This window comes from Canis lupus, chromosome 13 (assembly GCF_011100685.1).
Source record: "Canis lupus familiaris isolate Mischka breed German Shepherd chromosome 13, alternate assembly UU_Cfam_GSD_1.0, whole genome shotgun sequence".
NCBI classification, from domain to species: domain Eukaryota; kingdom Metazoa; phylum Chordata; class Mammalia; order Carnivora; family Canidae; genus Canis; species Canis lupus.
The window spans coordinates 47,241,372-47,313,460 of NC_049234.1; the positions used below are offsets into that span (position 1 = coordinate 47,241,372).

Consider the following 72,089-nt stretch of genomic DNA (forward strand, 5'->3'; position numbering starts at 1 on the left):
TACACAATTGGCTACATTAAATCTATCGTGTGCTTTTGGCTCAGCAACATTGTATCACACCACTTTGCAAACTGAAATTACAACACCCTGCATGCTTCACATGAGTTACAGGGTGTTTTTTGTTTGTTTTGTTTTTTGAGGTTTTTTTTTTCTTCCTTGATTTCTTTAGTAAAGCAAACAAAAAAGTCTCAAGAAATATTCATCTCACACACAATGCAAAGAAAATTGAATGGCTATCTAACAATATCTAAGACTGTAGGTACAAAAGGTTGGGCTATCTTTTTAGGCTTTCTGTGCTGGGTTCTAAGATAGTAAAGCCTGCCAGCGGTAATGGCATTTTTGCCTGGGTCTCCATTTGTGAAAAAGGAAACTGAATACACTTCTGAGAACTCTCATATTTTGTCAGAATGAAAATAAGAAGTGAATGAAAGAACAGGAATCCTGAAAATAAGGAATCAATTCTTTTAAAACTACAACACTGAGATGATTCGAGGAGACAAATAGTCCACAAACACAAAATTTCCCTTAGTTTTTAAATGGTTCAAAGAGAATTGTCCTTTTGTATTTTAACTAAAGCAAACCAGGTGATGGGGGTGAAGGCATCTTTATTGCCAACCATAAACTGAGGTACAGTTTAGCTTAGAATGAAGTATGTGCGCACGTGTGTGTGCACATACACGTATTTTTCCCCATATACGTGGAACTACTTCTTAAAGATTTGCACTAGAATCTGGGTCAATCAAGTAAAATGAAAAAGTAAAAGTGTGTTCGACAAGTAGTTATTTGAAACAATACAACAGATAAACTCTAAATACTGCCAAATATATGATGTGTATTTACAGTAGTGATTAGAATTCTTTCTGCCACCCCCTGAAAGCTTAAAAACCAGTGCTAAACCTAAAAATAGGGTTCTCAGATAACTAAGAACCCTATTTTAAAAGCTGTATTGGCTTTTAAAATTTAGGGACAACTTAAGATCTTTGGTGAAAAAAAGACAATATGAAAAAAAAAAAAGACAATATGTAAGTTGTATGTTTTTTCTATTTTTTCTAATTATGTACAACTTATGAATACATAAATACAAAATTTCTTTATTATGCATGGTTCCTAGCCTCATATTCATAATGTCAATTATTTTATCTGCAGATATTTGTACAGGTCATATCTACGGAAGTATTTGTGTATGTATTCATTCATAAGGTCATTTTGACAGACATCATTAGTTTGGCCAATTTCTTTTAAAGTAATTTAATCTCTACTTAAGTACTAGGCTCCCTTTTCCAACTTCACCTAAAATTGGCTTAAAATCTTATTTAATATAGTATAGTCTTTAAAGACCAAATGCTGTAAATTAGCCCACATTTTAGTTTCAAGCACAGAATCATGCATTACAACCAACTCACTTAACAACAAAAACTCAACTAGCCAAAGCAAGCAAGCAGAGAAAAAGTAAAAAAAAGTCCCCTACTTCAAATTAGAAATCCATTTGTTTACTAGGAAAACCCTGTCAATTAACATTTGATTCTTTTTGATTCATTTTTTTTTAAGACTTGATTTTGTAAGACTAAATATACTGCAACCAACATGGAACCAAAAACCAAACTACCCATCTACATATTTCTTCACAATTATGAAGGCCAACAAATTTTTATCTAACAACAAAAAGTCTTGTATGAGATGTTTGACAATGGTGTTAATTTCTTAATAATGTAAAAAATATAACATATACCTTTAAAATTCAACTGTATATTTTATCAAAGTTATTTTCATTTTTTAAAATGTTACTAGACTTACCTGAATGTAACCAGAATTACCTGAAAGCAAATAGGGACCTTATCTTGGGTCTACATAATTAATTACTCACCCATCGTAAGTTTCTGATTATTTTATTTGAAAATTATTCCATGCTTATTAAGGATATAGGAATAAATTCCAAAAATCCTTTAGTGTTTTTTAAAAATTGTCACACTTACATTATAAAAGATAAATAAAAGAATACTTTATTCAAAGTAGCCTCCCATTATCTTCTCAAAGGACATGATAGCAGAGGAAGACTATCTAGAACAATATTTTTTCTTTCTTTAAAAAAAATAAGTTCCATTGTCATACATAAAGTATAAAAGGAAGCATAAAGCTGTGTGCAATTGCATAATTTTGCCCCTTGTAAATCAAAGCATAGGATAACAATGTAGTTATTTCTCTCACACGGTAGATTTCAGCATACTGCTTTCCAATGTCTACCTTGCTTCCACTGCCAGCTTCATAATACTTAGCTCCTCTGAGAGGACAAAATGTCATTCATTAGCTCCAACAAATGTAAAAAGAAATAAGAGACTTTAAAAGAGCTTTGATAACTTCAGTTAAAACAAACTCCTATTTGTGAAGACTTCATGGCAATGCAAGGAGATTATTGTAATTACCTAACTAAATAAGCTGCTACTAGGAGAGAAAGGAGTTGGTCTTTTATTAGTGCAAAAGGTTTCTTGAAGGAGTAGAATCAATCCTTCTAGAACATTTTAAATCCGTATAGTATTTATGTCAAGAACTGGAACCAGTTATACTAAATTACAAACCAGCAGGAGAGAGAACAGGAGAGGAAATCTGCAGTTTGAGAATGTCTTATGGTCCAATACAGTAGCCAAAACATTGATCCATTACTTGTCTTCTCTTAAAGGCTGGTTGATGCTCTTTAAAAATAAATACATAAAATTCTGGCTTATCTGCCAAAATTAAGAATGCCTAGTATGGTTAATTTATTAAAATATTTCTGAGATAAAGAGCTGAGAAAGCAATATACTCTCTTTCATAAAGAGAAAAAAGCAAAAGCAGCCAACTCTCCAATTCAGCACCATGTTTATGAAGTAGAGGAAATGCTATTTAAGGAGCGGGCATGATTTTGCTTAGGTATCTGTAATTATATCTGAAAAGGTCTTATTAGGAAGATTATTTCTCAAGTATTTAATGTCTATGTGATTTTTAAACATGCAAATCATTACTATAAATATAGGAAGTACTCTCTAATTTTAAATGCAAAATTTGATAGTAACTCAGGTTTCTGCTGACTATGTAAATAAGTCAAAAAGCTACTCATTCACTTCTATTCTTATATAGACCTTAGTAAATAATAGCAAAAAAAAATTTTTTTTAAATATGAGGTAGTCATAGTATCTTCCTTTTGTGGAAAAAGATAAATGCAAAGAAGCCAAGTAATTTGAAAATTTTGCAGAACATCAGAAATAACTTCAAAATCAGGATTAGCATTCTAAATTTCTATCTTCAGTATTGTCTATTAAGGCTACAAACAACCTCTGTTGTTTCAATTCACAATGATGGCAGGAAGGGGAATACTGCTCCCTAGTACACAGAATTATGACTACTAACAAACATAAACAATATTTAGGCTTCTCTTATATTACTATCTAAAAAGGCTCTGTAAAAGTACAGAACAAGATGATAACTCAAGTTTCAACTTAATATAAAAGGTATGTTCACATTTCAACTTAATATAAAAGGTATGTTCCTAAAAATAAGAAAGTTGGCAATTATATCTAAAAGTATATTTAACACAACTATTATGGGATAATTAGTAGTTTGGTTTAGGATTGGCCTTAAGCCTATTCCTTCTGCCATAAGACTAGATATAAATCAGCTTTCTTCAGAAATGGTGGTTTGAGAAGCTCCACATGCAACCGTCCTATTATCCTCTCCCTGCAACGTCTGGACTGATAAGGTCTGTTGAAAAGGAAAATATCAATTGTACCACTGCATCAGTGGGAAATTTAAGTTAAGAAACTTTTAAAATGCAAGTACCACCTTAACAGAATTGAGAGTGTCACCCATTAATCACTTAATGTGACTAACTCACTTTAATTGGCCTTCTAGACACCCAGCTAAGAATGCAAAAGAATTACCATTTGTACTGTGAGCTCTGGGGAAGGAAGACAAAAGGCAATGTGAACTATGTCCCTGTCTGGATGAAGACTGGACATCAAGAGGGCAGCAAAAGGACCCAAACTGCTTCAGTAGGATAGAGAAGACAAGAGGGTCCAGGACTAGATGTTGGAATTCAGTCAAAGACAGTTTTAAACAGATTGTACTTCTGATTTAGTACTACTGACCAATACTTAAACCAAAGCAAATATTTACAGTGAAAATCAGGCATGCAGCTAAAGGTTATAAATGCAAAGCAGAATACCATAAAAGTTAAAACAGTCTACGTACATAATGTTACATAAGACTATTGTAGTTTGAATGCATGCAACTGTGGGTCCAGCTGTACAGGTTACTATTAATATCATTCTTTTATAACCCAAGATTGATTTGGAATGTTGTCAAAGTTTTATACAGTTTGCCTGTGTCTACTAATATAAAGAAGCAATCAGAAGTTGTCTACAAATAAAACCGAAAACCATGGAGAAAGTTGTAGTTCTTCCTGATTTAAAATTGTTCAACTATAAAAGTAGTTTCTCTAGTAAGAAAAGAAAATCATTGCTTACTATTAAAAGTTTGAACACGTTTTGAGTTTCAGCCAAAATTACATGTTTATATTTCAAATTAATGGAACCTAGCCTTTAATTAAAGAGTCTTAATAAAGCATCTATGACCATTTTTATATGAGTAAGGTGAACCTCTTGTGAGCAGGGCCAGTATCTGCCTTAGAAACTAAATGTGTCACTTGAGTTTTACTTATAGTCTTTAGATTCTAGAGTACATATTTTAAGCCAGATATAAAATAGTCATGTGTTAAAATAAATAAGCTTTGCAAATAAATGTTTCTCCACAAGAATGATGGACTACCTGTAAAACGCCAGTAATATATAAACAAAGTTCATTAAGTTATTCACTTAGCCTATGTAAATCCTACACATATAATTCTATACGTACTCTGTAAAAATCTATACTAGATTTTCTGCCAATAATACCTTTCTTTGGCCAGTTTTAAAACTACTTACGCTTCATATCTCACAAACTTTAAGTCAGAAAACAGGAACTGAAGAACAATTATCATTTTAAATACTTCCTTTGACTAATGTTCATACAACATAGGCATCTCTGACATTTCTAATTTCCAGTAACATGGGAACTTAGATTCATGAATCAAGAAAAGATAAGCCAGAGGGCTTAACTAGGGGCCACAAAGAAAAGACCAAACATGGAAATCTAACGGCTCAAGGCGTAGCTGGCTAATGGCAATGCGACATATTAGGCATTCCTGGTTCTTTTCTACATATACATTAGAAATGTCAGAGTGTACATTTCTAGGGGCCCTTAGAGCAACTGACATACCTCTCAAAATCAAAAAAGCTTTAAAAGGATTCCTATACCTAAATACTAACAACTACAAAAATTATCTTACTGCTACAATATTCTTTGGGGAATGATTTTTAAATTGAAATTTCCAGAAGACTAATAATAGGAGAAAAAAATTATACCTAAATAGATACAGTTGTTCCTATAAAGCTGATCAATATGGTACCCTACAAATTTACAGAATTTAGGACACTGTGTTGCAGAGTCTACAGTTATATTTTTCTGCTCTTTCAGAATCCAGAGGCAGTTGGCCTTCTCCAGACAATAATCTTTCACACTGAAACCATATAGGAATACTAGTTTTTGAATAGCATTACCTTTCAGTTCCACTACTTGAAAGTGGTAGGACACACCCTGGACACAAGGTCAATAAAGCGAGAAGTACTGGAATTATTTGTACTTTGAGCTCTTCGTAGGAAAAGTGGTTCATAAATTCAAGTTGCGAAGTGTTTTGGAGGGCAATGGAAGCAATTAATTCTCAAGTAAAAAAAAAAAAAAAAACCAAACCACCCTAGTTTTTAAGATAGTTCCTAATGTCCAATATAAGATATAGGATATAAGATATTAGAATCCAACTGTTCAAATTTATATAGAATTACAGTACTTTGGAGAAGTACAGAGAAATACTTTTAAAAAATACAGGTATATAAATTAATGAAACTGGTATTTAAAAGATTTAATACAAGGAGAAAAGATATTGTATAGTGGTACCAATTCTTAATACAAATTAGTAAGCATAGTTTATATAATTTCAAAAGTTATTCACATTATTGCTAGATACCACAGCTGTATGGAACAAGTTTTTGACACACATTAAAACTTGTATAATGCCAGGTCTATAAAAACAGAAATTTACACATAGGCCACTCAGAAATTTAGAAAGTTTTAAAACACATGGAGATATGTACAACCAAAAGGAAAGAAAAAAAAAATATGTATGTGTATAGTTAAAAGAAACAAACTAATCTGAACTTATATGTCACATTCTCGATCAAAAAAGTATACATAACTGGACAAGTGGATTAAAACAGTACTAAATATGTCCTCCATTTCTTAGTAATAATCTGTTCTAAGTATCAATGGGATATTAAACACCAGTTTACTTTTAGTTCTAGAACTTTTGCTTTCTTTCAAAAACTTTTCAGAAACATAGCCATTTTACAATTATGTTAGATTGGGAGAAATATTTTCCTTAGAAATTTTTTAAAGGAGTATTTCCATACTTTTCTATATAAGATTTGATAAACAATAAAAAATAACGCAAGTAAGGCCATTATTATCATCTTGATCAAAAATATACACAGATTGTAATGCTACCGTATTTTGTGATCCTGAGCTCTAGTAACCATTAGGTGCATGCATACCATTCATTATTTGTCTATTCTAATAAAAATAATTTAATCCTGCCTTATTACCTCTGAAGACAGAAATACTTTCAAATTTTTTTTGATAGGTTTTCATAATGTTAGGGATATTTCTGCTGTAAACAGAGCATTAGGAATTGTATGGGAAGGGATGTGTTAGGTTCAAAAAGCTATTAAAGAAAACTTATTGTTTTAAAATAACTATTTTAAATTTTAAAAGGAAGAAAAATAATACAAAGAGTGTGCTTGCTAGAATAGATAAGTAGAACCTTACAAAAGTGTTCTTCTATATTATGGAATTAATAAATAAAGGACTGTGTGTACCTTGGTGAAAAATAAAAAAGGCTGGCCACTTTTTATGCTAAGTTCAAATGTATTTTTTCGATAATACAAAAAAGTAATCCTTGAAAATCAGAATACATAACAGAAAAGAGCACAATAACTTAAGTATTAAACATCTGTATGAAATAACTTGCAAAGTTTGACAAAAATGCACACTTAGAACATGCGGTTATTTAAAAAAACAAAAACAGAAAAAAACACCACACGATTCTGTAGAACCAATGTTATGTCACCACCAGGAGAGCACCAAGCAAGGCACCATTGGAAAGACAACATACTTGGAAAGTCTCTATAAATAAAGTAAATGCTAATCTGGTCGAAAAATCGGTGTCTTTGGTAAAAATTCTATGAGGATGACCTGTAGAAGAAGAAAAAAAAGTTTTAAAAAAAGATGTAAATGGATTTTTATCTTAAAAAAATTTCAGTTCTATTTCATCACTTACAGCCATTTTGATAGTGCACCTGAAGCAGAATGTATGCAGGGATGAATGAGGAAGGGAGCCAGAGCTAGCATCTTTTGAGAACCGACTATATACCAAGCGTCTCATACACTATGGATCTATTTAACCATAACAACTTCTCTATGAGGCAAGTATTATCACTCTCATTTTACAGATGAGGAAACTGATGATTCAAGTAAGTGTAACACCATGTACTGTGGAGTCAACCTGAACAAATGACTACCTTACCTCACCCTTTCTACTAGAGCACAATGTGGTTACAACCAACCCAGTATTTATTTCTCCTGCCTTCCTCGTTTTTATCTCACTCAATTCTATAGGTCTTTAGGTTCTAGATTTGTTCTCATTTTACCCTACCAGGTTATGTAATCTCTTGATAAAGGGACCTATAGCTCTTTAATTTTTTAAAAAAAGCTTTTTTCTTCTTAGGTCAGCAAAATTAGAAATTAAATTTGCTCCAAAGGAACTTTTACTAGGAAACTGAAGGAAAACCAGTAAAAACAAAACACAGTAACACAGAAAAACACAAGTTGACCAAAGCTAATTTTTATTCCAAACTTGAGCTACCTTAAACGACAATCAATTCTTTCCCTTGTTCCAACTCTGTATGAAATTGATGCTAAACAAAACATTATTTGAACAGCTTCCAACTTTGGTGAATTCCTCATTTTTCTTTCAGAAACTTGTCCTGATATAACCTCCAGGTTTGGACACTCTTCTACATTTAGCCAAATGGGCCAGAAACTTTTGTTTTCACTCTTCAATTCTCCTGACTTTTGATCTGCCTCAATAAAGAAGGCTCTCCTACACGCAGCTCAAAAATATTTCTCTATTTGGTTATTTGGTTATCCTGTACTAAGCTTTAGGTACCACCCTTTGCCACTCTTCTGACCTGGTATTTGCTGACAAGATGTTCACTAGCTTCCTGTCTAGCTTTTTATTTGAGCGAGATTTCCCTGTTTCTCAGTTTCCTCATATAAGAAAATAAAGGGACTGGACTAGATGACAAAATTCAATGCAGCTCTAAAATTTGATGATTAAACTATCTGATTTGATGTTTAAACTACTTATGAGTTAACATTCAATAAACACTTCTATAATTTCAAACATGTCCTCATCAGAGATAGTTTTTATAATTTCAGGTCTTAGGTATAGGGATTACATTTTACAGTATTTACTACATAATGCAAAATAATTAGGCTACTTTTAACTGTATTTGAATTATCATTAGTTTTTTTTATCATTAGTTTTTAAAGACTATATCCTACAGCCTCTTTTCCTTCAGAAGTCACACAGACACTGCCACTTGTCTTATTTCTTCTAAATCATACTGTTCTACTGTATTTGAAAAAAAGAAAAGTTGGTATTTTTTCTAGATTGTCCCCAGTATTCAAAACATAATCAAGGAGAATTATTTTCCTTTAACTAACAAATGATATTTCTGTGAGTTAAAGAAAAGTTAAGGTCAAAGAGAAACATGTGGTAAAAAAAGGACCCAATTCATTAGAAAAATAAAGCACTCTCTTCTTACTATTTTGCTATCTCAACTTTTGAATGGGGAGATATTTTTGTTTTGTTTTGTTTTGTTTTGTTTTAAAGATTTTATTTATTTATTCATGAGACAGACAGAGAGAGGCAGAGACACGGGCAGAGGGAGAAACAGGCTCCATGCAGGGAGCCCGACATGGGACTCAATCCCGGGTCTCCAGGATCATGCCCTGGGCCGAAGGCAGATGCTCAACCACTGAGCTACCCGGGCTGCCCGAATAGGGAGATTTTGAAATTATGTTATTCCCGCATGCAATGTATCACAAATATACATACTCTGAGAAAATTTAGAAAAAATACATTTTTGCAGCAATTTTTATATATTTTTCCTTTAAAAACAATTTGTATTTTTAAGTAATCTCTACACCCAACATGGAGCTCGACCCCACAACCTGAAGATCAACAGATCACATGATCCACTGACTGAGCCAGCCGGCACTCCTATATTTTTCTTTTTGACAGCTCTTCTGGGTATCTTCTATGATGGTGTATACTAAATAAAATGGTTTTAGGAAAATAGTTTATCTAAATATTCATGACAAGTTAAACTATTTTGCAAACAAAATACATAGTTCAGAATATTTTGGATGGTTAGTAAATTATTTTATTTTAATAAAAGATAAAAGAATGTCATAAAAATAAACATGAATATTTGAGTGCATTTTATGAATGAATGATGTTCTTATAGCTGTATCTGGAAATAAGAGCACTGGAAATAGCTTTCAAGCTTTCCTTTCCAACGTAAATTCAGAAATGGATTAGTATTGGGGTTTATAAATATAGCAGGTATTTTCTTCACAAAATCCTTTAAATCATCCCTCCCTGCAAAATATAAACTCTCTTACCATCTATGATGAAAGCACAAGACTAGAATTTTCATAGGTCAATCTCAAAACAAGTTATTTGAATATGCTTTTTTAAATAAAAAAAGTTATCAACTATCTTTCTCATCATCATAAATTAATGTTTGATATAATAGATAATGATAAGATCTACATTCTTTGATTCACTGAATAGAACTATTCTATGAAAAAAGAGACATTTTTAAGATGTCTTTTATCTTCAAGGCTAGAAATGGGATTTGACTGTATGATAATGAAAGAAAGGGAAAAGGCTACAGAGAAAAATGATTTTATGATAATTTCCAACTATTTAAGTACTGTTTTAATCAATCTCTTGTTCAGACACACATGCACACACATACATATACTATCTATGATAGCTATATTGTTTCAGAGAATAGACAAAATCTGCCAGAAGTGTGCCTGGTACTTCACAAAGACTATGACTTTCATTTTCAACAATTAACTCTTCCGCAGATCTTTTTCTTTTAACATAATAACCTTTCCATATTTAAAATAAAACACCCAAGCTCAAGGGAGAATATATAAAAATTCATGATTTTCTACAGTATTCTGAACTTCTCAAAAGGAGGAAAATTGTTCAAGTAAATCAAAGAGTCAGTAAATTAAATCTCATACCGAATAAATACTAAAATTCATTGTATACATGTGCCAATTAGATATCTTTTAAAGAATACAGGATGAGCAACATCTCATCTCCTGCTTTACTTTTAGGATAATTCTTCTTTACAAAACGATATTCTTATAACATTTTGAAAGATTCTTTAAAGGCCACTGAGGTATGGGCAGTTAAAATCTATAAAGGCTAAAGGTTTCTTAAGCTCCAACGGCTTGGCTGAAAGGTTTTCTTCCATACTTGGAAACTTGATTAGCATTATATAAAAAAGCCATATCTGACTTGCTGCGTAACCAAAGTTGTGGTTATTCTTTATACAGCATCTAAAATTTCACACTCCATCAACACATGTTCAGGCTATTTTATCTTGGCAATTAATTTATTATTTTTCAGAACAGAGTGAAGCCTTGTTTTCAAGTCATTCATAACTTTATAAATCAGTCTTGCACATGAAACCATGCATCTGTGAACCGTAGAAAATCCTTGCGCTCAGGAGATTAAGCTCCTGACACCTTTGCTGATTAATAATCATGGAAAGAATAAGATCAGAAGCAAAATAAATGATCATTTAATAGAGAAACTCACAAAACAGCCCTTTAACTTACATATTCCATCATGTTATTCGTTTCACATTTCCTTTTGCTCAGTCTCCAGTGCAAGCACAGCTAGACAAGTAGGAGAGTAAAAGAAGAAAAATGAGCTCTATTTTATTGCAGCACACAGACTAACCCATTTGTCCACCTTTCATATTTTTAGTTCAACAAAAGCATCTGTTTCCATACTGTGCAATTCAGACCCCAACAGTACGAAGCTGCTCCCTGTGGTACTCACCTTGTGGTATAACCTATTGTTTTCCCATTCTAATAACTTCTCAATCGATCTTCGTGTCTGGAAGACAAATGAGAAAAAAGTTTACTCTTGACTGGTTTTAGAAAAACTTTGTTATGCAGCTGTTTTTTGCGTGAAAAGGAGAGACGTAGAAGACAGTGACTGAGTGAGTACATGGTGGTCTATAATACTTTCAACATTTTAGTACTAAATAGTAACCTGAAGAGAAACAGTACTCTATTTCAATAAAGATATGGTTTTATTCTTTAGTACTGTATCTTTTTTTCAACTGTTTCAAACTTACTGGCCTCTCATATGAAACTATTAAAGTCTTCTAAAAGGCTAATGTCAAAAAAATAAACAGTGTCATCTACCAAGTGATATGAATTTTAGTCTCCATTTCTTTCAAAACTACTTCTGCAATACTTAAGCAATGATAAAAGTTCCTCCATATATGTTTTAAAACAAGTTATTTAAATATTAGTTCATAAAATACAAATGACTTTAGGGTAAATTCAAAAAGAAAGTAATTAAAAATAATAAATAAATAAATAAATCAGCTATCAAAACAGATTCTCACATCATACTTAAAAAATAATACCCAATTTAAAAGCTAGCTTATTAATTATTCCACAGATAAAGATTTTCAAACAGGCAAAATACTGTATATAAACCAACAGAAATGATACTAAAGTCAAACTCCTGTTAAAGGAATCAACTGAGAAGTTTATGTTTAAGTTCACTGGATTTTTGCAGTATCTACCAAGCAGCATAAAATGTGTCTTGCCTGGAAGTATGAATAAAGGAGAGGATAATTCATGATGCCAGGTGTTAGGATGAGACTGACACAGCTGCAGGTGCAAAAGGGACAGTGTTGCTCCAAGAATCAACTGCAACTTGGTGCAGCTGCAGCTTCCTTGCAAGGGAAGGAAAAAAGCATCTACCACCATTAACATGTATAACTAAATGAGTACTAATAATCAAATATGAAAATCTGCATGTCAAGCAAGGATGAGTGAGGTGAAAAAGTGTTAAGATCAAGCCGGTTTTGAATAGTTTAATGTTATATAATAAATGGTTATTATTTAAAGTATCTACTGTAGTCTAAATTACCATATTACCTTTTAGCATGTAGTACATACTAAAGATACACTAGTCACATAGGTGCCAATTATAATTCATAACTACCAATGAATTACCGACTATTACCATTTTCCAAGCTTATGTCATAAAAATCAGAAATTCACCTAACTCTGAGCAATAATACGCCAATGACTAATTTATTATATTACTTTTTTTGAAGTTTTTTTTGGCAAGAATTTTAAAGGAAAAAAGTGCCCTTGTTAACAATGATCAGCAGACCTCACTTGTTTCTTTGTAAAGATAGCCTTTTAGAGGCAGCTCTCCTTTTAAATGAAAATAGGGCAGCAGTTATGGTCACACTTTTTGTTAATTTAGTTGCCAGTCAGCCCCAAATCAAAAGAAAATAAGGCTGCAGAGTGTAATTAACATTCAGTTCAGTCGTTTTGTCCCTTGTCTAGCCCCCAAGCTTTGTTAAAATTGCCATCTGAATGCTGAAGGCTGTAGGGAAATCGATTTGATTCTAATCGCACCATGAAAAGAACATGATCTAACTGCTTTCAGCCCTCCGTAAATCTGTACTAGGTCTTTAGCACAATGCAACTTCCAATTTAAAAAGCACTGAATGTCTCGTCAATGACTTTGTGAAGAAAAAAGAACAAGGAGCAGACATAAAAATTCCAATAGTTGTTTAAGCATTAAAGTTCATTTGCATCACAGCGAACCTGAAAAGGGCTGACCTCTCAAACCGCCTCTCAGGTCTATGAAGTTGTAGCCTTGACAAGCTCACATTGACAGAGCTCATTGACTCTGAAAGGCTACTCTATCAATGGTGAAAAATGGCAATAGGTTCTACTCTGAGCAGGCATCTGCCTGCCCACCCGCTGCTAAACCAATGGCAAAACCGATTCAAAACCTGAATCTACCTTGTAATCTTCCTTTCTAGGACTTTTTAATAATAGATTAAGATTACTATACAATTTGAGGTTTTACTTTTACTGATGTTTAAAAAGGAGGGTGGAGAATGAAAGAACTAGGATGGGGAGAACAAGCTATCCAAGTCCATGCTTTTATATCAATGTATAAAAAGTAAAAGCTTAACATTACATTCAGCAAATATCCATATACTCAAAGAAAAAATTACCATCATATTTCATCACAAATTTAAACCTATGCTATATTATAATAAGAACAGATCTCATTAGGGATGGATCTCATGATGTATATAACATACAAAATCTATTTAGATACTTGAAAATAGTTACTTTAAATAACCTAAGTCAACTAAACAGTTTTTGGATAAAAGGTTTATACTACAAAGTATAAACCTGAAATTCCAAAATATTTATGTATGAATTCTGAATTTACTCTTTGCCTCTAATTAAGAGTTTAATGATAGGGTTTGGTATAATAATTGTATCTTACAATATTTAAGAACTCAAAACCAAACAAACCCTGATATGCCGTATTCTAAATAGGCATCTAAATATAAAATATTTCTACATACTTGACAGTCTAGAGAAAAAGCTGTGAATTAGCAGCATCTAATCTTGCGATAAGACTTCTTTCCTGCTTGACAGGTGAAAAAAAGCACTTGCACGTGCAGCTTAATTAATCATTGCACTTGACATCTCAATGATTTACAGTGAGGAGCAGGTGAGAACATACAAAACCAGAAAGGAACCCTTGATCTAAGTGGAACATTTCTAGGACACTAAGGTGACAAGTATATAGATTCTAGCAGTCATTTTAAAAAGGAAAGAAAGAAAGAAAGAAAAAGAAAAAGAGAAAGAAAGACAGAAAGAAAGAAACTGTGCCACAAATTATTTGTTAGTAACAACAAAAGCTCAAATTAAATGGAAAAAAAGCTTTAACTACCAAGAATGTTTAATACTCTGCAATTATTTTAGCTAAAAAAATCAAAATATATTTTCAAGCTTACATACAATATTAATTTAGCAAATGCTGAAAAAATATATGACATCTTAGCATTTATAAAAGCTATTTAAAAGCCTTCAAGAATGAAAAAAGTACCTTATAATTACAGTCATCTAAAAATAAAAGTTAGTTTATATCCACAGAGTTGTTAGATGGCTATTTCTAAAGAAATATAAGATTCAACACTGCCAAACTCTATTACTACTAGACATGCAAACCTAACCACATAAAAATCTGTTCTTGTTTTTTAAAAACCTGTATCAATCACCAAATTCAATATAAATTAAAGCAAACTAATATGCATCAGAAAAAATTAGTATGTATAGGGCCTGTCAACACAAAACACCAAGAAAATCATCTTGCAGTATTCTAGGCCAGTGGATTTCTAAAAATAAGTCATCTTAATTTTCTTAAAAGAATTTGGTGCTTGTGAAAAGCACCAGATTGATAGTCATGGGAACTAAAAATCTTCTATTTAACTGAAAAGAACAGGGGAAAGGGCAGTGCAGGCTTCAGTGCAAGCTTCCCTACAGTGGGCCTTAATCCTTTTCAGTGTTCACACCCTGGGGGTGAGAGGACAGGTTAGTGGTTCTTTACCAATGAATCTTCAGTCCCAAAGCATAAGATGATGAACAAGAAATCTAATTTTATCATAGAGTCTTAATTAAAAGGACCAAGACCACCAACTCACACCATGCAAGCAAAACAAGTTTTTAAGAGAATAATTTCATGCCATTAACCTGGTCTGGACAGACTCAAGAATCTGATGTGGACCCCCACCTATCTTCCTTATCACAGAGCTCATTTTTAATTTTTTTTCACATATTTCTCTATTTCAACATCTTGCTAATAACTATATTTTTCTCACAGGTGAACTAATTCCAATATAGCCATTTGGCAATGTTAAAGTAAAAAAAAAGACAGATTCAAAAACATTTCAATTTCTAAGTTAAACTCAGCTAATAAACAGACGTTTAAGCAATAGTAATAATAGAAGGATATAAATTTTGGCTCCATTTCTATTGCTTTTGATTCATTTTAATTTTTTGACAGAATTGGGAATAAGTGAAAACATGAAAACTTTATAGATGTAAAATGGCCTGGGTAATTCACAAAATGGCTAATTAAATAATAATAAAAAACTTACATTAGGCATGACATGTTCCTATCAACTTCCAAAGAGGCCTCCAAAGTAAGCTTACAAGAGGAAAATACCTATAGAGCACCTAGAAATAGTTAAGTTAGGGACTTGAAAATTAGTTTCCTGAAAATTCATATTTGAGTTATTATGAAGCATTTTTTTCCCATTTTTTCCTAAATATCACTACTTTCTAAGGAATAAATTACTATTCTCTATTAGCAAATTACATACCATTAGATATAAATAAGTCATTCAGGGCAGTAAGGAATCATTTAGAAAACCCTGAGTGTATTACTCCCCTACTTTTTACCACTATTACTTAATAGTACAGTCATCACCAATGTTTCATTTATCACAGTCAATTGTTTGAAACGTGGTTTTTCAAAACGTGGTTTTCTAGAAGTTGCTAATAAAATTAATGGAAATCTCATGAATTTTAAAGTACTTTAAAGCCAAAGGAAAAAATGTTAAATGTGGAAGCTGTAACAAAATTTCTCTGAAATTTTCCCAAGGAAATGGCATTCTTATCAGTCTTTAAAACATAAAGATGCTAAAATATGTTAACAAGATGTATAAATAGAATATCTCACTAATACTAATAACTATAAAAGTTCAGCTATTTCAACTTAGAATTTATTTGAATGAAATTTATTCATAACATCACAATGTCAAAGAGCAATTTCAAATGCTCAATTTCTTTTTTAAAACAAGTTTTAATTTTAAACTCCTGAATTTATAATGCATTAATAAGCTTTAACTAGAACAATGCTTTGAATATATGCATAATCTTTTTTTAAGTATTTTCAAGGAAGAACTATACTTTCTTTTGACATCTGTACAAATTCAAATTGCTAAAACAAGTGACACAAAAATGTTTTCAGTTAGAAGTCATTAGAAGGAAACCATATAAAATTTAAATGAATTATTTTAACGAGAAAATTACATGATTCACCTCCATTTCTTCTGGATTAATAAAGTCATATTGTGGTGATGTGCAGAAAACTAAATGGCATATCTCAGTACTGTGACGCATGAAAAATCTGGATTCAGCAAAAAGACAAACTAGGATCTGATCAGACTCCTCAAAAGGATGTTTAAACAAATTCCCTTCCTGTACTTCAAGGCTCCTTTTAAAAATTTTCATGTGAACATTAATTTTTAAATAATCTAGATAAACTAAAATATCCACCGAAGTATCATTACAACAACTCTCTTAGTACTATTTGTTAAAAGTAATATTTTGAGATGGAGATAAACTAAGCAACTGCAGATATTTTATGTATCAAAACTATAACTAATCTTAAATAAGTCATGCTTAATAAAAATTTATCAATAGTTTATGACCAAAACTAGTGGTTCTTAACTTTTTTAGGTTACTCCACTTGGTGAATGATGAAAAAGGTACATATGCATAAATATATAAAATGTTGCACATAATTTTAAGGGAATTATCCACTAACCCCTGATAACATTTCAGTAAATAATAACATCTCAAAAATGAAAACTGCATTCATTGTGGATCCATTATACTCGAATAAAGATTTTTAAAAACTAAAATTGAGTTTTAACTGACATCAGAAGATCAGAAAAATTGTTCATAAGATAAATGAATTTCACTAAGCTAATATAATCAAAAGTATTATTATCAGGGATTTTTAAGAACCATGTATTTACACAAGAATGAAACACTGGTTAGGACCAACAGGTAAAGGGGGGAAAAAATCACTTGCTAAGTGATTATAATGGATAACTGGAGAAACAAAAAGGGGTAAGGAATAGTATCTATTGATCATCACTTTAAGACTGACCCCAATGCTAGGTGTCTTCCCTTTGTTACGTTATTTAATCTTCAAAAGCATCTATAAGGCATCTTATATTACTTTCATTTTACATATGAAAACTACAGCTTAAAGGGGTTAAGAAACTTAAAGCTGCACTAGAAACAGAGCTAGGATGTGAAACCAGGATTGTATGGCCTTCGATATAATGCTCTTTCCACTATACATCAGAGCTATGAGTTTGTAAAGAATCTGTAACTTGTCAAATAACACATCTATGACACGCAAAAAGTATCTAACCCACTAATGACGCTATTGGCCTTGCCCATCCAACTTACTCTAAAACTATATTTTCCACCTCTGATACTTTGTGATTCTAAGGTCTGGGAAAACCCATTCCACTCTACTCTTTAGTCTCAATGAGAGTCATCCAAAATGTATTTTATTTTTTATACCTTTCCTCATGCAATTAAACATGACTTGAGGTATATTTCTATTTTACACATTAAGTGCACAGACTTACAAAATCTAAATGGTTTGCCCAAGGTTGTATCACCATTAAGGGGAATGACAGGACTCAAGCTCAAATCTCCAAACTTTGGATCAGCAACTATATTTCTGCTTGCATCTGAATTTCATAAAATTTCAAATAAAAAAACGTTAAAAAACAAGATAAAAACAACCATCTAATTCTTTTCCTTCAATCATGCAAAGAACAGAATTATTTACATCAAGCAAAAGTAGTTGAAGACTTTTACTTCTGAGTAGCTGTTGTAGCTGGTGTTAAGCCAATACTCCACTATCAACAGATACAGATAAACTGAAGAAGAAAAAAAAAAACCCATCATTTTTAAAACATCAGAGAATTCTGAAAACAACACAGAATAGATGAAATAAAATCCAAGGAAGAAAAGAGCCCTTCCAAAATCATTTCATGATTACAGGTCATTTTCTTTATTTGTTGATTCTAGGGGTGAGCTGAAGATCAAGCTTGGCAACAACCAGTGGGACTCAACTGCGGGGAAAGGGAAATCAACAAAACTTTTTCAGGTTGTTCATGCTGGCTAAATGGATTGGAAATTAGATGTACCCTAAAATGCAAAGCCAGTTCTCCCCCAAGAGATATTATTGAGTTTTGGGGCAGCATGAGAAGGTCGGAGACAAAGCCAGAAAGGCAGAGAAAATTACTCACAGTCTCCCAGGGCTCAGGAGACAAAATTCTGCTGGAAGGAGAAGGATCTACAGGATCCTGGGGTCCTGTAATAGAGTCCCACATCAGGCTCCCCACAGTGAGTCTGTTGCTTCTCCCTCTGCCTATGTCTCTGCCTCTCTCTCTCCCTCAGTCTGTGTCTCTCATGAATAATCTTTAAAAATTAATTGATTAACTAACTATGGTTAATATGTTCAGTAAAATAAAAGGAAAAGATGGACAAGTACGAGTGAAAAGAACATGATTTCGAAGAGAACTGGACTCTCAAAAACATCAAATGGACATTCTAAAATTAAAAAACACAGTGTCTGAAATTAAGAACTCACTGGATGTTAACAGCAGACTGGACACTGAAGAAGATAGGCAAAGCAAATTTTTCTAAAAACCACACCAATATTAGGTTCTAAATATTCAAAGAGAACTAAATGTCAGCCAGTTCTTGGCAAAAATACATTTTCTAAGTTGTCTAATACATCTTTCTTTAAAGTTCTAGTGCTACTTCTGCATGTTTAATGCTTAAAATTTATACTTTGAGTATCTTCATTTATGATGAGAATTTAGTGACATGTTTTTATTGCAATTAAAAAATTATTGGGATCTGGGTGGCTCAGGAGGTAAAGTGTCTGCCCTCAGCTTAGGTCATGATCTCAGGGTCCTGGGATCGAGCCCCATGTCAGGCTCCCTACTGAGTGGAAAGTCGGCTTCTCCCTCTGCCCCCCTTCTTCATGCTTGCATGCTCTCTCTGTAAGAAATAAAATCTAAAAAAAAAAAAAAAAAAAAAAAAAAAAAATCAGTACTGTTCACCCTAATGGCCATAGTATGTTTACTTTATGTAAGAATCAGTTTTCTAAGTTTCAAGCCTCAAGTGTTCTTTAAAATGAAATAACTAATAAGTATATTTCTCATTATGTCAAATGTTTTACATGCTTTTCCAAAGCTATTGAAGTAACATTTCAAAGGGGTTACATCTGTTTCTTTATCCCGCACTTTACAACATGGGAGATACTGAGGAAGGGGCAACAAACTACAGACAACACCTACAGTTGGACAAAGAAAACCCAACTCTTGAGAGTCTCTGTCCTGCCTATGTTGCATTAACTCATTACATGGCACTCTGAATCTCTCAAAGAGTAAAATATATGTTTCAAGGAAAGATATAATTTTAGGGAGAAAAAAAATACTTTACCAGAAATCAAATATACCTACTGGTTAGTGAGAATATCATAAATAATTTTTTAAAGACACATATGTTGATTTTTATTTGTTTTTATTTTTTTATTTGTTTTTATAAAAGTAAAATAGAACCAAAAGGACTCTATCAACTCTTAGTTGTCCAACTGGAACTCTGTATAAAATCTGATTAAAATGTACTTTTCTCCTGTGTCCACTTTATCTGTTTTACAGCCTTCTTCCTTAACTGTGACTCTGTATCTTCAAGAAATACAAATTTATTTAAATATTAGGAAAAAAATTAATTAGAAAGATAAATTTGCTGAAAAACTAAAGTATTATAAAAGCTAATATAAAATGCTTGAACATTATTACCATTTATAAATCAACCAGATAAACTATCCTAACTTGTGGAATAACAATCTTTTAAGTCCTTTCAAACCTCTAAAATCTCCCTGCTTCTAGGTATAAAATCAAATTATAATAAGTAATTTTTAAAAGCTTGATTTTGTATCCTTATTGGAGAATGGGTGAGGGGGAGGAAGTCATGAGATTTGGAGCTGTACGCCTGGGATTCTAATTGTGCCTTAGCCTTAAGATTGTGGGGCTTCCAACAGATTACTTAACTTCTAAGCCTCAGTTTTCTCATCCTTAAAGTAGGAATAGCATGAGCATCTACTCTTGGAATTTGGGGAAAATTAAATGGCATGGTGCAAGTAAACTGATTAAGTGATCTTGGCATATAGCAAACATTCAATAATTATTAGATGTTATAATATTTACCATACAGGACTGTTGTAAAGATTAAAGAGGATGTATAAGTTTTATAATATATGTATATATCAAATCATGCTGTACACCTGAAATTTATACAGCATGCCAATTATATATCAAAGCTGGATAAAAAAGAAAATGTATGGAATAGATCTTAAGTTAAATTTTTTTTAAAGATTTTATTTATTTCTTCATGAAAGAGAGAGAGACAGAGAGAGAGAGACACAGAGAGAGAGGGAGGGAGAGGGAGAGGGAGAGGGAGAGGGAGAGGGAGAGAAGGACAGAGACACAAGCAGAGGGAGAAGCAGGCCCCATGCAGGGAGCCCAACGCGGGACTCAATCCTGGGTCTCCAGGATCACATCCTGGGCCGAAGGCAGGCGCTAAACCGCAGAGCCACCCTGGCTGCCCTTAAGTTAAATGTTTTTATCATACATACACACAAAAGGAGGAGGTAAGGGGAAAATTATTAGAGGTAATGGTCAGTTCATGGTATTGTTTATGGTAGTTTCACAGGTGTATACTTAGCTCCAATTTATCAAGTTACATTGATATGTACATACATTAATATGTACAGCTTTTTTTGTATGTCAATCATACTTCAATAAAAAAGGAGACCAAAAAACCCGGAGTGAATGATGTATATGAAATGCTCTGACAACAGCAAGTGTACAATATAAGTTTCCCCAGCTATCCAAGAGTGTTCTTTTTTCTTTTTAGAGAGAGTGTATATATAAGCCGGAACGGGGGGGATGGGTGCAGAGGGAGGGAGAGAATCTTAAGCAGACTCCAGGCTTACCACAGAGCCCAACATGGGGCTCGATTTCATGACCCTGAGATCATGACCTAAGCTGAAACCAAGAGTCAGACACAACCAACTGAGCCAGCCAGGCACCCCTATCCAAGAGTATTCTTAGTGAAAACTTTCATAAACTGAAATAGCATAAAGAAGCAATTACCATAATTTATACAGAAAAATTTCTGAGCCTTCCTAGACCCAAAAAATAACCTCTTAGGCTTTACTGATACCCTATGATGTATCTTGCTAACAAATGTCCAAAATAAATAAGAGACAAAACACAGATGTTCACAGACACAGTTCAAAATCTGGCAGCTTGATGCTGAGGTGTTGAGTATGTAGCTCCTGGGGAAGGAGCTTGGTGAGGCCACCCTTGCTGCTCAGGACACACACTGCCTCTATAATAGCTGGGGGCAAAACAAACACTAAACACTATTTTTGCTTTTTGCCTTTCTTCCTGAAGCGAAAATCCTCTTTAGATTTTCTTCAATTAGCAAAAACAGGTACTAATATAGATCTTTTGTAAACTGAAATGTATGTCATAATGTGAACTTCCAAAAAGCAGGAGATACCTGTAATTATTTCTCATCATTTGTTCCTTGGAGTCCATTATTCCATTACAGATCACCATGGATTTTATATCTTAGCAAAATATTTTCAGTTATGGGGATGCCTGGATGGCTCAGAGGTTTAGCGCCTGCCTTTGGCCCAGGGCGTGATCCTGGGGTCCCAGGATCAAGTCCCGCGTTGGGCTCCCAGCATGGAGCCTGCTTCTCCCTCCTTCTGTGTCTCTGCCTCTCTCTCTCTCTCTCTCTCTATGTCTGTCATAAATAAATAAATAAATCTTTTAAAAAATATTTTTAGTTATGTAAATATCAGGAATTTAGCAATTTGGAAAGACTTATATTATAAACCAAACATTAATATCTTAAATTACATTTAAAAGGGGGTAAAGGTCAAATATCTAATACAATATGAAAGATTTTAAAAAATATAACAGGATGTCTCTCATTTAAATATATAAATGTGTAATTCAAGCTTGTTTCTCCTGGTTTATAGGACAGAAATTTCTGTAAATTATATTTTATATTGCTACATCTATCACGGTATATTAAACAGCATTAAACTTTCCTGTACAACAAAGATCAGTTTCCTGAAAAACCTCTGTAATAAGGGCATATATAAAAAAAAAAAAAAAAAATAAGGGCATATAAAGTCAGGACAAAAAAGGATACCAAAGACTAAGAGCATTACTGACCACATAAAAGCCCTTATATTTGTTATATTTACAGAAACAAAGCAAATTAAATAGCATTCTAAAAAAGACAAAAAAAAAAAAAGGTTAGCATTAATTTTCTACATCTTCAATTAATAATAATGGCTGCCATAAAAACATATTTCATTCATCATCTTTTGTTCACTAGAAGCTTTTCAGGATTTCCCTTTAGCAAAATTTCTTTAAGAAACTTTTAAGTTTGGGGGTGCCTGGGTGGCTCAGTCAGAAAAGCACACAACTCTTGATCTCAGGGTCATATGTTCAAGCACCACATTGGGTATAGCAATTACCAAAAAAATAAATAACTAAACTTTAAAAAGAAATAGATGCTTTTAAGTTTATTTTGCTTTGTTTCATTATCTGCAATATCTTAAAAGCATTTTTGTTTATCTAATTCTTCATCCAAATGTTCAAGGCCATTTTCATTTTATGATTCAGTTACCAACTACAAACACTCAAATTCCAAACACAGAGTAAATTAGAAGTCTAAAAGTTGTGGGTAACTTTCAATACTGTCAGTATAACTGAATAAGTATATTTCAAATTCTTCCCATATACAAATATTTGTAGCTACCCCCAGGTTGACCTTCCCTTGAATTTAAGTCTTACAAGACCACATTCTCACTCAAAAACTCTACTTCTGACCTATCCCATTTGAATTTTCAACTCCTACAACATCCCAAGAAAAGTAACTTACAATTACTAGATAACTAAACTGAGGTTAGAGAAAAGATATCCAAAAGTAAATCTAAGCATACTAAATTTAAAGAGAAATGCACTTAGATTGGATACAGACCCTTTTCATCAAAGTTTCAAAAACTAAACAGCAATTATCTTTAAAAAATAAAACAAAACTTGGGGTTCCTGGCTGGTTCAGTCAGTGGAGCGTGCAACTCTTGATCTTGGAATTGTGAGTTTGGGTCCCACATTGGGTGTAAAGATTACTTAAAAGAAAAACAAACTCAGAGAAGCGACACACACACACACACACACACACACACAAAAGCTTGTATGAAAATTCTTACTAAATGTTAATTCTTTAGATTTGAAATAAAAATCAACATTGAAAACTTAAAGCTTAGAAATACAAATTTTTTTACAGCCGGACACAGCTCAATATTCTAAGGATTATAGATTTTCAGAGCTGTAAAGTACCTGAGAAGTCAGTTACCCTCTCTTTTTCTTATATTAAAAGAAAAAGAAGGGGGCACCTGGGTGGCCCACTCAGTTAAGCATCTGCCTTCGGCTCAGGTCATGATCCCAGGGTCCTGGGATAGAGTCCCATGCTGGACTCTGTTGGGCAGAGCTGTTTTTCCCTCTCCTCTGCCCCTTTGCCTGCTGCTCCCCCTGCTTGTGCACACGCGTGCTCTCTGTCAAATAAATAAAATCTTTTTTTTAAAAAAAAAAGGATAATGGCTGAGCATAAACAAAGTCTATAAAGTCACTAAAGTTGGGATAGGATATATATTTATTTACAAAATCTCAGAAGATTAAAACTAATAGTTACTTCAATATGAAAGACAAATCAAAACAAAAATATTGTAACACAACATACAGTAAAATTACAAAACTTGTTTCCCCAAAAAATCAGCACATACAAGTCATAAAGATTTCACTCACTTGGACATCAATTTTCTAAACTATAATACTACAATTAAGACACAATCAAAAAGCAAAGTACAAACAAATATATAAATAAAAATAAGCTTTTGCAAAGAAAATGTCATAAAATCTATTTAATGAAGCTGAAGCATTTTATTCACTTGGAAGCTCCGCAGGCACTTACAAAGAACCTACTAAAAGGCTGAAGCTTCTTGTTTTATGGTCTTCCAAGTACTTATCACTATTTGTAATCACATCATTGGTTTTTGTCGATCTTTTAAGTCCACAAGAGAAACCACACAGCCTCTAAATAGTATCTAAATAGTGTCTAAAACAGTACCAAGCCCATAATGTGGTTTCAGAAATATTAGTTGAATTAATGAATAAATAATTTCCAGAGAATGGTACACTAGCAGCATAAAGAAATGGCAGCTGAAATCTGCATTTTCATTAGACAAATACGCTCTTTTCCCAACAGTATTGACCTAATAAGTCATTTTAAGCATTTTCTATTAAAACAAATATATGTTATATAACAGAATGAAAAGTTCAAATGCATATTTGAGAGGTAAGACAAGACTTCAAATACATTTTGTGATTACAGGTGAACATTTCACATTTCTAGGCCCTAAAGATACATATTTATTGTCTTTGTTGTTAGAGGTACTTTATGAAAAATATGACAAATACTTACAAACTTAAACTACCTCTGTACTCACCCAACTGTCCAAGCAGACTACATGCTCTCTGAGTAGAGCATGAATATACATCTTTCTATCCCCATCATATGCAGCACAGTACTTACTTACTCTATAAAGTCCCCCAAATATCTGAAAGCTAATTAAATACTTCTAAATAATGCATTGGTCACAGAATAAATCAAATGAGGAATAGAGAAGTAAAATGAACTGAATGAAAATTAAAAACACAACATATCAAACTTTGCACAATACAACTAAAGTAGTATTCAGGAAGGAAATTTATAATATTAAGAACCAGAAAAATAAAATAAAATAAATAAAAAAATAAAGAACCAGAAAAGTTTCAGACTAATGACTTGTTTCTACCTTAAGAAACTAGAAGAAAAAAATTGAACTCAAAGTGAGAAGACATAATAATAGTCAAACTAAAAACCAATGCAATATAAAACAAAATCAATAGAAACAGTCAATGAAATCAAAAGCTGGTCTCTGAGAAGATTAATAAAATTGATAAGCCTCCAGCTAACTGGCCAGGAAAAAAAAAAAGAGAGAGACAATGAATAAATTAACAATTTCAGGAATGAGAAAAGTAATGATCTCCAAAGATTTTACAAATGTTAAAAAGGGGGCAGCCCAAGTGGCTTTGCAGTTTAATGCCACCTTCAGCCCAGGGCCTGATCCTGGAGACTTGGGATCAAGTCCCACATCAGGCTCCCTGCATGGAGCCTGTTTCTCCCTCTGCCTGTCTGTCTGTCTGTCTGTCTCTCTCTCTCTCTCTGTCTCTCAGGAATAAATAAATAAAATCTTTTTAAAAAATGTTAAAAAGGTAATTAGTAAATATTATGCCAATTATAAACAACTAAGATAAAATGGACAAATTCTTTGAGAAACAGAAAACTATAAAGCTCAACCAAGATAAAATGGATGAGCTAAAAGTCCCATATTTTAAAAAATTGAATTTGTAGTTTAAACTCTTCCAACTAAAAACTTCCAAAATTTAAGGATGAAACAAATGCATACTTTGCACAAACTCTTTTGGGAAAATGAAGAAGAGAGAATACTTTCCAACTCATTTTATGAGGCTATCATTACCCTGATGCTAAAATCAGGTATTACAAGAAACAAAGACTACAGAAAAATATCCCTCATAAACATAGATGTAAAAATTCTCTTTTTAAAAATTTTATTTATTTATTTATTTCAAGTAAGCTCCATACCCAATGTGGGGCTTGAACTCACGACCTTGAAACCAAGAGTTGCACACTCTACCGATTGGGCCAGCCAGGCGCCCCTAGATATAAAATTTCTAAACAAAGTTATATTCTATTAAACACGACAAAAATATAAAAATAGACACAACCAACCAAGTGGCTTTCACTCCAGGAATGCAAGGTTGGTTTAACATCAATCAATGTAATTCAACATATTTCTAATCTAAAAGAAAACCCATACAACCATTTCTAAAGGAGAAGAAAAGGCATTTGACAAAATCCAACATGTATTCCTGATAAAAACTTTCTGCAAACTAGTCAAAAAAAACTTCCTCAAGCTGGTAAAAAAAAACATTTACAAAAATCCTACAATTGGAGTACCTGGGTGGCTGAGTCAGTTAAATGTCTGCCTTCAGCTCAGGTCATGCTCTCAGGGTCCTGAGATCAAGCCAAATGGGACTCCCTGCTCATCAGGGAGTCTGCTTCATCTTCTCCCTCTGCTCCTCCCTCTGCTTGTGCATGCACACACACTCTCTCTCTCTCTCCCACTCAAATAAATAAGATCTTTAAAAAAAATTTTTTAAACCCTATAATTAAGATGATAAGAAATGAAGAAAGTGTATATTCATTTCTCCTAAGTCAGGAGCAAAACAAGGATACCTGTTTTCACTACTTCTAATCAATATTTTTCTGGAGATTCTAGTCAACTAGTGCAGTAAGGAAAAGCAACAAAAAGCATCCATATTACAAAGAAAAGTAATATTGTCTTCATTGCAGATGATATGACCATCTATAAAGACATTCAATACTCTACAAATGAATCAACCGAATAGGTGAGTTTAGCAAAACTATACCCTAGCATGAAAAAAATAAATGATTGAAATTTTAAAAATATTTACTACATACACAATTCCAGACTTCAAATTATATTACAAAGCCATAGTGATCAAGGTAGTATGGTACTGACTCAAAACTGACACACTGATCAAGGTAACAGAAGAGAATATTGAGAAATAAACCCACAATTACATGGTGAATTAATCTTCAGCAAAGAAGAAAATAATACACAGTGAAAAAAGTCTCTTTAATAAATGGTGGGAAAACTGGATAGCTACATGCAAAAGAATGAAACTGGACCACTTTCTTCCATCATACACAAAAATATAAACTCGAAATGGATTAGAGACCTAAATTATAAGACCTAAAACCATAAAAATCATAGAAGAGAGCACAAGCAGTAATTTCACTGACACTGGCCATAGCAACATTTTTCTACATACATTTTCTGATGCAAGGGAAATAAAAACAAAAATAAACTATTAGGACGACAGCAACACAAAAACTTTCTGCACAGTGAAGGAAACAATCAACAAAACTAATAGGCAACATACTGAATGGGAGAAGATATTTGCAAATGATATATCCAATAAAGAGTTACTATCCAAAATATATTTAAAAGTGTATAAAACTCAATACCCAAAAAAATAATCCAATTAAAAAGTAGGCAGAAGACATGAACAGATGTTTCTCCAAAGAAGACATACATATAGCCAACAGACCCATGAAAAGATGTTCATCATCACTTATCATCATGGAAATGCAAATCAAAACTATAATGATATATCCCCTCACACCTGTCAGAATGGCTAAAATAAAAAACTTAACAAGTGTTGGTGAGGATATGGAAAAAAAGAAACCGTCATGCACTGTTGGTGGGAATACAAACCTGTGCAGCCACTGTGGAAAACAGTCTGGGTCCCACAAAAAAGTTACATATACAACTGCCGTATGATCCAATAATCACACTACTGGGTATTTGCCCAAAAAAATATACCAAAACACTACAGTTTACTGTACCCCTATGTTTACTGCAACATTATTTACAATAGCCAAATTACGGAAGTAGCCCAAATGTCCATCAATAAAGGGATAAAGAAAATATGGTATTCTCTCTCTCTCTCTCTCTCTCTCTCACACACACACACACACACATACACAAAGTCATAAAAAAAGAACAAAATCTTGCCATTTGCAACACGGATGGAGCTAGAGTATATAATGCTAAGCAAAATAAATCAGAGAAAGACAAATATCACATGATTTCACTCATATGTAGAATTTAAGAGGCAAAACAAAGGAGCAAAGGCAAAAATAAAAAGACAGAGAGAGAGAAACCAAGAAATAGACTCTTTACTACAACAACAAATTGGTGGTTACCAGAGGATAGGTGGTTTGGAGGTTGGGTGAAATAGGTGATGGAGATTAAAGAGTACACTTAACATGATGAGCACTGAGCACATGCAGAATTGGCAAATCACTATATTGTATACATGAAACTAACCCTGACTTTCGTCAATGTACAATGGCAATTTAATGAGGAGAAAAGTCTTTTCAACAAATACTGCGAGTCACTGCCATATGCAAAAAAATGAACTCTGATCAGTCTTTTATATAAAAATTGGCTTAAAATGGGTCATAGATCTGAAAGTAAAATGCAGAACAGATCATAAAAGAAGAAGTCTGGAACCTTGGTTTAGGCAAAGAATCCTTATATATAATACCAAATACATAATCCACTTTTTTACATAATCCATTTTTTAAAAATTGAAATTAGGCTTCATCAAAATCAAAAACTTCTGCTCTGCCAAAAACATTAAGAGAATGAAAAGACAAGCTACAAACTGGAAAAATATATTTGGTTACATACTTGACAAGAGACTTATATTCAGAACATGTATAAAGAACTCTCAAAACTCAGCAATAAAAAGTAACTATTTAAAAATGACCAAAATATTTGAATAAACACTAACAGAGGTTTTACAAATGGCAAATAAGTGCATCAAAAGGTGCTTGATACCATTCGTTATGAGGGTAATGTGAATTTAAACCAGAATAAGATGCCACATCTATCAGAATGACTAAAATTTCTTAAAGTCTTGGCAAAGATACTGAACAACTGGCACTCTCATATATTGTTGGCTGGAATGTAAAATGGTATAGCCACTTTGGAAAATGATTTGGAAGTTTCCTATAAAATTAACTATATGCTTACTATAGGATCCAGCAACTTGACTCCTAAAAGTAAAAACTTATGTTCACAGAAAACATGCCAGTGAACATTAAAAGCATCTTTATTCAAAATCACCAAAAACTGGAAACCACCCAATGTCCTTCAGTTAGTGAGTAAACAAATTGTGACACATCCATACAATGGAATATTACTCAGCAAAACAACCCCCCAAAACAAAAAACTATTGACTCATGCAACAAAATAAATGAATCTCAAATGCACTAGCTAAATGATAAAAGTCCGATTCAAAAGGCTACATATACTGTTTAATTCCATTTATTAACATGCTAGAAAAGGCAAAACTGTAGGGATGGCAAACAGATCAGTGGTTGTCAGGGTTTAAGAGCTGAAAAGAATATGACTACAAAGGGACAACACAAGGAAGGTTTTTTTGGAGAGAATTATATCTTGGTTGCAGTGATAGTTACACAACTCTATACATTTTTCAAAAATCATAAAACTATACACCAAAAAGAGTGAATTTTGCTGTATACTAAATAATTTTCAAAAAATAGGTTATGGCAATTTTTTTAAAAAAGGAAAGGCAATTTGGAAGGAATAGTAATAATAATAATGATTAAAAACAATGTCTCACGGGCAGCCAGGGTGGCTCAGCAGTTTAGCACCGCCTTCAGCCCAAGGTGTGATCCTGGAGACCCAGGACTGAGTACCATGTCAGGCTCCCTGCATGAAGCCTCCTTCTCCCTCTTCCTGAGTCTCTGCCTCTCTCTCTCTCTCCCCCTCTCTCTCCCTCTCCCCCTTTCTCTCTGTGTTTCTCATGAATAAATAAAATCTTTAAAAAACAAAAAAACCAATGTCTCCAGAACGAGGTCAGTTCATAAAAAGGGGCTCAGTTGGAGATGGATTTCCAAATCAAGGCAAAAATCTAGTTGCCCAAATTATTGAATAATGTCATAAAGGTAAAAATGCTGAGCTGCCTATGAAGTATGCCTTTGGTCCTGATTTATCTCACAAATCTACGACAATTCTAACCATATTCCACATCACAAATGAAGACAAAGGGAAGGCTCAAAGCTAACAATCAGGCAGGACTTTAGCCTTTACTTATACTAGTACATCTTAATCAGGGGTTCTTAACATGGAATACCTAGATAGAATTCTAGGAATCCACAAAAGTGGATGAAACAAAAATTCATCTTTATTTTCACTAATCTCTAACTGAAATGTGATATAGTCTTCTTAGTTTATGAATGTATGTAAATAACTGTGTAGACTAAACAGGACCTGTAACTCTATAACTCAGAAATCAGATTTTTCCCATCATATCGTATTACCGTAGATTCTCTCCTATCTTATTTTGGTATGCATTAACAAACATTTATAAATAATATATCTAAGGAGTTTTAGTACTTTGATAACTTTATTTCATATAATTAGTTTCCTTTATAATCTTGTGTATTTCATTTCATACATTTAAAATACATTAAATCTCTTAAAATACAGATAAAGCATTATTCTAAAAGAGGGTTCATAGGCTTCCCCAGAACACCAAAGGACCCATGAGAACTATCCCTGCTCTGAATTATCCTGCTCCCATCATACACAGCACCACTTTTTTCAGGTCTCTAACACCTTCATACATGCATGAAGTATCACTCTCTCCATGGATATATAATAGTTTACACCCAAGACAGAGAAATGCACAATTGTTTTTTTTTTTTTTAGCAGTAATCATATTTGTTTGTACTCACTAAATGGTAAAGTCCATATAAAATTAAATCATATACATACAAAGAGAAACCTCAGACTAAATACTACATTGTTAAATGAAACTACACAAGAATGGTTAAAAAAAAAATCAACCTATCTTATGTCTCAAATAAAAAGGAATTAAATGAATCGTCTGGAAAATATTCTTATGTTGCTAAAAATGCATGGAGAAAAGTAGGAAGTTGAGTTTTGTTTTCTAAATCCTATACTATGCACACATTGCAATACCTTATCCTCTCATTTAAAAAGTAAAGAACAGGGGAACCTAGGTGGTTCATTTAGTTAAGCATCAGACTCTTGATTTCGGCTCAGGTCATGATCTCAGGGTCATGGGATCGAGCCCCACATGAGGCTCCAAGCTTAGCGGGGAGTCTCCTTGAGATTCTCTCTATCCCTCTCTCTCAGCCCCTCCCCCTGCTCATCTCTAAATAAATAAATCTTTTTTAAAAAGTAAAAAAACAAAGGATCTCAAACTTAAAAGAACTAGATCACACAGATTTCTAAAGTAAAATTCTTATGACTACTTGGGTTAAATAATAGCAAACTGCCAACCAAGTGGGATACAGTAGTCACTTAAATAATGAAAAAGCCCAAACAGTGGGAGGGAGTGAGAGGATCTAAAGGCCAAGAACCACAAATTCAATTGTGGATCAAGGGATAACCGAAAATTTTTTTAAAATTCTGTAGTCTGAAGATGACCTGGTCAGAAATGGGGGGGAGGAGGGAAGAAGAAACATTCTTGGAGAAAAAAATAAATACTACAAATATTACAGGAAATATTACAAAATCAATTCTATTATAAAGGTATTATCTCCTTATCAATAAAATATAGTAGTTAAAAAATTTTGAGTAGGAATATACTGCTTATTTTGTAACAGAAATCAAGGAACAAATAGAATTTGCTTTTCCATATTTCCTATCATTATTTGATGACAAAATGAAATGTAGCCACACAAAAATCACTCATTCAGTTTTAACCTAACAGTATTTCATTTTTATACAGAGTTACCATAATTTTTAAGATGTTAACAAAAACGTAATGCACTCCATCTATAACAATTTGCCATATCCCTACCCATATCTTAGAAATTTTTCATTTTAAGCAAATTATGACTCTTCAAATCATTTTTTTTTTCTGACTACAGAATCACTATGTACTCATCTCAGAAAACTTGTAAAATACAAAAGAAAAAATTTCTTAAAAAGAAACCAGAATTCCCTGTAATCTTACCAACTACAAACAAACATAACCATGTTATTTCCTCTATGGGTACCAGCTTACATATTAATAATAATGCTATTAGTCAATGTCTATTAGACACTTTGAGCTATTTAGCTAATAGCTTTACATACACTATTTCATTTTACACTTACAACAATCCTATTCAAGTAGGCAGATGAATATTGCTATTTTACAGATAAGTCAACTAGAGATTAAAGGGGTTAGGAAACATGCCTAGAGTCACAGAGATAAGTGGTAATGCTATACCACCATTAATGTATATATAAACAGAGAATGCTGTGTATTCTAGTCTATTCTAAGGTAACTCCCTGATCATAAAAATTATAAATAAAATTAAATTTATAATTAAATTTAATGTAACAGCATGTGGACATACCATAATTTAATCACTCCTCTACTGGATCAGATTATTTTTGTATAGTATTCAGCATGGTGTTACTCATTCAATACAAAAAATAAAAAGTAGATAAATGCAAGACTTCCTTGTCTACTTCTACATTTAAATTAAAATATATTAATTCAACTTACTCTTTTACTGAGGCAAATAACTGGCCACATACTGCAACCTAATGTGCAGCAGCAACAAAGGCAGCCACAAAGTAGCCAACGTACATTAACAGGAAGGTTCTTCTTAAGACAACTGTTAACTCTGTTGATGCTGGCTTTAAATTCTTCAGGAGCTACCTAAAGAAAAATTTTAAGAAATAACAATACTGCAATATTAATGTCAATAAACATGTCTCATTAGCATAATTGTTTCTCTAATTTGTTAGGAAAAGACTTTACTTTTGAGGTATATAAAGAGTACCTAAGTAAATGACACTCACTTTTCCAGTTAATGAAGAAGGGAATTCTGATTCAAATTTGTTGCTCAGTCCAAATCTATTTAAAAAAAAAAAAAAAGTTATTACCTGTCATTGGTGGGGGAAAGAAAAGGCCAATTAACTTAATCAAAGGTCAAGTAAATAGATGCAACTTGATATACAAAGTAACAATGGAAGTTTGAGACACAAAAACATTGTAATCAGCAATTTATGAAATGTAACAAGCAATTTTAGCAGCTGAATCAGAACTTTCCTCAAAGAAGCTAAGAATACAAAGCTAAGCAAGCAAAGTATTAATGTAATGAAAAAACAACACAATTATCCAATTTTCTCAAAATTACTGAGATTCTTCCAATTAAGTACTAGAAAGCTACAATCTCTGCTATTGATTATTCTTTAGGTCAAGAGCACTTGTTAACACTCAAAAAAGCAGTAAGATGTCTAAGAATGCAAATTGATCAGTTAGTATTTTCTGAGAACGGCATATCCACACTGTTGTTACAGCCAGAAAATGCTTTGAAAAAAAAAAAAAAAAAAAAAAAACCTAGAACAATGTGATAGCTGCCTGGCTACTTAAACTCAGAAGTACTAGACACTTACTATACATACCAGAAATGGAACTGAGGTAGTGAATTTTAATAACTTTAAACTTTTAAATGTCTGCAAAAGTCACAAGGATTGATTAGGCACTTAACTATTCCTTTGTATAGGTTATTAGGAAAGGATAAGATACTCATGGACATATTGGTAACGGCAGATTGCACTCGGAAATAAAAACTGAGATACCTAAATATGATGACTTTTGTTAGATCCTGAAGCCAAAAATTTTTTCAATTTTATTGAGATATACTTGACATAACACTATTCATTTAAGGTATACAAGATAATGATTTGATATATGTATATATTATGAAATGATTACCACAATAAGTTTGGTTACCATCCATCTCCTTACATAATTACAAATTTTTTTCTTCCTATGATGAGAACCCTTAAGATTCACTGTCTTAACAGCCCTTATAAATACACAGTCCTGAAACAAGGAAGAGTAAAATGCTCACTGATAGCTCTCTCAGTACCTCCTTTTCATCTATTTTTTTAGAGACGAGGACATTCAACAAATGTTACTAAGTATAAATTATACATTTCCATCTCTTGAAGTATAATCTCCCTTGGTCTGAAGGTTTTCTCTTTCAATCAAGAGTTTCCATTTCAATTGTGTCTATTATTGCAATTAACCATCTACTTCCAAGTGGTCTTTGAAAAATTTTAGAAAAGCAACACCCAGAAACCTCCAAGTCTTTGCTTTTTTTTTTTTTTTTGAGAGTGCACACCTGCAAAGTGGGGGAGGGGCAGAGAGAGACTCTTAACCCAGCACAGAGTCCAACATGGGGCTCGATCTCATGACCGTGAGGTTATGACCTGAGCCAAAACCAAGAGTCAGACACTGAACCAACTAAGCCACCCAGAAGGCCCTCTCCACCTTTCCTAAATAGAAAAGTCTCCCTCTTTCATCCCAGCCATTAAGACATTTAACACAGATTAAATGGAGGGAGCAGTCCAGGATGAGTTTAAACCCTAATTTCCTTTTTTTCTAGAGCCTGAATATTTCCTTATTGGCTACACTGACTGCTGGCCATGTGAGTGTTGATTCTTTACCCAGGGAACATAACAAGCTAATTAATTGCTCTGTTGTTCCTGCAGGTCAGGGCTCCTTTTAAGTCAGGCTAGTTATTCTTCTGATAAGAACTTGTAGTTCCAAGGACATTGACTTAGTTCCTCTTCAGTCATACTTCTTGTTAAGTTGTATCTGAGGAACAGATAGTAAACCTTCCTCTTCCTTCATCTCACCCCTAAAAAAAAATACCAAGAAAGATTACCCCGTGACAAGATTATCACTATATAGAATGCTTAGCTTTTCTACCAGTCATTAACTTGGTGCTAATGAATATTCCCTTCCCCTTTGCTTGCATTTCCCACCCACTGAACAAGAATACCTGAAATAAATGTAAAGAAAATGCTGCACTTGAAGCCCTTGAAGTCCACAAGAGTGAACCCCAACCACGCTTTGCTTTCTCTTTTAAAATCTCTAACCAAGACATATAATATCCAAATAAGTACTTATGATTACTAGTAGAATGAGCCATGATAATCAGGCACCCCTTCTCCATCTGCATTTGGAATATAGTTCTCTGTTACAGGGGTTTTCAAAGGTTTGGCATCAGGACCTTCCCTCTCTTAAATCTTTGAGGACCTCAATAACTTAAGTTTATGTGCTTTATATTTACCAATATTTTGGATTAGACATTAGAACTAAGACATCTAAAACATTTTTACGACTTATTCATAGGGGCCCCTAGGTGATGCAGTCAGTTAAGCAACCAATTCTTGGTTTCAGTTCTAGTAGTGATCTCAGGGTCATGAGACTGACCCCTCCCACCCCCCACCCCAGTCAGGATCCACGCTCAGGGCAGTTGGCTTGAGATTCTCTTCTCCCTCTGCCCTCTTTCTCCCCTTCCAGCTCTATTCCTCACAAGTAAATAAATAATTCTTAAAAAAAAAACAAAAAAACACCTTATTCATAAATGATCCCAGTATATGCTAACAAATATAACATTTTTATGAGAAATGACTTTTTCAAACCAAAAAATTTTGGAGAGAGAAGTACTATTTTACATTTTCACATCTCCTTAACATTTGACAATGGAAGACAGTTGGATTCTCACATTTCTTTGTGCATTCAATCTGCTGTGATACGCTCTTTGGTTGATGTTTATAAAGAAAATTAGGCCTCACCAGATATGTAGTTGGAAATTTGTGTATACCATTCTTTGATAATATACCAAAACTCAACACATGGTAGTGTCTGGAGATAACTGAAACTACATCAATGACCTTTTAAACTTTAGCTATGTTTTTGTTTTGTTTTGTTTTTTAACTTTAGCTATGTTAAACTAAATTCCATTGGTATATATTACGTTTTGAATGGTTTTACCAATACCTGATTTTGTAACTTCATACATTTGTCCCTTGAAAATATTAGTAAACTGAGTAAATTGAGTTATTCAAATCTTCAAAATGTTGGCACACTTCATTATAATGTTAGAATCATCACATTCATTAATATGACCACTGAGCTCACTAGAAAATATGGGAAACTGCCAAGTTCCAGTGACAGATACAAGTTTTCCAAAATTCTAATTTTCATCTGAAAGCTAGAGTTTCATTACTGACAACAAATGCTAAGAGTTGTTTTCCTTGAAGTGACAGTCTTGATTTTTAAAAAGTAAGAGGCTGAAAGTTAACGAACCAACACTACATAAACAAGAGAAAAAATGATTCAATTAAAAATATTAGAGCTACCACCTATACCTTAAAAACTAAGTTCAAAGCTTATTACTTTAATAGATCTTTTTTTCCTAGCTTTGAATGTCACTGGTGGAGATGAGCAATGGTTGTTATTTTTAGTGGGTCTCCAGGCTACACACAGGCAATAAAAAGCAAAAGGAAAAAAAAAATGTAGGGAAAAGTGGGGAAAGAGAAGTAGAAGAGGGAAAGACAAAATAAAGAAGAAAGTAAACATTGACAAAGTGCTACCAACAGCTGTCTCATTTACCATTCAATATCTACTGTCAGTCCATAAGATGATATAAAAGAAAATGTAAACATGTAGACATGTGCTATATCTACATTTCCCATTACCTAAAAGACCTCTTTCTCAATTATGGTTAAAACACTCATGGCTTCAGAATTGATAAAAGATTTAAACTTTTTTCAAAGAATGGTAAATATGACAAGATAAAGTACATTAAACTTAACCTAGTTTATTCTTATCCATAACAAGTTTACAAGTCTTGAAAAGAGAATTCATTCAAATCACAACCACTGAGCATCTTCTCTGTAATACTTCATAACAAGATCCTAGAATAGACGACTTATACAGCTTTTAAACCAAAGATAGCATGTACAAAGCCAATTTTACTTTTATGTAATTTGAGGTAATTCTGAAAGTTCATGTAATATTATCTACTAAAGCTTTGGAGAGAAACAGCAACTTTACACCTAACTCTAAAGGAATCTTCAAATAGGCTTGTTTTACTCTTATCTCACCTTCTTCCATTTCACTGTCACCTCATTCTATAGCTATAACTCAAAGCGTAAGCCAATCTGTTACCTTGCACTCTCATCTTCATCCAATTCAGAATCTCCTTTTTCTGGGGCACCTGAGTAGCTCAGTCAGTTAACCGTCTGACTCTTGATTTCAGCTCAGGTCATGATCTCAGATTCCTGAGATCAAGTCTAGCGTCAGGCTCCACACACACTGCAGAGTCAGCCTCAGATTCTTTCTCCCTCCCCATCTGCCCCTCCCCACTCATTCTCTCCTAAATAAATAAAATCTTAAAAAAACAAAACAAAACAAAAAAAAAAACCTCCCTTTCCTGATAGATCACCTCCCTTCTAAATTCCTTTTAAGATTTAACTTTGGTACCCCTAATCTGTATATCTACCCTGCATAACTCCTTATCTCTTCTTTAAAAAAAATTTTTTTTCTTCTCCAATATAACCAAACATCCTCTTAGAATGACACTCTTTCCTAAAAATTCTCAATCATAGCTCATTCTCTGGAAGCCCACCTTCCAGACTCCATCTTCCATGTTCCCATGATACTTGACTACATTCTCTCTTGTGCAGTCCTTATCATACTTTATAATTATGTTTACAAGCCTAATTCCCTACTCTGAGTTGTTTGTGGGTAGGTATCTAAATTATCTTTATATCCCAACAGTCTGGCCCAATGCCTGATAAATACTCAATAAACATTCGCTGAATGATAAATTTCCAAAACAGAAAATATGTCTACATTCCACTAACTCTTCATTGCAAATTTCCACACCACTGTTCTGTCTTCTTCTGATGCCCATGATTTCTGTTTCTATCACATTGCTCCAAATCTCAATCATCATTTTCAGCCTTCCAGGTCACACTCTCTCTGTGCTAGAGCTCCACAAAACTACCCTCACATTTGATGATTTACTAGGAGGCTCACATGACTCAGTATATAGTTGTACTCACTGCAGACAGATACAAAAGCAAAATCAGCAAAAGGAGAAGGAACAAAGGGCAAAGTCCAAAGAAACCAAGAGCAAGCTTGCAAGAGTATCTTCTCAGTGAAGGCACAAGGATGTGCTTAATTCCTCCAGCAACTAGTTTTAACATGTATACAATACTGTCTACCAGGAATGTTCATTAGAGATTCAGTGCCCAAGGCTTTTATCAGGAACTGGTATACATGCACCCTCTACTAACAGAGACCAAAATTCCAGATTCTCAGAAGGAAAGTATAAATAACATTGTTTGTTCAAACAATTTAGGCTCAGTGAGCCATTCCTATCAGTTTGGGGAATACTGGGAACCCTCCTCAAGTCCAAGCTCCCAGACACCTGCCAAGAGCCAATACTACAAACAAGTGTTTCTAAGGACAGAAGTCTGGAGCCTGCTATGTTAACTCCTTTCTGTACACCTTCCTACTCTCAGGACAGTTTAGACTCTCGTCTTCATCCCAATTAGACGTACTTATGTCCTCAGTATCTTTACTATTTTTCTCAACGAAGGCAAGCTTAGCTTCCCAAAAGCTAACCATTTGCTCCTGGTTTTATCTCCTCCAGTCTCCTCTGCAATCAGTGTATTGTTCCCTCTCTTTTGGCTGCTTACACATAGCCTACAAACCTGCTTACGTCTACCCAGGTGGAGAATCTGAAATCCTATTCTCTTCTCCCTCAGTGTATGATGGCATCCACCTCTTTTCCTTCCTCATATAGTGTCCTGAAAGAGTCCTCACATTAACTGTCTTTATCTCATCTTCCATTCATTATTCAAACTACTACAACCCAGACTTTAATCTACATTTCTTTACTGATGAGACCAGTCTACAGAGTAGTTGAAAACAATTTTTTCAGCAAGTCCTCCTTAATAGAGCATGCTTTCTCCTAGCAAAGAGCTTGAGAATTAGAGTGGGGGAATAACTTAGTTGGCTACAGCAAATACCTCCTTTGCAATGTCTTTGATTTCTGGCAGGTTTTTTCTATACTGTTATGTATTACCTATATTATTAGTTTGCAAACTTCATTTTTAAAAAGATTTATTTATTTTATTGAGAAAGAAAGAGCTTTTTGTTTGTTTATTTCATTCTAGGGCAATCAAAGCATTACTGTTTTAAGATCATCTTACTTTACTAAATCGATTAGAAAAGGCACATGTCATGTTTAGTAATGTAATTGCAAAATACCATCTTAAATGGTTTTGATGTTACATAGGTTACTTAGTTTTTATACTATCTTAGTTCAGTTTGGGGGAGGTTTTTGTTTTTTTTTTTTTTAATTTTGGCAGGAAGTGGGGTCTGTTAGCAATGAAAATGAGATATATGTCTCAGCTTAACTTGACTGCATTATAAATTACTGCTTTTATTATAAATTACTTACCTTTATCTATTATGCTCTCCAAGTCTAAAGTTTTTGAGTATGGCAAAAAATAACTTCCTTTATTCTAAATCAAAGTACAATTAGACCTGGACAATATCGAAAAAGCCAAATTTTATCATGTAAAATTACAATTTGATATTCTTGAAAGAAGAGTAATGGATAGGAAGCTAAACTCCCCTTAAACCTAATAATCTGTATTAATCTAAAAAGCTGCAAGTAGCATTTAATAATTTCAAAAGATACAATTCAAGGTGGATGGCATCTTAATTCAGTTATCTACAAAGACTAATATGTAAATGAAACTAAAAAAATATGGGACACCTGGATGACTCAGCAGTTGAGCATCTGCCCTGGGCTCAGGGCATGGACCCAGGGTCCCAGGATCAAGTTCCACAGGGGGCTCCTAGTGGGGAGCCTGCCTATGTTGCTGCCTCTTTTGTGTGTGTCTTCATGTCTTTCATGAATAAATGTTCTTTTTTTAAATCTTAAAAAAAAAAAAACTAAAAAATATTTATCAAGCACCGTCAATGGAACTTTAAATTATTACAACCATTCCAGAAATAATTTGGCATTACAAATATTTAGACCTTTGTCATAGTACTTTCTCTTTCAGGAATCTAGCCTAAAAAATAATCCCGCTCTCGAATAAGTCTTTAAAAAAAATAAAGTTTGCAAACTAATAACATAGGAAATATGTGTTATACCATGAAGTTAAAAAGAAAACACAAAACTGTACATACACTGTGCTCTCAACTATAAAGAAAAAAAACTGGGATCCCTGGGTGGCGCAGCAGTTTGGCGCCTGCCTTTGGCCCAGGGCACGATCCTGGAGACCCGGGATCGAATCCCACGTCGGGCTCCCGGTGCATGGAGCCTGCTTCTCCCTCTGCCTGTGTCTCTGCCTCTCTCTCTCTCTGTGTGACTATCATAAATAAATAAAAATAAATAAAAAATTTAAAAAAAAAGAAAAAAACTTACAAAATAATAGAAACGTTCAGAGTAAAATTTGATAGTATATAAAAGTAAAAAAAAAAAAATTTGTAACTTTTGACCCAGGTAGTACTGGGTCAATTCTTCTAGAAATGTATAGAAATCTATGGAGCCTGTATTTCATACTTTAAGAACCCTCATATAACTGGCAAATGTTCCCAATATGTTAAATGAAAAATGTAGAATACAAAATCCTTTTAAGTATGGTTTCAATTTTTTAGTAAAAATATTTACACATATGCAGAGAAAAATTCACAAAGTTAATCCATCAAAATATTAATCATGGTTAATCATAGGCAAGAAGCTTATGAGTGATACTTCATTTTCTAGATTTCCAAGTTTTCCAAAATGTCTATAACATATATTGCTATTTTAAACTAAACAGGGACTCCTGGGTGGCTCAGTCGGTTAAGTGTCTGACTCTTGATTTCAGCTCAGGTCATGATCCCCAGGTTGTGGGACTGAGCCCTCTGTGGGGCTCCACACTCAGCAAGGAATCTGCTTAAGTCCCTCTCCCTCTGCTCCTCCCCTAACTCCCCACCCTCAACCCCTGCTCACTCTCACTTGTGCACTCTTTCTCTAATAAATAAATATTAAAAAGAAAAGACTCCTAGAAAGAAAAATTTAGTAAGGATGAAAAATAAAGACACCAAAATATTAAATGACCTTGGTCTCTTGGTAATTATAGGCAGCTTATTTTCTGCTTCACTGAGACATCCCTATTTCCCAATTTCTAAATAATCTTTGTTTTTCCTTATAATTAGAAAAAGGATTTAAGAAAAAGAAAAAAGATTAAACCTGAAGGAGAAAATAGATTAAAGAGTATTTGTTTTTAAAGATTTTATTTTTAAGTAATCTCTATACCCAACACGGGACTTGAACTCAAACCCCAAGATTAAGAGTCACATGCTCCACCAACTGAGCCAGCCAGGCACCCAAAGGGGTTTGTTTTTAAGTTAAAGTAAAGAAATATATGTGCAATTGACATGCCTAGATTTCAAAATAATTCTACTTTTAAGGTATATTGTAGAGTACATTCTTAAAGGATTTTTAGAGATGTAACAAGTATACTGTAAAGAATTTAGAAATTAAAGAGAAAAAAATAATTTCTAGTTCACAACAGTACAAATCTCAGAATTGGAAAGCTGGAAAAGAACACAGTTTTCATTCAGTCCAAACATTTCATTTCACAGATGGAAAAATATCTAAGAGGTAAATAACATAATATGTAAGATCTAGTCTAGAGCCTTACTTTCTTGAACCCAAGCCGGGGGCAATTTCTACTACAGGTCAATGCCTCTAGTAATTCTCTGAAAGTGTAAAAAAAATGTTTATCTCCTTGACCTAGAAAACTTGTAGACTGAGAAAATATTTGAGAAATGGAGGGAGAAAGAGTTATTTTCCATCAAACAGAAATTATACAATTAAAACTAGTACAAAATAGGGATCCCTGGGTGGCGCAGCGGTTTGGCGCCTGCCTTTGGCCCAGGGTGCGATCCTGGAGACCCGGGATCGAATCCCACGTCGGGCTCCCGGTGCATGGAGCCTGCTTCTCCCTCTGCCTGTGTCTCTGCCTCTCTCTCTCTCTCTCTGTGACTATCATAAATAAATAAAATTTAAAAAAAATAAAAAAAGTTACATTAAAAAAAAAAAAAACTAGTACAAAATAAATGTTAACGTTCTCATATGGACCTAGAAAAATAAAATCTGTTTTTCAGCTTTTCACATTTGTACCTAAACTCCCAAAATATACAGGATTTATAAATGTTTGTGTTGATGAATAATATAGAAAATGCATACGTTTGTTGCTTTGGTTCCATAAAATAAAAGAAGCAATTAAGCAAACAGACTCTGGATCCAGCCAGACCTCCTGGAATGAAATCTTAACACTACCATTTACTAGATGTGTCACTCTGAGTAAGTTACGTTATGTTTTCTGAGCTTGAGTTTCCTTATTCATACACCAGGGACAATAATAGTGCCTAACTCATTAAATAATGTAACAAAGCACCAACAGTGAATGGCATAAACACTGTATGTTGTAACTGCTTTTATTATTATAAAACAACATAAATGTCTAGTGTGTTTTTATTATGGTTATCATTCTTCTAATAAACTGGGCAATATCATTTAATAGCCACTTTGGACAACTTGATAAACTAGAGAACACCCAAATATCAATGACTTCACAAACATCCTCTTCAAACAGCTTAGCAAATAGAATAGCCAATGATCGAATTGCCTAACGTTAACTGTGAAAGATTTTCCAACTTTTTGCCAACCTTTTCAAGGTCAGGAGGTGGTATACAGGAAACGGGGTATCCAGGAAGGTGCTAGGTTTAGGAAAGCTGGGCAACACTGATGAGTTAAAAACTCTACAAGCTAATATGGGCAAGCATCAGGCCAGGAATCCAGGTTAAGACAAAGGTTGAAAAGCACAGAGAAGTTACTGTGGTAAAGATGGTAGAGCAATACAAAGGAGAGACCTAATGCCCAAATTCTAATCCTGGTTCAGAAAGCCATGAGGTCTACTGTCTTGGGAAAGCAAATCTCCCATCTGGTTTTATTTGCTTCGAGTAAGACAAACTGGCCTCTCGGCGTCAACAATGGCCCAAAGATCAAATGGTGTCCCAAAGTTTTTCAGAAAAAAAAAAATTAGCAAGGCTTCCTGAATTCACATTTTACCGGTGGGACAGTTGCTATTAAAACAAGAAGAAAGTTTAAAACTTTATTTTTGTCATAAAGTTTAGTTTTTCTCTTTGCAAGAGAAGGCTGTCAAAACTTTGTACTTTTTATCAAGTATGTCTCATCTCAACTCCTTGAGAAAGCTGTTACGAAAAAAAGAGTAAGGGAGAAATAAATGAGTTTTAATTTTAAATGGGAGGGGGTGGGGTCATTAAGAAGACAATTGTGAAAAGAAAATAACTGTGAAAGATCTGAAGGTGAATGAGCCAGCCATTTGGATATCTGGAGGGAATATTCCAGAAAGTGGAACAAGCCAGTGCAAAAGTCCTAAGCCAGGAGCGTGCCTGGAATCACTCAGAGAATAGAAAGGAAGCCAGTGTGACTAGAGTGGGGTAAACAAATCAAAGAATATAGAGGGGTGTCTGGGTGGCTCAGGCGACTGAGCATCTGACTTGATTCCTGCTCAGGTCATGATCTCAGGGTCCTGGGATCCAGCCCTGCCTTGGGGCTCCATGCTCAGTATGGAGCCTGAGTTTCTTTCTTTCCTTCTCCCTCTGTCTCTCCCAACCCCCTCCTTCCCACTCCCACCCCCACTTGTGCTCTCTCACGCACTTGTACTCTCTCTAAACTAAATAAATAAATTTGCTTTGTTCTTTTTTTTTTTTAAGAAAGAATAGCAGAAAGTCAGAAAAGTAACAATCGGTCAGATCACATAGGTCTTGTAGGCCACCAAAAGGAACTTAAACTCTGAAGATGGGGAGCTTTGGGGAGGTTTGATACAAAAGAGACAGGATCTGATTTTAAAAGAATCTCTAAAAATAATAAAATTAAAATAAAATAAAATAAAATAAAATAATAAAATAAAATAATAAAATAATCTCTATGGGAGAAGTACTAAGAAGACTGTAAAGGCTGAGAAGCAAAGGAGGAAGGGAGAAAAAAAATTCAGCGTAAGCAGAAGTGAGATGGTGACAGCTCACACTGGTTAGTGGAGATAACAAAAAGTGGTCAAATTTTGAATACATTTTGAAGACAGAGCCAATGGATGATTTCCTGACAGCCTGGATGAAGTGAAAGAGAAAGAGAGACCTTACAGATGTGTCAGAGATGTTTTTAGCCTAAGCAAATAGGTTGCCAGATCTGCCACCAATTGAGAATAAAAAGGCTGCAGTTGAAATTGATTTGGGGAAAAGATTATGAAAATCAGTCTTGGATATTTTGGATCCTGAGACATTCAACCTGTACAAATCTCGGCTCATAGAATTTTATCTTCCTACAGATATGACAAGACCTATGAATACATGAACCAAAAATTTCAGATTCAAACTGAAAGCATCAACTATGCAGATGGCAAGTGAAGACAGCACTTATTTCATAATGTTGAACTCTGAGCTCAATGGAATCAGCTTTTTAGCTATTTTGGGAGATAAATTCATCATAACTACGGAAGAAATTAAGAGATGTTAATTCATAAAAACCATGCTTTAAATTCATCTGGTTGCCTCAATACACATCTGAATATCTGAATATCAATGAAACTCAAAGAAGAAGGGCTAGAACTGAAAGTATACTGTGCTTTCCCAGAAGACACAGAACCCCTGGAGTTAGGACATAAATATGAATCTCAGAACACGTCTAAAAATTCTGTGTGACCAAATTCTGAATATTTGGTTGGGTTCATCCAGCTCTGTGAAAATACAATCTTATTAATAAACTAGTAAAATCAAAGACTTATTTTTTAAATAATTTATTAATTTGTTTTATCATAAACCTCATCACTATATAGTTCTATAATATTCTAGCATTAGAATTTTACTAATTTTCAACTATTAAGATTGTATTTTCAAGTATTTATAGACGATTACATATGTTATTAAACAATGGAAATTATTTATTTTTTTTTTTTTTTTTATTATTTAAATATATACTGATTAAACTTCTTGGTAGTAACCTCTAACAATATATGAGTTCAACTAATCTAACTCAACTATCTAATTTATACATACATTAGAATATTCTTCACATATAAATCTTACAAGCAACACAATAGTGATAAATTATGTTCATTTAAGAATATATAGGTTGAACTGGATTATAATATAAACTACCAAAAATATAAATTTCAAGGACATTTAGAATAGTTTAGAAATGGCAGAAAAAGAAGGCTGGGTACACAGGAATTCCTTTACTAAACTTCAAGGACTCCATTATAACTACAACACAAAATCAAAGAGAATAAAAAAAAAAAAAAAAAAGAGCTCTTGCAGGAAGTACACACACATATACACACTCACGATTAAAAAAAACAACAACACAAAGTTTGGTTACCCCAAAGTCAAACCAACTCTAACCAACATAAGCTTAGGTTTTCTTAGATGGTAAGATCCTACATAGACCTACATAGATGGAGAAGAGCTTAAGGAGAAAAAAAATCAGTTGTCTAGGTCTTTGTGAGAAAATTCAGCCCTTGTATATTCAATTTAGTTTTAAGTGTAAAGACTTAAAAAGCACAGTCTTTTCCTCAAATCTAATAAACAGATCATTGTCAAACACCACGCCTCTCGTAGCCAAAGGGTAAGACTTTACAAAGCTCACTTCAAAATCTATGATCTTGTGGGAAAGCCCCTCTCTACTTCCGGGACACGCTGTTCCCTTGCACTAGCTGCCCTATGGTAGCAGAACAGGAAATGCAGGTATGTCATCGAGAGGGCCTCTAGTCAACAGTAAAGGCAACCACAGTTCTTTGACCTCACTCCTTATAAAACCAAAGCAAAAAACACAGCAAAACACAAGATGGGAATGAGGATGAGATGGGAATGGGGAAAGAGATGGCACCAGGAGTTCCTGCTGTTTTTTTTTCAGACCTGAGAGTTGTGAACTTTGATGACTTCTAGACAGAACTTTATCTAAAGACCATCACCACAACCATCATGTCTCATCCAGGCCATTCAGCAGCCTCCTAACTACTCTCTCCTGTTTCACTCTAATCCCTCTACAATCCTTTCCTGCTCCTATTCAGTTCACCAACTTCATGTCAAGGCACCATCCCCCTTACTCACTACATTCTGGCCACTGCACCCAAGTGGCCTTTCAGTTCCTCAGGCCAGCCAGACTTATTTTGCTCTTCTCCATACCTGGAATGCTCTTCACAGAACCTTTCATAGTTCCTAAAATGCTACTATTCAGAAGAGCTTCTCCCTAATCCCATTATTATCAGTCACAGCACTTTATTTAAAGGGCTCCTTCGCAGCAATTTGCTCAGACATAATTTGTCTCTTAACTATAAGCTCTGTGAGGACAGAGCAACTATGTTTGTTTTATTCACAACTATGTACCTACTGTCTCACATAATACCTAACATAAAATTTAATAAATGCTTGTCGGGATCCCTGGGTGGCTCAGCGGTTTAGCTCCTGCCTTTGGCCCAGGGCGTGATCCTGGAGTTCCAGGATCGATTCCCACATTGGGCTCCCTGCGTGGAGCCTGCTTCTCCCTCTGCCTGTGTCTCTGCCTCTCTCTCTCTCTCTGTCTCTCATGAATAAATAAATAAAATCTTTAAAAAGATAAATAAATAAATAATAAATGCTTGTCAAACTACTTATCAAAAAACCTCAATAAAAAATTATTTGAGGAAACAAATATCTTAAAACTCAAGTATTAAAATTCAAGCATCTAAAAAAAAATAAAAAATAAAAAAAATAAAATAAAATAAAATTCAAGCATCTAAATCCAGTACTCTTAGCCAACTTTTCTTTTTTTTTTTTTTTAAAGATTGTATTTATTCATGAGAGACAGGGGGGGGGGGCAGAGGGAGAAGCAGGCTCCCTGCAGGGAGCCCACCGTGGGACTGGATCCAGGGCCCCTAGGATCAGGCCCTGGGGCGAAGGCAGCGCTAAACCGCTGAGCCACCCAGGCTGCCCGCAATTTTTCTTATTTCGTAGTTCTAATTATGTTGGTTGTCTCATTCCCAACCTACAATTCATCTATTAGATAGAAAGAAGGTAAACAGAAAGGAAAGCCCACACATGTGAAATGTAAATGGAAGTGCCCTTTAGAGAAGATCTTCAAACCCCAAAATACCTGAATGACCCCTAAGAATATCACTGTATACCAACCTGATAATACCTGCTGTTGATTAAATGTTTCAACTCAATTGGATAATTCTGACTTATGCTCAAGATCTTGTTTAAAAGCAGGAAAGCATATATTACCTTTTCGATGGATTTCCAAGAAAATGATAAAGATGAGCCACAAAATGTGCATGAAGGGATAAATACCAAAATATGTAATAAGTAACAATTTGCTAAATGTTTATTGTGAGTCCACCACATTAGGTAAATTATATTGGACTCCCATACCTAATCTTTGAGGTAGACATTATCCCTTTTGCAAATGAAAAAACTAAAGCACAGAAAGGTTAATGGTTACATTTAGGTTACAGTTGGGAACTATCTGAGAATTAAAACTAACCTGCTGAACATCAAAGACCATACTCGTTGTGCCACATACCATCAATTGCTTCTAAATGTGTCTAATATGATAAGAGAATCGCCTAAGCTCTTATTAAAAATAAAAATTCCTAGACTCTTCTTGAGATTTTGATTGGGGATGTTAGAGCAGAGAACCTAAAATGTGTATCTTTTAAAACGCTCTTAGTGATTTTGATAATCAGGCAAGTTTAAGAAATCTTGCATTGGGATTAAGCTACACTACATGAACACTGAAAGTTTGGTTTAAGATCTGATTTTATAAATGGATTCTGAAACAAATTATGAAAAGTCACAAAAAAATCTTTCACAGAAGATACTAAAGACACTAAACATAGCTGTTGCTACGTGTTATATTGAAAACCTAATTTTATTGAGAATAAAATCATAAGTAGTTTTATAGATTAGAAAGCTGAACTAGACACAGACACTATGGAGATTTAAAAGATCCGGGATGCCTGGGTGGCTCAGCAGTTAAGCGTCTACTTTTGGCTCAGGGCATGATCCCAGGGTCCTAGGATCAAGTCCCACATGGGGCTTCCTGCATGGAGCCTGCTTCTCCCTCTACCTGTGTTTCTGCCTCTCTCTCTGTCTATAAATCAATAAAATCTTTAAAAAAAATTAAAAATCTCCTTCCAAGTTTACAGTTGGTCTAATAACCTGAGCCTTTAACCTATTAGAATATAAACTCAAGTTGGGAGTTCAAGAGCAGCTCTCAAAGTAAAAAATACTGTTCTTTACAGAAATATTATTATTCAGAGTAATATTATTTAGAATAATACTATTTGAGTAATTACCATCATAAATAATTTCATATAACTTATTTTTCACCATTTAGTATTCCACTTAGCTAGTCACATAAAATTTTAAGCAGTAGTCAATTTTATATCTGTTAAGAGGCATAAATCCAACATTGAACTGTTTGGACTGAAACACCATCTAAATTTCAAATTCAAATACAGTAAAATTTTGAAACTTCAGTTTGCTACCATATTCCTCATTTCTTCAAGAAAGTTTATCCACTGAGAAGTTTTAGTAGTTGATCCCATTAAAGTATTCAGCATTTTTTTCTTTATATTATCAAAGATATGTTCAATGCTATATTCTAAATCAAACTAATTTCCTTTCAAATGATAAGGAGTAAGAAAAATTTCTCTGGGGGAAAAAATGTCTCAATGTTACAATTTTCCTATAATTATCATCAAATTTTGTTAAAACAAAAAGAGAGAAGCCATTTATCTTTTGAATATGATTTTATAAGAGTTCTACTGTAAAATATTGTTTGCCTTCAGTAGGAGGTTCAGGAAGGGAGGAAAACAATTACTCCTTTAGTAATTCTGACAAGATCCAAAAATGTATGCAATTATCTCATTTACTTAGAGAGCATTTTAGGACTTATAACATTCTATACACTATATTAAATAGTGGAGAAATAAAGACCAATAAACACAATTCCTGTTCTCAAAGAACTTCACAGCTTTATGGAAAAACATCAAAATAAGGTCTTCAAAAACTCAAAACAAAATGTTTAATCTTTAAAAATGGAAAGGAGGTGAAAATTATAAAGTTAAAAAAAAACCTGTTTAATCAAAGTAATTCTGTTATTTGGACAAATCATGATCAGATCTCCGGGTAGCAGTGTTGAAATACTGATACATTTCAAGATAGACCATCTTTTATTAACGCTACCATTTGAAAGGTCAAGATGTTCTTGTGATATCTCCTATGCAAAGATCTTATTGTACCCCAAAGAAGTTTCCAACTTTCTTCATTTCAAGTCACACTTCTAAATCTTTTGATTTTCCACAGCATACCTGAGATGAAGACAAGCAAAGAGAGTGAGTTCCACAGCCATTGGTAAAAACTGGTGCTGAAGGATGAGGAATTATTTGTGGAGATGGTAGGAAGATTATACCTCAGAAGAGAGTACACGAAGATACAATAATTTAGTGAAATTAAAAGAGAATAACATTATTAGAAACAAACTTTAGCAAAATAACTTGGCTCTATGACAGGGCTTAAGTTAGAAGTCAAAGATTATGCCTAGGAAAGCCCCAAGTGATTGTGATACAGGAGGGCATGAAGTGAGACAGAAGCAAATAATGTCAGTTATAGTGATAGATCAGCTAGGAAAATACTGGCCTAAAAACTATATTTAAATTCTAACTTTTAGATTAACATCCTTTAGCACTATCATTATGAAAAGTTAAAGTCTTCACCAACGATCACTGTATTTTGCACAAATTTACTGAGAGGTAAAAAACTTCGTAATTTTAAAATACTAACCAATCTGGCCTACACCACCTAGTAATCACTTTTCCCCTCATCTTCATTACATAATAGAATGAGAAGACTCTCTCCCTCCCCCTTTCCTCTCTCTCTTTCTCTCTCTCTCTCTCTCTCACACACACACACAGAAAATCTACTTTTAATTGAAATGTGAACTCAAGTCTTTTAAATTACATGTACATCAATATTAAGCAATAATAGGAACTTATTCCCCTCTTCCTTCAAATATCACTTTTCCTCAAAATATGCTTCTGTATAAGAGATCTCTCTGTTGGAACTGCCATATTGTTCCATACTGCTACTTGCAAATCTAACAATGAAGAAAATTATTAAACTCATCCAGAAGAATGTCAAAAAAGAAAACCGATCATGATGGAAGTACAAAGTATAAGTCTGATTTGCAGTCAATATAAAAATATTTGCAGGGTGCCTGGGTGACTCAGTCGGTTAAGCATCCGACTCTTGATCTCAGCTCAGGTGTTCATCCCAGGGTCATAATAAGTTCAAGCCCTGCACTGGGCTCATGTTAGGTGTGGAGCCTACCAAATAAATAAATAAATAAATAAATAATAAATAAATATTGAAAACCACATTAAAGCAGACTTTGTTTAGACAAATTATTATATTACATCCTTATATCCCTAAAATTTGATTATGCCCCCAAACTAACAAAAACTTGCCTGTGTAGTAGAAAATGGAAGGTAACTTACTTTGTCACATCACTATAATGACTTGCCAAATCATGTCATATGAGAATACAGTGATTCCCAAAATAAGAGTAATACTATAACATGATACATTGAAGTACGGAGGGAAAAAAAGCAAAAATATCCAACTATAAACGTCTACTCAAAAGTGAAGTCTATGAAAAATACACATGGATGAATCTATATCTTTTCAGACTGATCAGAATTACAGATAATTCAGTTTGTACTATGATTTATTTCCAAATCAGTAAAGGAAGACTTCTCTAAAGAGCTCCTTGGTTTAAAAAAAAGAGGTGGGCTGGGAGCAGCAGCAGTTTTACCATAACTGCCTTACTAGTTTTTCCCATCTGTATTTAGAGGCAAGAAAAACTGAGTCTGCTCAACAGTTATAGTAACCCATAAGCACCAATTTCAAAACCTTTATAGGCACTAACTGGGCTACTAACTGGCACAGCATTCCTTTGTATTATGCATGACAAAGTCACACACACCAAAAAGTTTTGTATTACTATTACTCTATGTCACCACAAAACAGGTTAAGGTTTTCAATAAAGATTCTTACTAATTGTCACCAAAATATTTTACATGGCAATTTAACCTCATGTAAATTGTGTAGAAATGGAAAAATAGGACAAAAGTCAATCATCATTAGGTCTGAAAATGGCAGTTCTGATTTCTTAGTACTCTGCCGCTATGTTTCTCAAAGCAGAACACTGACTGTGGAGGATAACTAATGAAAGTTATTATTTATTGAGCACAGTATCACATAATGTGATGAATCCTTGGCATATATGGTCTCATATAATACTTAATAATCTTAAAGGTTATATAATCTACCCAAGTGACTGGGGGTAGATTTGAACCTAGAGCCCAGATTCAAGGTAATGGGGAAGAGAGGTAAAGTGATTGTACAGATCACAGAAATAACTCCCAATATAAAAAGGCATATTGCTTACTAATGGCAGAGAGTTCCTCCTCATACTCTGGAATAGTGGTTTTCAACCCTGGCTACACATTAGAATCACCTGTGGAACTGCCTTTTTTTTTTTTTTTTTAAGATTTTATTTATTTATTCATGAGACAGAGAGAGGCAGAGACACAGGCAGAGGGAGAAGCAGGCTCCATGCAGGGAGCCTGACGCAGGACTCGATCCCAGGTCTCCTCCAGGATCACATCCTGGGCTGAAGGCGGCACCAAACCACTGAGCCACCTGAGCTGCCCCTCACCAGTGGGACTTGCTTTTAAAAAAAAAAAAAAAAAAAAAAAAATCCATTCTTGCCTGGGACTCTCACTCAGATACCCGGCATTCAGTTGGCCTGCCCTGGGGTTAAGGCACCGTTTTTTGTTCGTTTGTTTATTTTTTTTTTTTCATCTCTCCAGGTAATCCTAAAGGGGCAGTAAGACTGAAAACCACTAATAATTCTTTCCTATCCTGCTAATCTCTCTAGTAGGCAAACAACTACAACCAAATGTACTCATCACCTACTTGGTTCTGAGTGCTTCATCTATTACATATCCTATTTACTCAACAAAGTGCTTAGTTTTTCTTTTCCTTTAAGCAAAGGAAACATTACAACTATAGCTGCACCTTTTTAAATAACAGAATTTCACAGGCTTTTCCTTTGACAAGCAGAATACAGGGGGCAAGGCAGGGAGACAGCACCAGAGACTGAAAATTCCCTTCTTTAGGCACCCATATGCTCTTTAGGTTCAAAACAAGGTAAAAAGGGGGCAGCCCGGGTGGCTCAGCAGATTAGCACAGCCTTCAGCCCAGGGCGTGATCCTGGAGTCCTGGGATCCAGTCCCACGTCCGGCTCCCTGCACGGAGCCTGCTTCTCCCTCTGCCTCTGTCTCTCTCTGTGTCTCTCATGAATGAATACATAAAATCTTAAAGAAACAAGGTAAAAAGGTCCTAAGACTCACACTAAAAAAATTACATGGCAGGCTATAAAAGTTCTGTGATACATGCTAGAGATTTACTATCCATGCTCTCTCTTAATTCGGCTGGAGATGACACTGAAGACACTAAGTAACTGTTATTCTGGTGATAAATCCTACTGTCTTCCCGTGCAGCGTCTTCACCCTATAAGTCACCTGAATGTAAAGGGGACAGGTGCTAAAGAAATCAAAGCATTACATAAGCATACCCAAACAACAACATGGCTGGTCGCACCACGTAGTGAGAGATCAGGGTTCTGCTGACAACCTCCTATGGCAAGTCTTAACCATTTCCCTCCAAGTGCTGTTCAGGGCACATCCCACTCACCCTACACACCAGAAGGGTCATGAAAACTACTCCAGGCCGGCCCCAGGCTCCCTGTCCCTTTTTTTTTTTTTTTTTTTTTAATTTCACTAAACAGGTAACAGTCTGGAGAAGACCTGACAAGCGTGGAAGCTTGGACCTGGCGTCTTAACAAGAGATCCGAAGCGAACAATAATAAACACTCCACGTTGTCCAAAGCTCCGCACTTCTCGGAGAAACGTTACCAAACTTCCTGCTTCCGGACAGCTCAGGATTTGGTCCGAGTCTTCGCATTCCTTTTATTAGTCATGACCCTTCGGGGCGAAGCGAAGCTCTCCCTCCTTATTTGTTTGAAAGATCTCGGGACTTTTAAACGCTGCAAATCGGACTTACGCGGGGGAGGGGGGGGGGGGGACACGACCCTTATCCAAGGAAGAAACCCTATAGATGCCAGAGTTCACCCCCAGAGGAGGCTTGGATTCCCCGAGAGCCCCTTTAATAGGAACCTGAGCTCAGTGGGTCCATCGCGTAGATTTCTTTCCAAAACAACAAAAACAAAACAAAACAAAACAAAAAACCGGGTAGTTACACGTATGCCGTTCTGCGTGGTCTCCGATGCTGGTTCATCTACACATTTTTATCAGAGCCGATTACAGGAGCCTGCGTTACTTCCGCGGAAATGGACCCTGCAAGGCTGGGGGGACCTGCGTGTGCGTGTGCAAGGCACGGGCACGGCGACGGGGAACCGCTCACGACCAGCTGTCACGGGGGGGCGCCTCCCCCCCCTTCCCGTAGGGCCCACCTCTGGCCACGGGGCCGCCCGTCAACAAGGGGCAAGGGGATGAGGAAACGAGCGGGAGGCGCCCCGTCCATACTGCGCTTCCGCCGCAAGCTGAAGGGCAGACCCCGCGGGAGAGACCTTCCCCCCGGGGACCCGCCACAGCGCCGGGGCCTGCAGGGGAGGATGGAGGGGCGGGAGGGGGAGGGGGAGGGGGAGGGGAGGGATGGAGGGCAGCGCCTGTCCCCACGCCGGCGACCCAAACACACGGGGTGAAGGCAAGTTCTCGCTTCCTGGCGGCCCGCTCCTCCCGCAGCCCCGACGCCGGGGGCGGCCCGGCCCCGCCGCTGCCCGTCCTCGCCCTCCCCTCCTCCGGGCCTTACACGGTGACGTGACCGGAGCCGCGGACCACCACCGGGTCCGGCGAGTACTTGAGCAGCTGCTCCTCCAGGGCCCGCTCCTCGTCCTCCTCCTCCTCGTAGATCTCGTCGAAATCCGCCATCCTGGGCCTCCCGGGCCCCCCGCCCCGGCCCGAAGGGGCCCGACTCCAGGGCCCGGGCCCGGGCTCCGGCTGGCGAGGCGGCGGGCGCTGCGGGGAGTCGCGGCCGCGGGCTCCGAGGCCGCGGGGACCGCCCTGGGCCGCCGGGCTCCGGCTACAGGGCAGCTGCCGCCCCGGCCGCCGCCGCCGCCGCCATTACCGTCAGCAGCAACAACAACACGATGTCAACATCCGCCCGCGGGCCGACACCTCCGGCAGGACCGCCGCCGCCGCCGCCGCCGCCGCCGCCGCCGCCGCCGCCGCGCCGGCAACCACAGCAACAGCCAGAGCCGCCCGCAGCGGGAGCCGCCGGCTAGGGCATCGCGAGACTTCCCGGGAGTGCGCGCGCACGCGCGGGGGGCGGGGAGGCCGGCGCGGGGGCGCGGGCGCGCGGGGGCGCGGAGGGGCGGGCGCGCGCGGCCCGGCGGCGGGAGCGCGCACGCGAGGCCCCGCGCGCTCCCGAGGCGCCGCGCTTCCCCCGTCCGCGCCGCCGCCGCCGCCTGCCCGCCGCCCGGACCGCGGGGGAAGGGGGGAGGGACGGGGGGGAAGGGGGGGCTCCGAGGCCCGGACGCGGGGACCCCCGACCCCGAGAGCCGAGCTCCGAGTGTCCAGGGGAGCCCTCGCTCACCCAGGTAACCTCCAGTCCAAACCACTGGGAATTAGACCCCTGGCCGCGATAGAGAACGGAGAGCGTGGGTCTCTGCCTCTGCAGCGAACGGTGGCCCTCGCTCTCTGTCGGCGGCTGCCGTCTTGGTGGGAACCGGAGGCTAGACTTTCCCAGCCGACACGCTGCAAGCATCTTTTGTCCACGGACACGCTGCAAATACCTTTCTGTCCACGGACATGCTGCAAGCATCTTTTGTCCACGGACACGCTGCAAGCATCTTTGTGTCCACGGATATACCTTGCAAATACCTTTTGTCCACGTTAATCCGGGAATTTTCAAAGCATGTCCAAATGCAAACATTGCATCCTCCCATCCCCTTGGATATCGTCCAATATGTGAAGCCAATGATGCCTTTTTTTTTTTTAAGAGAAAACTCATTGTAGTCATGCCGTGAAGCAAAATGGACAGACACATGGTCTAGATTCTAGATTAAAAGATGAGGTTTCCTGCCCCAACTCCCTCATCAACCATGGCCTGTTTTCTTAGGTTAGGACTTTAGAGAATCCGTTCCCCTTCCTTCAGCTCCTCCAGCAAAGGGAAGAGTGGAGAAGGGAGCAAAGGGGAGGGGACAGGAGGGGAAGAAGGGATTCTTAGAAGGGATTCTTACCTGCCTAGACCATTAATAAAGGCCTAATGGTCACCTGGGTACTTAGTTTCATAGTCAAGAAACTGTCCAGACATACAAAAAGTTCAGGGGCAGGAGTGACCTCCTGAAAGAGTCCTAGATAATGACTATATACCATGGATACAGGACAGGATAGTCACACTGGATCCAGGGCTGGCCAGCCGGTTCTCCAAGTAGTGTTCACATTCTGACATCTCCCTTTAGATGGGTCATTGTTGACCTTGAGAAAAATGCAAAAGACTGACAATAAAGATAGCAAGAAATACCAAACATTTTCTTGCTGGAAATGGTTGAAGGAAATGAGTTGTAGTTAACCAAGAAAAGCTAATGGGAAAACACAGTAGTTGTATCAGACTTGCTGTATAACTCCCCAGAGAACATTTATTCATTTATTCATTCAACAAATGTTTACTGGGCTCTAACTATGTGTCAGGCACTGTGTGTGTGTGTGTGTGTGTGTGTGTGTGTGTGTGTGTGTGTGTATGAGCCACAGTCCCTCTATCTAGTAGCTTATTTATCACCAAGGTACGCAATTATAATTTGGTCAAGTGCTCCCAGAGGCGTTTACAGAGGGTGCTCATGAAGCATCCAGAAGGCAGCTTCGCTTGGTGGTTAGCAATGGGTTCTGAAGCCTGGATGCCTGCCTTTGAATCTCAGTTCTGCCACTTACTTTGTGACCCTGAAGCGGTCACTTAACCTCTCTCTTCCTCGTGTGTAAAATGAGGATTAAAGTACCAACCCCCACTGGTCTGCTCTGCAGATAAATGTGTATGAAACGCTTAGAAGAGGGTCTGGTGGGTCACCTGGGTGGCTCAGTGGTTGAGCGTCTGCCTTTGACTCAGGTCGTGATCCCAGGGTCCTGGGATCGAGTCTCGCATCAGGTTCCCCGCGAGGAGCCTGCTTCTCCCTCTGCCTGTGTCTCTGCCCCTCTCTGTGTCTTTCATGAATGAATGAATAAATGAATGAATAAATAAATAGATAAATAAATAAATCTAAAAGAAGAAGAAGAGGGCCTGGTGCATAGAAAATGCAGGGCAGCAATAAGGGCTGTCTAAGGCCCCATCCCACTAATCAGCTCTATGAGGATGAGCACAGTTGTTTGCACTACATAGGTCTTTACAGTTTATAAAGCTCATACATAGCATATCATTTCCTATTCCCCAAGAACCCAACGAGGTAACCCAGAAGGATGTAATTTCTTCCTTCATTTCAGAGATGCTTTGTGACTTTCTCATGGCCAAATGGCCCTTTACTAGTCAGACTCAGGACTTCAACTTCAGGACACTGGGTAGGCCAAGCTCCTGAATTTCCTTCTTGGCAGGAACCAAGAGGCCAGCGGCTGCACTCTGTTGTTGAAGGAGTAACTGCAAATGGGAGGGTGAGAAAAGGGAACGAGAGGAAGGAAGGCCAGTACGTTCCAGGCCCGGCCCACAGCCAGCATGCTGTGACTGAGAATTCACCTTTCTGTGGAAACGGTGGCCAAGATAAGGGGCTGGTGCCCCCAAAGTATCTAAATCATCACCCAGCTGACAGCTTCCCAAGGGCAGAGGAAGTCACCCACAGCTCCTTCCCTCTCAGCAGTTTCCCAAGTTCTGGCTTCAGAAAAGGAGCCCAATCAATGTTCTCTGAGTTGAGGCATATTGTTACTAGTCCTAGCTCCAGAACGTCATGAGTTAATCAGGCTTCTGAGGACTGTGAGAATGTCACCCTTTATCTTAACACTGGTTCTGTGTGGGAGAAAATGTTCTTATTCTGAGATCTATTCAACAGGGAGGTCTTTGTATCGCCCGCTGCCTCTGTATAAGGTGGGGGCTGTCTTAATTTTGTTCTTCCTATTTTGCTCTTCTTTTTCCTGCTCTGAAAACCCTGTCAGAGCCAGCAAAAGGGTGTGGGACCTGGGAACGAGGTGGAGAGGATGAGAGAAGATGAGTCAAATATTTCTCTGATGATGGTTGACATCATAATCCCAAACTCCACCCCCAACCCTCCAGGGCCCAGCTTCCTGTCAAACTCCTGCCCCAGTCTCTTCCTGGGGATAAACCCCCCTTTCTCTCAGTGTCCAAGGTGTTATCCTGCTCTCTACTGTTTAGACGTCTCTCCATATGTGCTCCTCTTTACATTCCTGCTTCACGCACTTTCACATTTACCTTCAGACTAAATGGCTCAAAACCAAACAGGATAATGCCTCAGGAGCCTCCGGAGGCCGCAGATCTTCAGTTGCTTTCAAGGCAGATATTCCTAGATTTGAAAACTTCCAAGTTCTGTCACTACCTAGCCAAGTGGCGTTGGGTAGATTCAACTTTCTAAGCCTCCTTTTCTTCATCCTGAGACGGAATCTATGTTGTGAAGTTATCAAAGATCAAATGAGATAATGCCACGGACTGAATTGTGTCCCCCAAAAAATTTATGTGTGGAAGGACCATGGTGATGGTAGTTTTGAGAGGCAGGGCCTTTGGAGGCAATTAGGTTTGGATGAGGTCATGAGGGTAGATTCTCAGAATGGGATTAGTGTCTTTATATGAGACCAAAGAGCTTGATCTCCCCACTACTCTCCCCTTGGTGTGAGGATACAGAAAAAACACTGCCACTTGCATGACAGGAAGCTATCTCTCACCAGGAGCCAAATAAGCCAGCCCTTTGATCTTGGACTTCAACTCTCTAGCACCAATGAGAAATAAACTTCTGTTGTTCAAGCCACCCAGTCTATGATATTTTGTCATGATAGCCCGAGCTGGCTATGATAGCTGTAAACCCTTGCTTCTTCACTCATTCATTCATTAAATATGCATTGAGTTATTCTCATGTGCCTTATTATGTGTCAGGAACTAGGGTTTAGCAATAAGATATTAAACCAGACACAATCTGTGCTTTCATGTAGCATAAAGTCCATTGTGGAGAGCTGACAAAAATGATTACAAAAATGATCAACTGAGGGATGCCTGGTGGCTGGCTCAGTGGTTGAGCGTCTGCCTTTGGCTCAGGGTATGATCCTGGAGTTCTGGATCAAGTCCACACCGGGCTCCCTTGCAGGGAGCCTGCTTCTCCCTCTGCCTGTGTCTCTGCCTCTCTCTGTGTGTCTCTCATGAATAAATAAAATCAATCTTCAAAAATGATCAGCTATTAGAATTGTAGTGAGTCCTGTGGAGAGGCACAGGGGACCATGAGAATAGTTAATGGTCCTAAGTCACTCTGAGAAATCGGGAACTCTTCTCTAGAGAAATGACATTTAAGCTGATGAGTCAAGCAGAGGTATGAAGATGGGGAAATAGAAAAGAAGAGAAAGCTCCAGGCAGTGAGACCAGCACGTTTGTAGTAATAGTCTGGGCCGCTATAACATAATACTATAGACTTTTAAACAACAGAAATTTATTTCTCCACCCTCATGACCTAATTATCTACCAAAGTCCCCACATCCCAATTCCATCACTTTGGGGATTAATATTTCAACTTATGAATTCTAAGGAAACACAAACATTCAGTCGATACCACGTTTAAAGACACGAAGGCAGGAAAAAAAAAAAAAAAAAAACAGGACCTAACAGTTCCTAAATCAGGAACAAACTAAAGCCAGTGGGGTTGGACCATAGTAAGGAAGGCAGAGCCAAACTGAGATGAAATCAAGGAGGTTGATAGAAACCTGAAGGCCTTGTTAAGGAGTCTGAAGTTCATCTTGAAAATAAAGGAGATGCACTGAGGATGTGAAGCCAGGCAGCACACCCAAGAAAGCCAGTGCATTTTAAAAATTCCCAAATGGGAGACCAGTTGTCCAACCTCCCCAGAATGCATCCCTTACTTCTTTTGAAAACAGTACATTGCCAAGATGATTTGTGGTAAATCATAACTCCCCCACTCTCAATACATGTGACTGGGTCAGGCTGGCCACATCCCTCATTACAAGAGTGAGCTCATGGACTAAAGCTAGCAAATCAGAGAGCATGGGATACCTTGGGGCACAGAGATTGGTTTGAATGGATACATGATTCAGATAAAGCCAATGAGATTCAGTACCAGGACTTTTAATAGAACTGTGGGGAAGGGGGAAATCTCTTTTTCTTTGGCTCTACTAGGAGCTGTGTTGCTCTTGCTATGGTAGAAAATGCTTAGGAATGATGCCAACCCTGAGGAAAGCAGGACCAAGGGATGAAGCAAACATGACAGTGTCTCGATGATCTTGTTTGAGTCCCCCTTGATGATCTTGTGGCTTAATCATCAGCCACACCTAAGGATCTCCGAGGTCTGTAGGACAGGATAATGGATTCACTTTGTGAGATGTGAGACGCCCAATGGAGATACTGAGTAGAACATAGATAAAGATATTTGAAAGGTAGATGGATAGATGCATGAATGGATAGACAGATAACACAGAGAGTGGAAAAGGGAGAAAACGGCAGGAAGAGGCTCAAAACAGAAGTCTTGGCAAGAAATAAATACATTGGGATCCATCAGCCACAGATGATAAAAGTAGCCATAGCAATGACGGAGATGGCAGGGCACCTGTGTGGCTCAGTCAGTTAATGGCAGACTTGGTTTCAGCTCAGGTCATGATCTCATGGGGCTTGAGTCCAAGACCAAGCCAAGCATGCCTGGCTCAGCGCTTGGTGGGGACCCTGCTTGAGAATCTCTTCTCTCCCTCTGCCCCACCCACCACTGCTCATACTCTCTCTCTCTAAAAATAAATAAATCTTAAAAAAAAAAAAAAAGATATCACTGAGATGGCTTTAATGCCAAGAGGTGGGCAGCTCAGGTGGCTCAGCGGTTTAGCGCCGCCTTCAGCCCAGGACATGATCCCGGAGACCCTGGATCCAGTCCCACCTCGGGCTCCCTGCATGGAGCCTGCTTCTCCCTCTGCCTGTGTCTCTGCCTTTCTCTCTCTGTGTGTGTCTCTCATTAATAAATAAATAAAATCTTTAAAAAAAAAGCCAAGAGGTGAGATGACCTAGGGAGAAAGTGAGAAGATAAGAGGATCTAGGATGAAGGAATTTCAGTAATTAGAAGTGGGGAAGGAGGAGGGACTGACAAAAGAAACCGAGAGGAAATAGCCAAGGTGGTGAGAGGCAAACTGAGACAGTGTGGTGTGACAAGTGAAAAAAAAGGAAAAAAGGGAAAGAGAAAGGAGTTAGTAATCATCCATGTGAGATGATGTGAGACAGGAACCAAAGACTGGGTGTCTACTATATCCCGGAGAAAGACTCCATCAATATTTATAACCAGCAATTTGACAGAGCCAACTTGGAACCCTTTAACTCTGCAAACACATAGAAATCCTAAATCAAAGAGGGGTGCCTTGGGTGGCTCAGTTGGTTGAACGACTAACTCTTGGTTTCCGCTCAGGTTGTGATCTCAGGGTCTTCACTTCAAGCCCCTTGTCAGTTCCCCGCTCAGTGGGGAGTTTGCTTCAGGATTCTCTCTTGCTCTCCCTCTCTCTCTTTGCCCCTCCCTCTCCATGAGCATGCCTATGCTCTCTATCTCTCTCTCAAATAAATAAAATCTTTTAAAATAACCATCAAAAAAACAGTAATAAAGGAGAGCATAACTCCCCACTGCTTAAGTATGAACTATTCATAGGACTTCCTTCCAAAGAGTGGGAAGTAGGGAAGAAGAGAAGACTAGCCACAGTGGTGGCACCTGACAAACACTACTGTAGCCAGGCGACCAAAGTCAACATCAACAGCTGTCAGTCATGTTGATAGTAGGTACCTTTGTTATGATATGGTGAAAGTGACACCTAACCTTTCTGATCTTCCTCCCAAACACCCATACCCCCATTCTAATCATGAGAAAAACATTCAACAAATTCCAGTGGTGAGACATCCTGCCAAATACCTGCATGATACTCCTGACAGCTATCAAGGTCATCAAAAACAAGGAAAGTCTGAGAAACTGTCACAGCCAGGAGGAGCCATTGGAGACATGATGACTAAATGTAATGTGGTATCCTAAAAGGGATTCTGGAACAGAGAAAGGAAATTGGGTAAAAGCTGAGGAAATCTGAATAAACTATGGACTTTAGTTCATAATAATGTATCAATATTGGATTATTAATTTTAGAAAACATACCTGAGGACGTGAATAATAGAGAAAATTGTGTGCAGGAGTATAGGGAACTGTCTAGAGAGTTCTTAATTTTTCCTGAAGTCTAACGCTGCTCAAAAAAAATAGGCTATTAAAAAAAATAGTAATGGAGTAAATACTAAATTCAAAAGAGAGGAGAAACATTTTAGTGCCAGAAGCAAAAATGAAGCCTACAGCTTGAGTGATAGACTCATAGACTATAGCATGGGGCTGAGAGGTGGAAGTGGGAAGGGAGGGAGTTATTGGGCCACAGGTAGTTCCCAGAAACCAAGGGCAGGAGTTTTAACACTCATGCTGTGATAGGAGACTTGGCCATGGGGTTGGTTTAAGGGAAGAGCACAGCATCCAACCAGGAAGAGCTGCAAGACAGAAACCAGGAAAACTCTGCCTATGGACCCAACAAAGCAATGTGGAAAATTTTTCTCCTGGAATTCTGCACATATCAACCCATGTAGCCTCACAAACATCCTTTTAATGTAGGTACACTGTAAAATAGGGAGATATATATATATATATATATATATATATATATATATACACTAAGGCAAAAGGAAATTAGGTAAGTTGGCTCAAGATCACCTAACTAAAAAGTGGTAGAACTAGGATTTGAGCCTAAACAATATATTTCCTCATGCCATGATCGTATCACTTTGCTTTACAGTCTTAAACACCAGCAGGGAAATATTCAGATTATTTTCATTTTCCCAATTGCCACAACAGTGCTTGGCATATATAGTTAGTGCCTTATAAATATTAAATAGATGGCTATATGTATGAAATCATCCTCTTTCCATTTTTCCTTGATTATTTCGCACTATATATACATATTTACTGTGTCTGTCCCTAAATATTTTTATAATAAAATTGTAAAATCCAGAGCACCTGGGTGGCTCAGTCAGTTAAGCAGTTGCCTTCAGCTCAGGTCAATGATCCAGGGTCCTGGGATTAAGTCCTGCGAGGTGGGCTCCATACTCAGCAGGGAGTCTGCTTCTGCCTCTGTCTCTCCCCCTGCTTGTGCTCTCTCTCTCTCACATATATAAAGTCTTTTTTAAAAATTGTAAAACCCATATGGATGCTCTTGGATTACCCTAGAATAGTATCTATGGCTACTCAGCTGATTTATTTATTTTATTTTTTTTTAATTTTTATTTATTTATGATAGTCACAGAGAGAGAGAGAGAGGCAGAGACATAGGCAGAGGGAGAAACAGGCTCCATGCACCGGGAGCCTGATGTGGGATTCGATCCTGGGTCTCCAGGATCGTGCCCTGGGCCAAAGGCAGGTGCCAAACCGCTGAGCCACCCAGGGATCCCTACTCAGCTGATTTAAACCAATGCTGGAAATATGTCATACAAGTTGTACTGGGTTTTCTTCACTGCCATCTTTTAAATTCACAAGTGTCTGAAGACTACCCCTAAAATTATAGGCTCACAGAACCAGGATGGAGCCCAGAAGTCATCTTGTCCACACTGGACAAGACTTTGCTTCAGTCTAAATCATGTGGTGTTTCTTTCCTTATTGAACATCTCAATAATTATATTAAAGATCTATAGTATATTGGGTATATGCAAAAATTCAATATTATTTAACAGTTTTTAAAGACTGCATGCTTTTTTTTTTTAAGATTTATTTATTTATTCATGAGAGACACAGGGAGAAAGGAAGAGACATAGAGGTAGAAACAGGCCCCATGCAGGGAGCCCAAAGTGGGACTCGATCCCGGGACCCGGATCATGCCCTGAGCTGAAGGCAGATGCTCAACCGCTGAGCCACCCAGGCGTCCCAAGACTGCATGCTTTAAGGTCTAAGACTGTGTCTTGGCCTTTCCCCCCCGCCCCATCCCTTGAATATTGCCTGGAATCTGAGAGTCATTCAATACATTTTCATCTGTTTATTCTCATTCCAATCTCTAGGGAGATAAGTTTTCTCTTTCTTCTATGTGACAGGCCTCAAATAAGTACAGATATCCCCGCCTGAAATCTTTTTGAGTTAAACATGCCCATTAATATCAATCATTTTTCCTTCAAGAAGGTAGTTTCAAGTTCCTAACTCTTTGCAGAGACTGTACCTGACTCCTAGCTTTGTTTGGTGAATAGTCTTTATTACCTAGGGTTCAAAACCAGGGATTTGATGAGTGTGAGAGCCAACCTCTAAGATGATCCCCACTGAGCCTCACCATCTGGTATTCATGCCTTCTGTGGTCCCCTCCCATGCTGAATAGAGCTGACTGGTATGACCAATAGGATTGGCGAACGTGACAGTAAGTGACTTCTGAGTTCATGTTATGAAAGACATGGTGGTATCCATATTATTCTCTTAAATCACTCATGCTGAAGGGAAGTCAGCTGCCATGTCATGAGGACACTCAAATCCCATGATGGGGAGGTTCACATGGAGAGAAACTGAGGCCCCCTGCCACTCATGTGAATGAAACCATCCTAAAAGCAGATTGTCCAGCCCTAATCAAGCCTTCAGATGACTGCAGCCCCACCTACCATGCTGACTAAAATATTATGAGAGATGCTGTGCCACACACGCAGCTAGGCCCTTACCAATTCCTAACCCACAGAAACTGCCAGAAATAATCAACATATATTTATTCTTCTTTAAGCCACAAAGTTTTGTAGCAATAGATCATTATTACAGCCAAGTCAGAAGAAACAGGGACTTACTTTTCCTTCTTGACACTGGATATCATAAGAAATGGTAGGAAGACAAAAAAAAATAGATTGAACAGATTGATCAAACTATTAATTTTGAAGGTTTGGGGGAGATTGTGTGTGTGTGTGTGTGTGTGTGTCCATGTGTAAACATCTCCTTGGTATCTTTTTTAGTTATTTTGCTTTATGCCTCTGTGGCAATGCCATAATGCCATACTTATAAAGACATTCAGTACATAGCTTTTGAAATATTGTACTTTACCTTGAAGGCTTGAGAGGCACAACCAATTCTTGTTCCTAAATGGGAGTGATGATAATCTATTCCACATCCTTTGTGGAACTCTTCTGGGAGCCAATGGCCTTCTTACCAATGTTAAGAGTTTTGTACACTCCTTTGTGTTGTTGTTTTTTTAATTTTTGTACACTTCTTTGAACGTGGTAAAGAGTTGGATTTAGTAGTTAGAGTCAGGCTGGACCTCTTATGTGATTGAGGTTAGCCAGCACCCAACTCCCTGTGGGAATGTGGGAGACAGCCCACCCTCTGTTCTCTCTCACTGCTCACCCCACCCCAACACATACGCACAGGCCTTGCTATCATGTGTTTTTCCTCATACTCTAATTTTTTTCTTATAGTATTTTCTCATATGATTTTCTTTCTGAACGTCTGCTTTTTACATTTACACTTCTGAAGTTTCCTTCTTTTCTGGTCATTGGCTATCACGTTTCAACATCTTCTTAAAATGTGAGTTACTTTCATATAGAACTAAATGTTAAAGGTGGAATTCTCTCAAATTAACTTTAGGGCTTCAATATTCAAGGTATTGTGTTGCTCCTGGCAACCTTAAGCACTTAAGAAGTGTGAACAATTTTAGGCTTTGGGAGATCAACTGATAACTGAGTGCAAGATGCATTTAACGATACTAATGTGTCCTTAGAAGATGTAATGAGCTATGAGGTATTCTGAAGGTTCAGAAAATTAAGTGTACCTATCTGCCATGAGAATAACTTACACCTGGAGGCATGAAATAGTTGTAAGTGAATTTCTTCAGAAATCTTGCTATTATCCTTATTGTTGTAGTTAATTGCACCACGGGAAGACATTCAGATATGAACAGGTAAAAGAATGCAGTCTTTATTCAGAAAAATAAGGGGGAAAGGGAGGCAAAGAGAAGAAACCATCTACAAGTAAAAACAATATTTATATCAGTGTTTACATAGTGCTAAACATCTTACAAAACATTTTTATTTATGTCTCCTCTCACCCTCACAACACTCCAATGAAATAAACAATGGGATATTATTCCCATTCTATAAATTTCAGAGGAAACAGGTTAAATGACTTACTTGAGCTCAAGTGGCTCTTGAGAGGCTGAGATACAATGAAGATCAAAGACTCAGATGCCTGGGTGGCTCAGGGGTTAAGGTGGCTGCCTTTGGCCGAGGGTGTGATCCTGGAGACCCAGGATCGAGTCCCCATCAGGCTCCCTGCTTCTCCCTCTGCCTTCTCTCTGTGTCTCTCATGAACAACAACAAAAAAAAAATCAAAGGCTCCTCTTGGTTCTGTGGGTAAGTTTCCACTACCAGGAAGGGTAGATAAATAAGAAGGATAAAAATACAAACTTAATGAGAAAACGAGGCTAACCGTTTTTACACAGCATAATGAGGAACTGCTGAGTGGTTATAAAAGAGCTCATTTACCTCTCCAAACACTTAACATTCCCAGGATGATATTTAAGAAACAGGAAACTAGGTTGACTCAATACTTGTTATCCTCATCTGTGCAGTGGAGCTAATTATAGCTCTCATTGCATGGAGTTGTTGGGAGGATTAAATGAGATAATATATGTTAAGAATGGTAGGTATTCAGTAAGTGTTAGTTGTTGTTATTGATGACAGTGTTATTTCAATCAGGGTGGATAGAATACAAGAATAAAGAGCCGTAGATATGCATTTTCATGCTGCCTTGTAACCAGCCTACCCAAAATTATCTTCCTTGACTTCTCTTATCTAGAGAATGAAGACAATGTTCCTGTCTAGGTGCCTCCTTCACAGAAACAATTCATCATGCTGGATCATGTTCTGAGCATTTATAAAGGCACACAGAAATACAAGAAAATACCGCCACTATTTCTCTCCTGGTTTTTCTCTCTCCTTGCCCTTCTGAGCTAAGTCATACGGCAGGGCAGTGGAAAGGGTTTAGGAGAAGTCATCCATTCAGACCTACACAGATGTTGAGCAACTTAAAAATTCAATGGTCAAAGTGGAAAGAACGGTCAACTTGACTTCATTGTTTTCTGAGATTCAAATGGACAGTTCGTATCATCTGTAAGGTTCGCTGAGGGGCCAATACATGCATCAATCTAAGAAATAGATTATTTTGCACGGATTAGCATAGTGATCAGCCTGTGACAGGTCTGTCGACAAGGAGATCACTTCCACCCAATATCCTTGCGGGGCTGCTGCGGCTGCTGTTCACCTTCGAAATGATCCCACTTTGGCTCGGAGATCTCACTCTGCCTGTGATATGTTAGATACTTGTAACTGCCTTCCCACAGCACCCCTCCTGCCACCTGACCGCGGACCATGAGGAGCTGATGTCTAAAGGCATGTCACCTGAGCAGGTGATCGATCACCCCTGTTGGTATCCCAGAGCAGCCGACCATTCATGATTGGCTAAATCAGGGCCATTCGGATCCGACTATACCCTGTGGCATCAGCATGCTATTTTACCCTGTCCTGCCTGATTTAAGATGCTTTAGGAATGATGTAACTTGGCAAATGAATCCAAAATAAAAAGCTTTGTAGATGATAATCTTAGATCGACTATAAGCGATGCCAATCCACCCATGAATGTAATGTTTCTCACATGCTAATTTTATAATTCGTGCCCAACTAATATAGTGGCTTTTCAGGTTATTGAAATGAGCTTACAGGACCCTATCATCACACACACGTCAACTGCCATTCTGATAAATGCCATTGCCAAAGGCTTAGATTACTTTCTGTTCTCATTCCTAAGATGATCTGAAACAACATTTTGATGGTCATGTCGAACAGAGCAGTTCAGTCAGATTTAATTGAGCCAGATTAGGCTCATACCATTAGGGAACAGTCCTACAATTCTTTTGAATCCCCCATTTGTTTCTGGATCATAATTAAAATAACATAGAAACAATTTTATTAATACAGTTTGAGCTATATTCATCTGTATTGAACCTTTCAGTTTTCTGTCCAAACTTAAGAGATCTGGGATCCCTGGGTGGCGCAGCGGTTTGGCGCCTGCCTTTGGCCCAGGGCGCGATCCTGGAGACCCGGGATCGATTCCCACATCGGGCTCCCGGTGCATGGAGCCTGCTTCTCCCTCTGCCTGTGTCTCTGCCTCTCTCTCTCTCTGTGACTATCATAAATAAATAAAAAAATTAAAAAAAAATATTAAAAACAAACTTAAGAGATCTTCTTGTGATTTATTAGCTATTATTTGTGCATTTTCCTATATGACAATGAATTATACAATCTTAGAAATTTTACTGTATATTTTCTCTTCCAGGTTAGTGTTAAAACTTCTCTTTCCAGAGAACTTTTATCCTTATGTTTTGATTTCTTCCATCTTTTCTATATTTTCATTCTCCTGAGGTATGTTATTTCTTTCCTTTGACTAGAATCATAGTGACCTCTTTTTTCCTCTCTTCCTTTCCTTAACTAATATCTCAGAGGTCTTTTAGGGATGCCTGGGTGGCTCAGGGTTGAGTGTCTGCCTTTGGCTCAGGGCGTGATCTCGGGGTCCTGGGATCGAGTCCCGCATGGGGCTCCCTGCGAGGACCCTGCTTCTCCCTCTGCCCATGTCTCTGCCCCTCTCTCTGTGTCTCTCATGAATAAATAAAATCTTTTTTTAAAAAAAAAAGGTCTTTTAAACACTGACTAAACAACTGTATTAAAAATACTAACTACACACCATTTTTTAAGATTAACAGTGAAAATTTCCCAAAAATATGTGGTGAAGGGGCATCTGGGTGGCTCAGTCAATTAAGCATTTGACTCTTGATTTCAGTTCAGGTCATGATCTCAGGGTCCTGGGATAGAGCCCCTTGCTGGGCTCCCCCTCAGTAGGGAGTTCACTTGTCTTCCTCTCCCTCTGCTCCTCCCCCTGCTTGCACCTCTTTCTCTCTCTCAAGTAAATAAATAGATCTTTAAAAAAAAATCGTAGTCAAAGCGATGCATATTTTATCCTGTCTGGGATATTGGTTAATAGTCATCAACTGTTAAAATCAGCATTTCCCAATGTGATTTTATTCTGGGAAAACCTAGTCCTATAAAATGCTTCTAGAAAAAAACAAAAAGAAGGGTATTTTTTCATTTTCCTTTCTTTTCTGTTTTTTTTTTTACCCTAAGTACTCATATTTTTTTAACCTCTGCTTTAAGTTGCAATTAACAAAACTGAATTCAAACTGTTTCCAAAAATGAAGATATTTATTGGCTTCACTGATAACATACTGATTGGCTTAGCCTAGATCACATGTTCCTCTGTGGAGCCATAGACAGTGTCAGCTTCCCTAGAATTCCAAGGCTGAAACCATACACTACTAATGCTGTAGAAGCAACTAACAGGTGTCAGGTGTCCACTATATACAAATTTGGGGAATACTGGCTTATACCCACTTCTTAGTTCAAATACAGTCCTGAAAATGAGGAAGACTTCAAACCTAGAGAATAAGCATCAAGAAGAGAATAAATATCTATGGAATTAATGAAAGAACTGGTTTCCTGTGAAGGGCCTTTTATCTGAAAGCTTTGTTCTCTTACAGGGAAAGAGGATCCATAAAACTCTAAGTAAGCCCCTTCTGAAGAAATGGGCATGAGGAGGAGTGATTTTTTTTTTTCACTTCTCCACGAGGTCTGGCTTAGCAGTTGCTGAGGTAGATCCTACTCTCCTTTATTTCACCATCTATCCTCACCAAAACACTCATCTGCTGAAGGAATTAAGAGCCATGTATCCCTGCAACCTCAAATTTAATTCTGACTTTCAGTACACAGCCCTGCACAAGGAGGAATGGAAAAGGGTGAAAAAAATACCAGAAACTGTTTCTGTCCTTTAAAAAACAGACACTAAAAACACGGCAAGACTGTGAACTGTAGAGTCTCAAAGACTGGGGTTTTAACCCAGGTTATGCTCTTTACTGGTCACGTGACCTCAAGCAAATTACTTAAACTCTTTGAACCCCAATTTTCTCATCTGTAGAATGAGAATGATCTCCTCCTCATTCTTTACAGTGACAATCAAATGTAATAATATGGCAAAATGCTTAGTACAGGGGTCTTAGTACAGTGCCATACCACTCAGTGAAGGAATCATCATCATTATTAGCTCCATCATCCAAAAAACTTCAAATTGACTTAGTGGAACAGTTGAGTCAACTCAATAATCTTTCTAGGTGATGCTGAGGGCTCGTCTATATGATATTGCTCTGGAAAAATTAAGGGTATTCATAAGTCCTAAAGAAATTATGCCCCAGTATATACTATGTAGAGATAAAACTTATAGTTACCATACATGGAAACACTGAGGAATTTTGGATAATTTGAGTTGTTACCATTAGGAAGAAGAAGTCATATGAAGAAGCTATGGTTTTGAGGAGCATTTTAAAGATTAAAACCGGACAAGTAAGAAAAGGATAAAAGCATTTTAAGTGGGGAAAGGTGTGGGTTGGAAGCCCCACATATGGGGCTTTGTGGGCTATGACCACAAACAGGCCTGCGTGGTTGAAGCAGAGAGGTTGATCAAGAACATCAGAGGATGTTAGGGCAATTGGGGCAGGCGGTAACTGATGGGCAATTCACGGGACCAGTACCAAGTTCTAGTTAATGACAAATGGCGACACTCTATATGATTCTGTGCATTGATTTGTCATTTATCCTTCATTTTTCTATCTACATGGGATCTCAAAGATGAGCCATTCTTCCTTCTAGAGGTGGATACAACAGACCATTCTGCAAGCACTTTAAATCCATCCCCCCCCCAAAAAAAAAAAATTATTTGGGAAACACAAACATCTTGTGACCTGGAACAGTCACTTAGGATTCTGACTCAGACTGGGAATCTGAGCAATGCTGTGCTAATGAGCCAGAACCAGGCCAGAAACATCTGGCTGCCCTACTTGATGGATCTTTGGCATGTTAAGTCATCAACAGGCTCTGTGAAGATAAGGTTGACTCTATCAGAAAATATCTAATATCTGTATGGGAAAAGAATTATTTTGGAATGAAAACAAAGCAGGGTACCTGAATATGACATTGGGATTTCCCTACTTCACTCTATTTCTATTAGATGGGATGGGATGGGGACTGGGTGCTCAGGCCAACTTTCTAAGGCATTTGGTTGGCTAAAGGAGGCTATTTTAAAAAATTTGTTTAAAGGGTTTTTTTTTTGTTTTGTTTTGTTTTTTTGTTGTTGTTGTTTTTTTGAGAGAGAACAAGCGTGTGAGGGCAGAGGGATCATGACCTGAGCTGAAGGCATCACGCTTAACCAGCTGGCCACCCAGGTGCCCATAAAGGAGGCTATTTTTAACTCTAATCCCATATCCATACCAAGCTACCTTCCAACTTCAATAGGGTTTCCAAATCCACTGTATTCCAGTCTCACTGTCAAGAGGTAGGTACCTGATAACCTCTAGATAGGCTGACCAAAAGATTAGATAATTCCCCAGAGAAAGGAAGTGAGGCTCCAGGACAGAGTCAGTATTCAGCAAATATGTTAACTACTTTGTGCCAATTACTCAGAAAGATACTAGGTCAAGACAATGACCCCCACCATCCTAACCATCACCTCAACCCTCAGTAATTTCATCTTACCTTGATGTTCCAACAATTATATATAGTCTAAATTCCACAGGCTGAGGTCATATTATATATATAGTCTAAATTCCATAGGCTGAGGTCATATTTATTTCCAACCCCAATTTCTCTAAAGTTCAGATCTATATTTCCAACTGCAATTACCCATCAAAAATGTCCCCACTCGCTGTTCTGACAGTACGCTTAACACCAAAAACTTCACCTTGGTCCTCTTCCACCCACTCTATCTACAAGCCCATCTGGAACAATGAAACACACTCACTGCTCACCTTCTGTAACCACTGTATTTGTTAACAGTGCCCTCACTAACACAGATACCTGAGCCAGAAATCCAACTCCCCACTGACTCATTTCTCTTTCTGTCCCCACATCCCACCTAAAGAGCAACCAAGGGAGTCACCTGGCTGGCTCAGCATTTTAGAGCCTGCCTTTGGCCCAGGGCATGATCCTGGAGTTAGAGTTCCATGTCCGGCTTCCTGTATGGAGCCTTCTTCTCCCTCTACCTAGGTCTCTGCCTTTCTCTGTGTGTCTGTCATCAATAAATAAAATAAAATCTTTAAAAAACAAACAAAAAAGGAGCAACCAAAGACTGTTGGCACTCTTGAATTTATCCTCTCCTCTCTTCTCCCACCACCCTCATCATCTGGAGACTGATGCGAAGATTTAACTGCCTCTAATTTTTTTCTCTCTTCCAATCCATCCTTTATAATGATTTCTACGTAATCTCTTTGGTTTTCTCCTTAGCATCCCTCCAAGACTAGCCATCTAATACAGAGATACCTCGTACTCCTTCACCAACCACTCAGACACTCTGTTTCTGCTGCTAAGCAGCCCTTATTCCCTGCTGCATGCACCACCTCCACAGAATGCATCTTCCAGGCCTGTGCTCACTCATGGACCCTTGGCCTAGAAGTCTCTTCTCTCACTGTTGTGCTATTGTTGTTGTTGTATTGTTTGTAATCTGAATGTATCCTATAAATAGTTCAAGGCCCAATCCCAGAGTCCCTGATGCCTGCTGGAAGAAAGAATGACTCTCTCCTCCATGATTCCATAGATTACTGCATTCCATTATCATATACTTAATAGAATTCATGGAGAAGGAACGCCTGGGTGGCTCAGCGGTTGTTTGGCTCAGGGCGTGAT

At 36.9% G+C, this 72,089-nt stretch overlaps 1 protein-coding gene and 1 long non-coding RNA gene across 3 annotated transcripts; both read right to left on the reverse strand.

Moving 5' to 3' along the window:
* Positions 1–1,870: 1,870 nt before the first annotated feature.
* CHIC2 (cysteine rich hydrophobic domain 2) lies at positions 1,871–54,105 on the reverse strand. Of its 2 annotated transcripts, none has more exons than XM_038556128.1 (6): positions 53,919–54,105; positions 32,882–32,936; positions 32,583–32,738; positions 11,336–11,392; positions 11,110–11,169; positions 1,871–7,374 (listed from the first exon to the last, which is right to left on the reverse strand). In XM_038556128.1, the coding sequence occupies exons 1-6, from the start codon at positions 54,035–54,037 to the stop codon at positions 7,324–7,326; spliced, it is 498 nt and encodes a 165-aa protein (XP_038412056.1). In that variant the 5' UTR covers positions 54,038–54,105; the 3' UTR covers positions 1,871–7,323. The 2 variants fall into 2 exon arrangements, with proteins under 2 accessions (XP_038412056.1, XP_038412057.1); XM_038556129.1 differs by lacking the exon at positions 53,919–54,105 and adding an exon at positions 49,334–51,573.
* LOC119864428 lies at positions 12,114–19,182 on the reverse strand. The gene is made up of 5 exons (XR_005369023.1): positions 18,462–19,182; positions 17,999–18,089; positions 17,793–17,897; positions 15,498–15,576; positions 12,114–12,248 (listed from the first exon to the last, which is right to left on the reverse strand). It is a non-coding gene; the product is annotated as an uncharacterized LOC119864428 (long non-coding RNA).
* Positions 54,106–72,089: the final 17,984 nt, after the last annotated feature.

Bases quoted from the DNA above. Each gene is read 5' to 3' on its own strand.
- CHIC2 (XM_038556128.1), bottom strand. From the start codon at position 54,037: ATGGCGGATTTCGACGAGATCTACGAGGAGGAGGAGGACGAGGAGCGG. The intron at 32,937-53,918 runs GTAAGGCCCGGA...TTTTTTAAATAG, and splicing joins GGCTCCGGTCACGTCACCGT to ATTTGGACTGAGCAACAAAT. The intron at 11,170-11,335 runs GTGAGTACCACA...CTACTTGTCTAG, and splicing joins ACAATAGGTTATACCACAAG to CTGTGCTTGCACTGGAGACT.